The 60,085-nt window shown below is 50.9% G+C and overlaps 1 protein-coding gene across 2 annotated transcripts; it reads right to left on the bottom strand.

The window, feature by feature from the left end:
- Positions 1–16,998: 16,998 nt before the first annotated feature.
- LOC119975834 (zinc-binding protein A33-like) lies at positions 16,999–40,979 on the bottom strand. 2 transcript variants are annotated; one of them, XM_038815713.1, is made up of 6 exons: positions 40,479–40,979; positions 40,293–40,388; positions 39,966–40,199; positions 38,021–38,043; positions 37,808–37,923; positions 16,999–17,725 (listed from the first exon to the last, which is right to left on the bottom strand). In XM_038815713.1, the coding sequence occupies exons 1-6, from the start codon at positions 40,887–40,889 to the stop codon at positions 17,169–17,171; spliced, it is 1,437 nt and encodes a 478-aa protein (XP_038671641.1). In that variant the 5' UTR covers positions 40,890–40,979; the 3' UTR covers positions 16,999–17,168. The 2 variants fall into 2 exon arrangements, with proteins under 2 accessions (XP_038671641.1, XP_038671642.1); XM_038815714.1 differs by lacking the exons at positions 37,808–37,923; positions 38,021–38,043; positions 39,966–40,199; positions 40,293–40,388; positions 40,479–40,979 and adding exons at positions 24,242–24,357; positions 24,455–24,477; positions 26,210–26,443; positions 26,537–26,632; positions 26,721–27,568.
- Positions 40,980–60,085: the final 19,106 nt, after the last annotated feature.

The raw sequence follows: 60,085 nt of genomic DNA, 5'->3' as shown, positions 1-60,085 counted from the left end.
TTGCCTGAGGTGTAGACCAGATCAAAATCGTAGCAGCGGAGCTTGAGAAAGATTTGTTACAGCCGTGGCGTCATGTCATTGAGGTATTTTTGAATGATGTGGACCAATGGCCTGTGGTCTGTCTCAACCGTGAATTTAGGGAGGCCATATACATAGTGGTGGAACTTATCGATGCCCGTTAAGGGGCCCAGGCATTCCTTCTCAATCTGAGCGTACCGTTGCTCAGTTGGCGTCATGGCTCTGGAGGATTATGAACTGGGGCCCAGGAGGAGGAGTCATCCCGTTGGAGGAGCACTGCCCCAATGCCATCCTGGCTCGCGTCGGTGGACATTTTTGTCTCCTTGGTGGGGTTGAAAAATGCCAGCACCGGGGCTTTGGTGAGTTTCGCCCTCAGCTCACGCCATTCTTTCTCATGAGCAGGCGGCCACCGGAATTCAGTCAGTTTTCTGACGAGATGTCGGAGGGCTGTGGTGTGTGATGCCATGTTGGGGATGAACTTCACGAGGAAGTTGACCATCCCTAGAAAGCGGAGGACCACCTTCTTGTCCTCTGGGGTCTTCATGGCTTTGATCGCTGAAACCTTGTCAGCATCTGGCTGCACGCCTTGCTGCGACATGTGGTCGCCAAGGAATTTGATTTCTGATTGACCGAATGAGCATTTGGCCCTGTTGAGTCGGAGGCCATGCTCGTAAATCCTGTGGAATACCCGCTTGAGGCGATCAATGTGTTCTTGAGGAGTTGTGGACCAGATTATGACATCATCAACGTACACTCGCACCCCCTCGATGCCCTCCACCATCTGTTCCATTATGCGGTGAAATACCTCTGAGGCAGCCAGTTGTAGCAGTAGTGACCGAACGGAGTATTGAATTTGCACAGCTTGCGACTGGAAGTGTCCAGCTATATTTGCCAGAACCCCTTGGAAGTGTCTAGCTTCGTAAAGAATTTGGCATGCGCCATCTCGCTGGTCAACTCTTCTCGTTTTGTTATTGGGTAATGTTCTGCTGCTTGAGGTGGTCCTTGAGGGGTGCCGGCACCCGACGTGGTGCGTGAACCACAGGGGTGGCGTTTGGTTTGAGCAGGATTTTGTATCGGTATGGGACTGTGCCCATACCTTCGAACACGCTGAGGTACTGCGTGATGATGTCATCAATTTCAGCCTGGAAGTTTTCATCAGGTGAGGCCGTCGCCTGTGAGGATGACATGGTGTGGACTCGCTGAACCAGGTTCAGGGGTTTGCAGGCCCGAGCACCGAGCAGGGAAGTTCTGTCAGGCCCGAGCACCGAGCAGGGAAGCTCTGTCAGGCCCGAGCACCGAGCAGGGAAGCTCTGTCAGGCCCGAGCACCGAGCAGGGAAGCTCTGTCAGGCCCGAGCACCGAGCAGGGAAGCTCTGTCAGGCCCGAGCACCGAGCAGGGAAGCTCTGTCAGGCCCGAGCACCGAGCAGGGAAGCTCTGTCAGGCCCGAGCACCGAGCAGGGAAGCTCTGTCAGGCCCGAGCACCGAGCAGGGAAGCTCTGTCAGGCCCGAGCACCGAGCAGGGAAGCTCTGTCAGGCCCGAGCACCGAGCAGGGAAGCTCTGTCAGGCCCGAGCACCGAGCAGGGAAGCTCTGTCAGGTCCTACGATTTCAAATCTGCTTTAAATGACTTATTGGAAACTCCGAGTTGGCATGAGCCACTGGCAGCAATGGCATTGCTATTGTCGTCAAGGAGCTGGCAGGCCGGTGGAAGAATGCTTGGTCTGACGCGGATGGTGTCGAGATCGGATTTCGAAATGAGGTTCGCTGATGTGCTGGTGTCCAGCTTGAAACGGATGCGAGCCTTGTTAACTGTGAGGACAGCACGCCACTCATTGTCAGGATCCACGCTTAGGATTGGGAGTTGTTTCACCATCTTTGAGAAAGGCAGCTCATGCTTAATAATGATGCCCACCCGGAATGGGGATTTAAGGCACTCGGTGTCAGGATCTGTTGGGCTGTCGGGGTCGGAGTCTGGCATGGCCTTGCTGTATTGACCGGACGCTCCTGCGCTGTGGCTGGGATCGCTGGATGCTGGGCAGTGGAGCAGATCTGCAAAGGGCTGTGTAGTGGCCAAGCTTGCCACACTGTAGACACCGTTGTGATTTTCCCGGACATTGCCGCTTTAAATGGGCGGAGCCACAATTCGGACACGTCATGACGCCGACGTCAGGACGTTCCATGCGCCACTGCCTATGTGCAGTGCGGTCGAACGACGTGCGCACTTGCACGGGCTGGTCGTCGGTTTTGCCGTCCCCTCGGTCGTGGCGCACATGAGCTGGAGCCCGAGAAAAGCGCGCGAAATGGCCACTCTCATCCAGACTCAGGCCCTGGAGCTGTTTGATGGCCTGCACCCGTTCTGCCTCGTGGGGGTTTAGCTTTGCCATTTCTGCCACCCTGATGTGGGAGTACCGGTTGTTATGCTCGTGGAGAACGCACGTTTCGATGGCGATGTTGAGGGTGAGCTGCTTCACTTTCAGGAGCTGCTGGAGAAGGGAATCGGAGTGGACCCTGAAAACGATCTGATTCCGGATCATGGAATCAGTTGTGGAGTCATAGTTACATGACTGCGTGAGGATGCGGAGATGGGTCACAAATGATTGGAAAGGTTCATCCTTACCCTGAAGCCTCTGCTGGAAAACGTACCGTTCAAAGCTCTCATTGACCTCAATGTCGCAGTGGCTGTCGAACTTCAGCAGGACTGTTTTAAATTAGTGTCCAACGGTGTGTGGGTTTGGTGAGGTTACAGGGATAGCACAGTGGGCTAATTAGCTGGCTTGTAATGCAGAACAAGGCCAGCAGCGCAGGTTCAATTCCCATACCGGCCTCCCCGAACAGGCGCCAGAATGTGGCGACTAGGGGCTTTTTACAGTAACTTCATTGAAGCCGACTTGTGACAATAAGTGATTATTATTATTATGGCGTGGGCCAGTGCAGACTTGATGGGCCAAATGGCCTCCTTCTGCACTTTAGCAATGATTCCATGATTTCTTTGATAAAGTCTGTCTCCAGTCTGTCTGAGACCCACGTCCCAGACCCAGAGTCTAAGCCAAAGAACCCAATCTCAAAGAACAAAGAAAGGGACAGCACAAGAACAGGCCCTTCAGCCCTCCAAGCCTGCGCTGACCATGCTACCTGCCTAACTTAAAACATTTTACACTTCTGCTGACTGCTCACTGTGACTTGAAAATAACAGATATCTGATTTAGCAGCTCCAATTAACATAACTACTGTTGCATCCAACTTTTTTCTGAATTTACGCATATTTTACAGCCAGAATTCTCTGCTCTCTCCCCTCAGGGGGTCTGAGGCGGTGGCGGGAGTGAGGCGGGAATTTACTTGGATGGGATTCCCTGCAGATTCCCACCCATCCCGACCCTGCAGTGATTTTACACTGGGTTTGGCAGAACCTCAGACGGGAAACCTGCCCTTGCCCCAATTAATGGCCACTTAAGGGCAGTTTTACGGCCAACCTCAACTTTTAGACTGGCAGGCGGATGCCAGCCCAGGATGGGGGAAGTCCGGAAACAAGGAATTAAGGAATGTTAACACTCAGCAGGAAATACAGCGGAGAGGAGGCAATGGCTCCATCAGAACCCCAATTCTGGTCATGGTCACCTCCCCACCTTGAGGCCCGATGACCTCTGGACCTCTCTATCCTCTGGCCCATCCCCCAAGACCCCGATTTCCCCTTTCACGACCACCCAGGCCTCACCTACCCTCCCCTCCCCGCACTGGGACCCCCTTCACTGACCTGCATCTGCCAGAACATGGTGGCAGCTCAGAACAGGTGGGCGTCAATGGCAAAGCCAGCATTTGTTGTCCATCCCTAATATCTGCACAGACTAATGGAGCCATTCACTGACACAAACATTAATGCTCCCTTCTGTGATGATCGGAATACCTTGCCCCTTTAAGAGGCTTGGCATTGCCCCTTTAAGAGGCTTGGAACCCTGGGGGACTCCACCTCTGGCTACGCCCCCTGGGAAACAGTATTTAAGATGAGACCCCATTTTGCGAGCACACTTCTCTTGGATGCTGCCATTGTTCAATGCTTATTAAAGCCTTTGATTACTGACCTAACTTTCGCGTTGTAATTGAGAGTGCCTCAATTTAATAAGCATTTCACATCAAGATGGACAGCGGTCTGAAACCAGAGAAACACAACCTGGATGGCAGGACGCCTGAAGCCTCGGAAATTTTTAAACATTGGCTCTGGTGTTTTGAGGATTATCTGGACTCCTCACCGTCTGATATCGACAGCGCTCGCAAGCTGCGCTTCCTACATGGCCGGGTGAGCCACCGAATCTCCGCCATGATCGAAACCGCTACGACCTATGAGGCGGCAATCGAAATATTGAAGAGACGCTTCATAAAGACTACCAATGAGGTACATGCCAGGCATTTGCTCTCGACCTGCAGCCAGCGTTCCGGGGAAACGCTGGACGAGTTCGTGGAAAGACTCACCGCGCTCGCGAGGAACTGCGATCACAAAGCAGTGACGGCTGAAGAACACAGGGACTTACACATCCGCGATGCCCTTGTGTCTGGCATCAGGTCATCGTACATCCAGCAGCGGCTCCTAGAAGACGGGGCGAAGGATCTCCAAGGCACGGTAACGCTCGGCTTTTCTCTCGAAACGGCCCACCGTAACCTCCGTACGTACTCCGCGGACTTTACGAATCCCTCTCGATCCCCTCCAGACTCGGCCACGCTACAGGCCTGTGCCACGCGTCAATCCACTCACTCCGGGGGCTCCCCATGCTATTTCTGTGGGCAAGGCCAGCACCCACGCCAGCGTTGTCCGGCCCGATCCGCGATCTGCAACGACTGCGGGAAGAAAGGGCACTTCACGAAAGTCTGCCTGGCTGGGCCCAAAGGCCACAAACAAAAGTCTCACCGGGCCCAGAAATCAAGCTCCCGGCCTCACAGACCCCGCAACGCAGCTGAGCTGCGGCCAGACACGCCCACTTCTGACGCGTCATCGACCTCGTGCGAGATATGGGAGCGGCCATCTTGGTGGCGGCCATCTTAGAAACCCGACACGTCCGACCGCCAGCGACGGCCATCTTGTGACTCCGGGCGGCCATTTTGTGAGTCCGACTCTGACGGCCCACACCTAGGAGCGATCACGCTTGATCAATCACGGCCGAAACACCTGCGAAACTCGATGATGCGGGTGCGAATCAACGGCCAAGACACTCCCTGCCTGTTCGACTCCGGGAGCACGGAGAGCTTTATCCACCCAGACACGGTAAGGCGCTGCTCTCTGCGCACTCACCCCGCCTCCCAAACTATCGCCCTCGCCTCAGGGTCCCATTCGGTACAAATCACGGGGTATTGTGTCGCTGACCTCGCAATTCAAGGCGCTGAATACACCCGTTTTAAACTCTACATCCTCCCTCACCTCTGCGCCCCCCTGCTGCTCGGTCTGGACTTTCAGTGCAGCCACCGGAGCCTGACACTGAAGTTTGGCGGACTCCTGCCCCCACTCACAGTCTGCAGCCTGGCGACACTCAAAGTTGCGTCACCCCCCACTCTTCGCGAACCTCACTCCCGACTGTAAGCCCGTCCCCACCAGGAGTCGGCGGTACAGCGCCCAAGACATGACTTTTATCAAGTCAGAGGTTCAGCGGCTACTAAAAGAGGGGGTCATAGAGGCCAGCAACAGCCCTTGGAGGGCCCAAGTATTGGTAGTCCGCTCCGGGGAAAAGCAACGAATAGTAGTGGATTATAGCCAGACAATAAACCGCTTCACACAACTCGATGCGTACCCACTTCCCCGAATAGCTGAAATGGTGACCCAAATTGCCCAGTATCGGGTATTCTCCACGGTTGACCTCAAATCGGCCTACCACCAACTCCCTATTCGCTCAGAGGACCGCCCCTACACGGCTTTTGAAGCAGCCGGTCGGATGTTTCACTTCCTCAGGATACTCTTTGGTGTGACAAACAGAGTCTCCATTTTCCAGAGGGCGATGGATCAAATGGTGGACCAGTACGGCTTACGGGCGACCTTCCCGTACTTGGACAACGTCACCATCTGTGGCCATGACCAGCAGGACCACGATGAGTGCCTCACCTTCGCTAGTTATTGTCAGTAAACAGTCAACAGAATCGTCTCCCCAAAAAGAAACAGCTGTGTTCTAGCACCACCATGTGGCCAAAGCCAGTAATGCAGTGTTGCTCCATGCAAAATCGGATTTTTATGTTAAAAACATTTTTATTTATTTACTCGAACAAAGATCAAAACGCAGGAACCCTGGGGGAAATGTCATCAGATACTAGTGACTGATATCACATTTGGAGCTGGAAATGAGGTTGTGTGAACTAATTGAACTTGAAATAAATTTGAGGACCTGAATAACAAAGATTCTGAGAAATTACTGGGTTAAAAATAAATCCATAGACAGTTTGTGGTTTTAGGTTTACTGTTTGGCTGACAAGTAATGTTGTTGCATCAAGTAAACTATATTTATGCAATCTAACAATTTGATCTGTTGTAATAAAAACAAAATACTGCGAATACTGGAAATCATCTGAAAAAGATTCATATTCCACTCGATACGTCAACTCTGTTTTTCTCGGGACAGCACGGTGGCTCAGTGGGTTAGCTCTGCTGCCTCACGGCGCTGAGGTCCCAGGTTCGATCCCGGCTCTGGGTCACTGTCCGTGTGGAGTTTTCACATTCTCCCCGTGTTTGCGTGGGTTTCGCCCCCACAACCCAAAGATGTGCAAGGTAGGTGGATTGAACACGCTAAATTGCCCCTTAATTAGAAAAAATTAATTGGGTACTCTAAATTTTAAAAAAAACTCTGTTTTTCTCTCCGCAGACCGGACCTGCTGAACATTTTCCAGAACTTTCTGTTTTTATTATTAATTTGATCTGCTGGTTAATTGAACAGGGAAACATGTTGTTCCAGTCTCACCAGGAGCTGCTGCACTGGTTTAAAAAAATCTAATGTTATAGCTGCAATACCATTCTCAGCCAGGGGAAGGTGGTGTTGCTCTGGAATTGGGAAGTTCACGCTGATGTTTATTTCTCCTCCTTTGTTTCTGATCCAATTCTCTTTCAGTTGTGAAGAAAGGTCCTGTCTGAATTCTCTGATCAGCGAGTGTTTGAGTCTTTGGGGTTTTTGGTATTCCTGCCAGTACCAGGTTTCCAGCAGCAGGTGGCGATACTGCGCTGTAAAACTTTACTGATCTTTGTACAGCTCAACATCACCATCGTGTGGCTGATATTGGCACTACAATGAACTGCATGGGAAAGTTCAGGATATTTAATTTCCTTTTTATTTTAATCCTCTGACATTTCTATTTGTGTGGTTTTTAATTACAGTCTGATTGAGATTTTACAATTTGGAAATTAAATTACATATTCAGTGACAACCTGTTGTCAGTGGTGGTTTCTGACCCCGACCCTGACCTCTGCCCTGACCCGAATCACGGGGTCAAGTCATTGTGACGTCAGGGATGATGTCACCACTCCGAGGCTCCACCCCTTTCCGGATCCGAATCAGAACCGGAGCAGATTCTCAGAAAGTGCTTTAAATCCAAAGTCCAGAAGAAAGGATAAAGTTTCTCAGTGAATTTATTCCCAGTGAAGGTGTGGAGATTGGACTTGGTGTCCACGTTGTAAAATGAAACTGTCCCAGACTCATAACTGAGATAAACTCCCACCTTCCCGGGGATCTGACCGACACGGAGATGGGATCGAGGAGAGGAATTTATATAAGACTGATCATCAAACCGCCCAATGGTCCAGAATCCAGTCTCTGGGCTCAGACTGACCCAGTCCTTCCTCTCCACAGACTCTGCGGCTACTCCCAGACTCCAGCCCCGACTCCCCGTCACCTCCACCTCCCAGTAATGTCTCCCCGATGTGAATCCCTCTGATCCCAGCACACAGAGCCAGTGTGTAAACCTCTTCCTGGTGTCAGGGAGTCTCCTCTGGGTCCGGGTCCATCTCAAACTCTTCAGATCCTCAGACACCTCGAGCCAGGGATTCGCGGTTTCCACATCCAGGGTCACAGAGACTGGCAGAAGACTCACTGGGGATCCGGTGGAGGCGGGGGGTGACTCACTGGGGATCGGGGGAGAGACTCACTGGGGATCGGGGGGGGGAGACTCACTGGGGATCGAGGGAGACTCACTGGGGATCGGGGGGGAGACTCACTGGGGATCGGGGGAGACTCACTGGGGATCGGGGAGAGACTCACTGGGGATCGGGGAAAGACTCACTGGGGATCGGGGGAGAGACTCACTGGGGATTGGGGGGAGACTCACTGGGGATCGGGGAGAGGCTCACGGGATCGGGGGAGACTCAATGGGAATCGGGGGTAGAGACTCACTGGGGATCGGGGGAGACTCACTGGAGATCGGGGGGAGACACACTGGGGATAGGGGGAGACTCACTGGGGATCGGGGGAGACACACTGGGGATCGGGGAGAGACTCACTGGGGATGGGGAGGGACTTACTGGGGATCGGGGGGAAAGACTCATTGGGGATCGGGAGGAGAGACTCATTGGGGATCTGGGGAGACTCCATAAGACCATAAGACCATAAGACATAGGAGCGGAAGTAAGGCCATTCGGCCCATCGAGTCAACTCCACCATTCAATCATGGTTGAATTCAACTCCATTTACCCGCTCTCTCCCCATAGCCCTTAATTCCTCGAGAATTCAAGAATCAAGACTCACTGGGGATCGGGGAGAGACTCACTGGGGATCTGGGGGAGAGACTCACTGGGGATCGGGGGAGACTCACTGGGGATCGGGGAGTGACTCACTGGGGATCGGGGGGAGAGACTCACTGGGGATCGGGAGAGACTCACTGGGGTTTGTGAAGGTTCCCTCCTCGATTTCACCATATCTGATTTGATTTCCTGTTCCTCAACATCAAAAGGATCTGCCCTGAGGGGAGGAAACACACTCTGTTGGACTGTGTGAGTGACATCATCAAAATAAAGTCATCTCTTCTTCAATACCGACTGAGAAATTTAGATCCAGATCCCAACACCGAGATATTCCCAGCCATAATATTGAATATGAGGCCACATGTGGAGGTGGTTATTCAATGTGATTCTCCACAGACAAACCTCTACCTTAATCCTCTCCCTGGATGTATAAAAGATAGTCATCCAGAGTGAGTGCAATGTTTCCTCAAGACAATTGAGAAAATGGGCTTTGCTGACACTTTCAGGAAATGGATTGCAATCCAGGGCTTGTTCCCCAGGTCCACAGTAAGACCAGCTGACTCCATCCCCCTCACCACTCCTCTTCCCTCAACAGGCAGACAAAGCCTCATTCCCAGGCTTCCTGTCCCAACCTTTCTGTTGACACAATTTTCTTCCTTTAATGGAGCCGGTGAATGGACCCTGGAAACATTCAAGTGGTTTCATCCGGGGGGAAGGATCGGTAAAAAATGAAATGGAAATGAAGTGTAAGTATAAAGGAAGGTGAAGGAGGGCGGAGAAGCAACTAGACTAACCAGCAACTAAATATCCAGCCAATAAATAGAGTTATACAACAGGAGAGTAAAGTCAGAATGAAAACTGAAAGAGGACAAATGCAATTTGCTAATTGCCGCCCCATCAGTCTGCTGGAAATAATCAGCAAAGTGATGGGAGATGGATGTGATGGACAGAGATCTCAAATGACACTTTCTCAGCCACAACTTTTAATGGTCCATTAAATAGTCCGTCCCGCCCGCCCCGCTTCCCTCCCTCCCGCGGGGGATGTGAGCAGTTTGAATGGAAATGAATGTGGGAGTGATGGCAAAGGGCTGCCAGGGAGTTTTGTTTGTGGATGCAGACATTTCCCTGAAGGATGTGAGTGAAATATCAAAGAGTGAGGGGGGTAAAGCTGCAGCTGTCCCTGTGCAGCTCCCCCCCCCGGCGCTTCTCCATTTCCCTGCTGCCCCTTTTCTGATCAGGTGGCTCTGATTTTAAACGGTGTTTAACTGCCGAGCAGAGGAGCGCGCGCGCGGCCCCGCTGCAGACTGAGTGAAGGCGGCTGGAGAGCGGCCGTGAGCGAGCGCGCGTGCGCGAGCTGAGCGCTCAAAGCCCAACGGTCACAGCGCCAGCGAGCGGCTGGAGAGAGTGGGAGAGACAGAGGCTGTGATTGGAGAATCAGTCAGCGGCCTGGCGGGACTGAGGCTGTGATTGGAGGATCAGTCAGCGGCCCGGAGAGACAGAGGCTATGATTGGAAGATCAGTCAGCGGCCCGGAGAGACAGAGGCTGTGATTGGAGGATCAGTCAGCGGCAAGGAGAGACAGAGGCTGTGATTGGAGGATCGTAAGAAGTCTTACAACACCAGGTTAAAGTCCAACAGGTTTGTTTCAAACACGAGCTTTCGGAGCACGGCTCCTTCTTCAGGTGAAGGAGCCGTGCTCCGAAAGCTCGTGTTTGAAACAAACCTGTTGGACTTTAACCTGGTGTTGTAAGACTTCTTACTGTGCTCACCCCAGTCCAATGCCGGCATCTCCACATCATTGGAGGATCAGTTAGCTGCCCGGAGAGACAGAGGCTGTGATTGGAGGATCAGTCAGCGGCCCGGAGAGACAGAGGCTGAATTACGGGCGGATATGTTGAAGTTTAACTCAGACATGGGCAGGAAAAGGGTATCTGCAATGAAGGGATACTTTTAAAATTAATCTTATTTGGGCCAACTGAGGGGGCTGAATAAAGAAAGGGAGCCAGTTCCTTCTTCCTCACCCGGGGCACAACAACTTAGGGATATCCTGTCCGGAATCAGAATAAATTGAGGCTCGTGCCGAGATAGTTCCCACAGAAGGGGACGGAGGGGAAGGAATTTGGTGACCTCGCCCAGGGACTGGTCAGAATAATAAACTTCAAGAGAACATGGACTGGCTGCTGGAATGGGCAGACTTGGGGCAGTTGTAATTTCATGTAGGTGTTATGGGCCAGGGTTTGGAGAACCCCAAAGTGCATCATGGAGTTCACCTGACCCACAACTTTTAATAGATTGTGGTATGGGGAGCACACGGCCCACTCTACAGGGGTGGGTACAGCAGAAATGGAGAAGTATTTTTAAAGCAAAACAATGTTTATTCTATGAACTCAAGTTAACCTTTTTAAAACATACAGTGAACATCTTAGCAACCATTAATTCAAATATAACCCCAAAGAATACAACACTAAATAATCCTTAAGCTGTCCTGTTAACATCCATAAGACTTTTTAAAAAACCTTTAAACAGAAGCACATCAGGTTAAAGTCACTACTCAGAGCAGTTATTAGTTTTAAATCACAAAAGGATTGATTTACAGTCTTTAGATTACAGAGAGAGAGACTAATACCCCTTCTGGCCGTGACGGCAGCTATCCAGCTCTGAAAACAAAACTAAAACCCACCCTGCAGCAAACAGTCTAAAACGAAAGTAAAAAGCTGACAGACAGCCCAGCTCCACCCACTCTCTGACATCACTGCAGCAATAAACGCCTATTTCTTAAAGGTTCTCTCACTACAGATATTTATATACACACCCATTTCTTAAAGGTACTCTGTCATGACGTAGGGAAGTGTTCTACTTAATGGTGGGATGGCAGGATTGGGCTGGAGTCAGGGCCACGACCTCCTGAAGCAGGCCCAAGGGAGGAATGGAGGAAGCCGATGCTGAAGTGGACGGGATTGAAGACCCACTTCTATCTGCTGAGACATCAGCTCAGTTCCGAACATGAGGGTCAGGCAGCACTTACCACTCACATCGCTCCACCACTCCCCACCCCCCACCACTCCCCACCCCCACCCCCAAGACCTCTCCATTCCCTCATACCCACTCCATATCCCCATGACCACATGCACTGTCAGGGGGGCAGTGCACCGGGCATCACCCTCACCCTGAGTGATGCATTCACCTGAGCATCTCTGGGAGGTTTGCTCACCAGCAGCACGCTGTGGGAGAGCAGGCGTAACTCATACCGGTCTGCCCTCACGCTGATGTGAATGGACTTTCTTACTGGAAAAGTGGTTCCGTTGAGGGGCCGTATCAATGTACCTGAGCAGTTGAATGGACAGGCCACAGATTTGTCCCTGCACATTGTTAAAGGAAATTATCCTGCATTAATGTGGAGAACCTGGCTGGAAAAGATCAAACTAAACTGGGCCCAGGTGAATCTCATGTCAGATTCCGGAGCAGGTCACCGAAGATTTTAAAGAAACAAACCATTGTCTTGAATGGAGAGTATGAGGGAGATCTCAGTCAAGTTAAAGATTTAGTCAAGCAAGATGCTTAAAGGTGAGGTAAGTGCCTCTGCCTCTGATTGATGGTTTATTCATTGGGTTGGCTGGAGGCCAACACTTCAGGAAAATTGACCAGAGTCAAGCTTCACTCCAGATGAATGTGGATCCAGATTCACAATTATCTTTGACAATCGTGACACACAATGGGCTGTCCAGATATTAAAGTCTTCAATTTGGTGTCACGTCCACATCTGAGATGTTCCAACGTGTCATGGATCAAATTCTAAGTGGATCAGGAGGCCAGTTTTACTGAGATGATATCTTAGTTCTTGGAAAAAATTAGGAAGAATCTCCCAAACCGAGATGCTGCACTCCAGAGCCTAGAAGATTACGGATTAAGAGTGTGGAAAGATAAATGTGAATTTTGCCAATCTTCTATTGAATATCTGGGTCACGTCATGGACACAAAGTGACTGCACTAATCACCTTCAAAAGTCAAAACCATTGCTGAGGCATCTACGCCTCAAAATGTCAACATTTATTCTTTTTTGGGATTATTAAATGTTTTTGATCATGTTATGGTGATACTGCAGTGTAAAGCTGTAGCTCGGATTTCTTCTGTGTTTCCATTTCTCACTCAGCTCCTACACTTGACTCCAGCGCCTTTTGTGACCTGTGATCACAGTGAAAATTCAGCCCAGAGAGATTAACTTTCCCTTGCAGTTCATTGTAGTGCCAGTTTCAGCCACACGATGGTGATGTTGAGCTGTACGAAGATCAGTAAAGTTTTGCGGTGCAGTATCGCCACCTGCTGCTGGATACCTGGACTTCCCACTTCCATGTTCCTGTCACACACCGAATCCCTATCGGGAAATTCCACACAGCCGGACTGCACAATGTTCAAGAAAGCCCAGGTTGGGAAAGTGAAATTTCCCAGTTTGGGATCTTGCTGTGGGCCAGGAGCTGAATTCACAAATCTGGGCCTGTATTCCGAGTACAGAGAGGATAAGAATGTCCTCCTGGTTTAATAACTGTGACATTGGTGGATAGTTAGAATGCGAGCATGAAAGTGAAATTAGATAGAACAACACCACCTCCCCCTGGCTGAGAATGGTATTGCAGCAATAAAATTAGATTTTTAATAACCAGTGCAGCAGCTCCTGGTGAGACTGGAACAACATGTTTCCCTGTTCAATTAACCAGCAGATCAAATTAATAATAAAAACAGAAAGTTCTGGAAAATGTTCAGCAGGTCCGGTCTGCGGAGAGAGAAACAGAGTTGACGTATCGAGTGGAATATGAATCTTTTTCAGATGATTTCCAGCATTCGTAGTATTTTGTTTTTATTACAACAGATCAAATGTTATAGTGTATAAATATAGTTTCATTGATACAACAACATTACTTGTCAACAAAACAGTAAACCTAAAACCACAAACTATGGATTTATTTTTAACCCAGTAATTTCTCAGAATCCTTATGTTATTCAGGCCCTGAAATTTATTTCAATGTTCAATTAGTTCACAAAACTTAACTTCAGTCACTAATATCTGATGATATCTCGCCAGGGTTCCTCTGTTTTGTTCTTTATTCAGGTAAATGAATAAAAACATTTTAAGCATAAAAATCCTGTTTTGCATGGAGCAACACTGCCACCCGCTGGCTGAGATCGGGACTCCACAGATTTATTTTCCCTGCATTCGTGACTTTGGTCACCTGGTGGCGCTAGAACACAGCTGAATGCCAGAGGTGAGGTGAGAGTGACTGCCCCTGACATCAAGACAGGTGAATCATTCACCATATCGCTATCAACCTGCTGGAACTCTCTCACTCAATGCACTTGTTTCACAAACATTCACAGCAATGGGCATTCTAGCATCGCTGAACTGAAAAGTAAGATTGTTTTACATTGGCTAAAATAACACGGCAAATGGGAGTAGGGTTAAAGGGAGTTGGTTCAGCACAGTTGGCTGGATGGCTGGTTTGTAATGTAGAGCGATGCCAGCAGTGTGGGTTCAACTCCCATATCAGCTATGGTTATTCAGGAAGGTTCAACCTTGTTTCTCGCCTGAAATAGAACATAGAACAGTACAGCACAGAACAGGCCCTTCGGCCCTCGATGTTGTGCCGAACAATGATCACCCTACTTAAACCCACGTAACCCGTATACCCATAACCCAACAATCCCCCCATTAACCTTACACTACGGGCAATTTAGCATGGCCAATCCACCTAACCCGCACATCTTTGGACTGTGGGAGGAAACCGGACCCTCAGGTTAAACCCACCACCAGTCAGCTCTCTCTCAAAAAGGGGAAAGCAGCCTCTGGGACTGCAGCAACTTGTGTTTCTATTCAGTGTCTGAGAACCCTGAGGGGTGGGGAAGCTGACAACTAAACTTCAGTTTCAAATAAAAAAGTTAACCTTCTTCAAAGCTGCCTTTTACTCTGCTTAAAACAAAGATTTAGTGCCTTTTAACAGTGATATAAAATAAACTAAATTCACACCACGCACATCATTTAAAGGAAAATACTCTATTTGTTTCATGACTTCAAAGGTCAATCAGCATCTATAAAATTTCACAGCCACATTGATTTAGAGATAAATATTGACCAGGACACGGGGAGGAACTCCCCCCAACTCAAAATGATTCAGTGGGATCCTATATATCCACCTGAGTAAGCAGGCAGAGTCTTAATCGGCCAACATTCAACATCGTAGCTAATGGGGTGGTTTAGCTTAGTGGGCTAGACAGCTAGTTTGTTAATGCAGAACAAGGCCAGCAGCACGGGTTCAATTCCTGTACCAGCCTCCCCGAACAGGTGCCGGAATGAGGCGACTAGGGGCTTTTCACTGTAACTTCATACTTGTGACAATAAAAGATTATTATTCAGATATTGAAGCAGTTCATGTCCGAATGCAGCAATCTCCAGGCTTTGTAACATTTATATTCTTCCATTATGGGTTCTGGACATCGCTGGCTAGGTCAGTATTTATTGTCCATCCCTAGTTTCCCTTTGACAAGGTGGTGGCTGAGCTGCCGTCTTGAAGCCTCTGCAGTCCCTGGATGCAGGTACACCCACCGTGCTGTTAGGGAGGGAATTCCAGGATTTTGACCCACGTTAATGAAGGAAATTCCGATATGTTTCCACGTCAGGATGGTGAATGACTTGGAGGGGAACCTTGGGGTTGATCCCAGGTATCTGCTGCTCTTGTCCTTCTAGATGGTGGTGGCCGTGGGTTTGGAAGGTGCTGCCTGAGGAACCTCGGTGAGTTCCTGCAGTAAATCTTGTCGATGGTGCACACGGCTGACACTGTCCATCGGAGGTGGAGGGAGTTAATGTTTGTGTCCAAAAAGGTTACTGGGTTACGGGGATAAAGGGGATAGGGTGGTGGTGTGGGGCTCTTTCCCAGAGCCGGTGCAGACTCAATGGGCTGAATGGCCTCCTTCTGCACTGTAAATTCTATGATTCTATGGGTTTTGCTTGATTGGAGATAAAAAGATACCAGTTAGGAGTTAAAGTGTTTCACTTTCTTGTTAAGCATTGTAAGCTATTTTTATATGACGTTAAAGTTAGTTTAAGACTGTGTTAGTAATAAAGTTTGTTTCAATATAACATATCCTTAATTGTGTGGAGTCACACTTCGAGCAAAGTATCCTTTCCTCGCATCTTACAAATTAAATTAAACATTGGGGTTTCTGTCCGGATCCCAGCAACTATTGGGGTCTGGTCTGAGATTGTCATATCTGTATCGCAGTTCCAATTTCAAAACCCATTTCCTATTCTGACAAAACTTTTCTGAGGATTTGTTAAACATTTCTACAGGTCTCCCAGTTAATTTCCAACAATTAGCTTTAGTTTGTCCAGGTTTATTTCAATGTAAGTATATGACCATTTTCCCACATGTAACTAACTGTGTAAATATCAGCCAAAAGCGCTACTTCTTGGGTCTTCAATACTTAATGCTCATCGAAATTGATTATAATGGTTACTGGAATGTTGTTTCAGAATTCTTCTGTAATGTACGGAAATTAATGTTAAATGATTAGTTTAGTTAAGTTATAATCAAACAATTAATTGATTAAAATGTGAGTATCGTGTGACTTATCTTAAAAGCTGTCAGTGTTATTTGCAGGGTGCTGTTATATCAATGCAAGGTTTGCAATTGTTCAAGTTTGAACGAGCAATATCCTGTCACTTTGCTGATTATCGCTACTCATGACTATCGTCCATTTTACTGCAAAACTCCGCACAGGCAGTGATCCCAAACCCATGGCCACCACCATCTAGAAGGACAAGAGCAGCAGAAACATGGGATCACCCCCACCTGGAGGTTCCCCTCCAAGTCACTCCCCATCCTGACTGGGAAATATATCGGCCGTTCCTTCAGTGTCGCCGGGTCCAAATCCTGGAGCTCCCTCCCTAACAGCACGGTGGGTCTACCTACACCTCAGGGACTGCAGCGGCTTCAAGACGGGATTTTCACAGTAACTTCATTTAATTGTGACAATAAAGATTTTTTTTAAAACTCCAGGCTAATGTTTATTTTCCCTCCTTTGTTTCTAATCCAATTCTCTTTCAGTTGTGAAGAAAGGTCCGGCCTGAATTGTCAGATCAGCGAGTGTTTGAGCATTTTGTGTTTTTGGTATTCCTGCCAGTACCAGGTATCCAGCAGCAGGTGGCGATACTGCGCTGTAAAACTTTACTGATCTTTGTACAGCTCGACATCACCATCGTTTGGCTGCAATTTGCACTACAATGAACGGCAAGCAAAAGTTCAGGATATGAAATTTCGTTGAATTTTAATTCTCTGACATTTCTATTTGTGTTGTTCTTATTTACAGTCTGATTGAGATTTTACAATTTGGAAATTAAATGACTCATTTAGTACAATCTGTTGTCAAGAGTGATTTCTGACCCCCGACCTTGTGATGTCAGTGATGATGTCACCACCCTGAGGCCCCGCCCCTTTCCCGATCAGGATCAGAACCGGAGCAGATTCTCATAAACTGGTATACATCCAAAATCCAGAAGAAAGGATAAAGTTTCTCAGTGAATTTATTCCCAGTGAAGGTGTGGAGATGGGACTTGGTGTCCACGTTGTAAAATGACACTGTCCCAGACTCATAACTGAGATAAACTCCCACCTTCCCGGGGATCTGACTGACAGGGAGAGGGGATTCAGGAGAGGAGTTTATATAAAACCGATCATGAAACCGCTCAATGGTCCAGAATCCAGTCTCTGGGCTCCGACTGACCGAGTCCTTCCTTTCCACAGACTCTGCGGCTATTCCCAGACTCCAGCCCCGATTCCCCGTCACCTCCACCTCCCAGTAATGTCTCCCCGATGTGAATCCCTCTGATCCCAGCACACAGGGACAGTGTGTAAACCTCTTATTGGTGTCAGGGAGACTCCTCTGGGTCCAGGACCGTCTCAAACTCTTCAGATCCTCAGACACCTCGAGCCAGAAATTCGCTGTTTCCACATCCAGGGTCACAGAGACTGGGAGAAAAAACAGAAAATTAGAGACTAATTGGGGATCGGGGGAGTCTCACTGGGGATCGGGGGGAGACTCACTGGGGATCTGGGGGAGAGACTCACTGGGGATCGGGGGGGAGACTCATTGGGGATCGGGGGGGGAGACTCACTGGGGATCTGGGAGACTCGCTGGGGATCGGGGGAGAGACTCACTGGGGATCGGAGGGAGAGACTCACTGGGGATCGGGGGGAGAGACTCACTGGGGATCGGGGGGAGACTCACTGGGGATCCGGGGGGAGACTCACTGGGGACCGGGGGGAGAGACTCACTGGGAATAGGGGGAGACTCACTGGGGATCGGGCGGAGACTCACTGGGGATCGGGGGGAGACTCACTGGGGATCGGGGGAGAGACTCACTGGGGATCGCGGGGAGAGTCACTGGGGATCGGGGGGAGACTCACTGGGGATCGGGGGGTGAGACTCACTGGGGATCGGGGGAGAGACTCACAGGGGCTCGGGGGAGACTCACTGGGGATCAGGGGAAGATTTCACCATTTTTGATTTGATTTCCTGTTCCTCAACATCAAAATAAGCCGACCTGATGTGTGTGTGTGTGAGAGAGAGATCATCAAAATAAACTAATCTCTTCTCAAATTTAGAAGATCTCAACACCGAGACATTTGCGTTCTGCTCCGTGGAAACAAATATGGCGGATTCTCCGCTTCACGACACCGGAAGTGCGATCGGACAGAGAATCGGGCGTAATGCACAAATCGAGGTTTGTGCCCGGCACTGATTCCGACGCCAGGCTCCAGTCCCTCCCTGGCGGTGAAATCAAAGTTTGTGCCCTGTAGCGGGCCCATGTAAAACCCTCATTTACATAGATTTAAATCTAATCAGCGGATTGGACACAGCATGCTCCGCCCTTCCACGATGCTCCGCCCTCTCAGGCAGAAGTCACGCGGGTGTGAATTAGTGCAAATATTTCCAAACGGGGACTGGGCTCCATGGCTGCTGGGGGGCAGAGAGAGGGTAATAAACTCTCAAAAAGCCTCAATAATTGTGGGACTTGATGGGGGGTGGGGGGGGTGTCTGCCTGGGCCGGGGGGAGTAACGGGGAGCGACTTGGTGACACGTCTGTGCACTCGGGGTGTCCCCCTCGGGATCGGGGTGGCCTGGCTCAGACCCCCATTGCTGCAGTCTGGGTTTTAAACACACCCCTTTGCTGCTTCTCACAGGCCCCTGGCTGCTCACTCTGCTGACTGCTCACTGTGTCCTGGAAATGTTCACAGAGCCTCTGGTCATTTGGGAGCCCACCCAGGCCGCCCCTCTGCAAAGCCTCAGACCCCGGCTGAGCCATCACCGGGATGGGCGTGGCCAAGCTCAATCAGTCACACACCAGGTGCTGCCACTCCTCAGTTCCCTCATCAGAAGCTCAGCCCCACTGCAGGGGAAGCAGGGGAATAGCAGAGCTCACCCCAAACAAAGGACACATGCACCGTGGCCTTTGGCACCCTCCCTGGCACACTGCCCCTCTCAGGGCAGATGTCTCACCAGTCACACTATCAGCCAGCCCACCCCTCAGGACCACCAGCTGTCTCCAAGCCCTGCCTGCCCACCGCACCCCTGCTCCCATCCACCCTGCCCCCGGACAGGTTGTAACAACCTGTGTGCCACACCCAGGACCCACATCACACTGCAGCTAAGCTCCCAGCAGACACACACTTCCCTGCTTCACCCCCATCTGTAGGACCTGTCCACACACAAGCCTCTAAGCATGGAGGCGATTGGTGGCACACGGTGACCCTCTCCACCCCACAACCAGGTGCCACCCTGCTGGTGGGATAACACACGGCCCACCCAGTGAGGAGACCCACAGTAAACCCCACTGGAGGAAACAGGACACGGGCCAGAGAGCCTGTCGCTGACACGGGTTTCGTCACCCACCGGTCCCCCTGTCGACAGGGATGGTCGGTGAGGATAGAGCCTCCCCACATCACAGGCCCGGTCCCACTCACTGATGGGGACAGGGGTGCAGTGCGGACGGCAACATATCGGGGGGAGCGGCTGAGGGGTGGGGGTGGGGTTTGTGGGGACATGTGGAGGGTGGAGCTGAAGTACAACTCAGGGTCACCGTGTAGCCTGTTGGATCGGGATGGGTTCGGGAATACTCATCGTGCTAACATGTCTTCTCTATTCCCCCCTGCGGAGAATGAATTTTGGAGTCCAGCCAGGAATGCTCGCTATCTACCTGGCCACAGCTCCCGTTACGGACACACGGAGGCTGGAGGCACAGGGCCTGCTCAGGGAGGATCCTGCACAAGAGGAGCCTGCCCCAGAAGAGCAGGGCCCAGCCGGTGAGGCTCGAGTGCCGGCCGTCCAACATCTTGGCGCACTCATCGGTTCGCGGCACCTTCGAGGTGCTCCCTCAGGTGAGGGGTTGGCTCTTTGGCGACAAGGGTTAACCGCTGAGGTCATGGTTAATGACACCTGTCCAGAGGCCCCAGACCGACGCAGAGACCCGTTATAACGAGGCCCATGGAGAAACCTGGAGCGTCATTGAGCCCTGTCCCACCTCCCATACCCACCCCCCCACTTCCATGTGATGCCCCCTTCCCCACAGCTGCTGACACCTTTCGCGGCCATCCTCCCTTCACTCCACCTTCCCCGACCCTCCTCCCTTCACTCCACCTTCCCCGTCCCTCCTCCCTTCACTCCATCTTCCCCGTCCCTCCTCCGTTCATTCCACCTTCCCCGTCCCTCCTCCCTTCACTCCACATTCCCCGTCCCTCCTCCCTTCACTCCATCTTCCCCGTCCCTCCTCCCTTCACTCCACCTTCCCCGTCCCTCCTCCCTTCACTCCACCTTCCCCGTCCCTCCTCCCTTCACTCCACCTTCCCCGTCCCTCCTCCCTTCACTCCACCTTCCCCGTCCCTCCTCCCTTCACTCCACCTTCCCCGTCCCTCCTCCCTTCACTCTACCTTCCCCGTCCCTCCTCCCTTCACTCCACCTTCCCCGTCCCTCCTCCCTTCACTCCACCATCGCCGTCCCTCCTCCCTTCACTCCACCTTCCTGATCCCTCCTCCCTTCACTCCACCTTCCCTGTCCCTCCTCCCTTCACTCCACCTTCCCCGTCCCTCCTCCCTTCACTCCATCCCACTATCCCAGCTCCCCCTCCCTCCCTCCGAGGTCCCTACCAATATCCCCACAGGGTGTTGGCGCTGGGTTGGCAGTATCAGAGGGTCTTGTCCACGGGACGGAGGATGATGACGACTCGCTGGGAGATGAGCTCTGGATCTCCTCACCGTTTGACACAGTCTGACTCCTGCCTTTAGGATCACATTCCACTGTCCGCCCGGGTCATCCCCGCATGTGTGCCGGCCAATCCATCTCACAGGCCCATATAGCTTGTGGGAAGGGGGTTTCGGGAGATAGTGAGTGGTAACGGCTCACTCACTGGGTAAGCTGACATACACGGCGGCCTCACACTTCTGGCCCCGTTTCCTGCCACCTCTCACTGAGGGTGACCCCAGGGTCAAGTGTCCTGGGGCCCTGCCCCCGCCATACATCCCAGAAGCTCGATACCTGTCCGGGCTACAGCTGCTTCCTGGGATCGGGCAGCCCTCTGACCGCCCGCTCCTCGGGAGTCCCTGCCTCCACCTGATGTGCTGCAGCCTGTGTGAAGTGAGCACCAGAAGGTGACCCAGGAGCCTCTTCACTAAAATGCCCCCCGAGGTGATAGTCTCTGCGATGGTGGAGGGTGCAGGTGACAGCAGTGACGAGGAGTCGGTGTCTTCCCCGGACTGGTGCTCCGGGGTGTTCTGGGGATGTGGCTGGGGGTCAGCGATCCCGGACGGCCCGGCCTCGTCTGATGGTGATCCCGCAAGGCAAAAGACAAGAGACACGGTGAGATCTTGGGAAGGAGAGGTCTGTGGGAGAGGGGGTCACTCAGTTGCTGTTGGGACATCAGCTTTGCATTGGGCTCTCACTTGGTTACCACATGCCGACCTCTGTTTCTGAGACGGCCCTTTCCTCTGCCTCGCCCGCGAGCTCCATCGCCTTCTGTTCCCCGGGGGTTTGCACTCTCAGGTCTGGGATGCCCCCGCCGGTTTTCTGCCGCTCCCGGTGATTGTGGGTCACCTTGTCCTCGGGAACACATAAAGGACATGGTGAGACGCATGGAGGTGAGTTCTACGGGAGGTCTGTAGCTGGTGGCATGTGTGTGCCAGGCACCAGGCCAAAGAGGACAATACAGGTGTTGGGGTTTGGTGCAGGGTGGGGTGTGAGGGAGATGCAGGCAGGTGGGTTGTGAGGAGTGAGGGACAGGAGTGATGCCAGGGACACAGAGGTGGTGCCTCACCCGAGCTGCCCTCAAGAGATCGTTCATCGTTTTTCGGCCCTGGGCCCCAGTCCTCCTGGTGAGGTTGGCAGCACTGACCATCTCTGCCACCTCCTCCCAGGCCCTGTTGATGATGGTGGGCTTGGGTCTCCTGCCCACCCTGGGGAAGAGGGTGTCCTGCCTCTGCTCCACCACGTCCAGCATGCGATTGGCCACTGACTCAGAAAGTCTGGGGGCAGGTCTCCGTGGAGCCACCTTCTTGGCTGGAATGGGAGTGTTTGGGGAGCGGAGCGTTTATAAACAGCTCCAGCTTGTCAGGCTCTCCAGCGCTAATTCAGGCCCCAGCGAATCAGACACCAGCGGGAATGGGAATTGCTCTGATTCCCGTGGGAAGAGCACTGGCTCTTTTGCATGTCCTGACTCACTTTCCGAATAGCGCCCCCAAGGGAACGGGAAGAGCCGCAATTCAGTCCCCACGGCAACACTCAGGGCGCGATCCAATGGCCACGCTGCGCCCGAAAAGCAGCTCGCCGCGGCTCAGCGTGGACGATAAAAGCCAGGAGACCCCGTTCTCGGGATCTACCCGACTCACAACATCCCGTGACATCTAACGTGATCTTTCGAGACGTTGTGATGTGAATCCTGCCCATTGTGGGCGGGATCAGTTTTTAGCAAATCAGCATATTAAAGCGAGGCAGCTGGTCCCACTGTAAGGTGCAGATTCCTGAGGTTCCCGAGGTGTGGGATCAATCTCCCTTCCCCTCGGAGACCTCGGGCAGGCGCCGTTCAGTACTGGTCTCCACAAAGAGGGACCAGACGGACGGCACTTGTGCGGGTTTCCCAGGGAACCGGAGGCCCCCAGGGATATGCCCATTGGGGAGGGTGGTTCCCTGGCACTGCTGGTGTCACATGGCACCCTACCACTGCCACCCTGGCACTACCACCTAGGTGTCAGTCTGGTGTGCTAGGTGATTGGGCTGGGGTGCCCTGCGTAGGGGTTGTGAGGGGCCTGGGGACTCTCCCATAGTGCATTAGTGCTTGTCGGGGTGGGCGTCAGCGGCCTCGGAGATCGGGGTATAATTTTAAAATGGCGTCCCGATCTCTCGCTGCGCTGAGGAGTTCCGGCGAGCGCAGCTCCTCACTGCACAAAACGGGACGATGTGCGGCCTCGGCCCCGCGTTCCCCACTTAGGCACCTTACCCAACATGGGTGGCGTTTTATAGCCATGTGTTTCTCGGCACTGTGAACTCCGGGAAACACGCGGTTAAATACGCTCGCTCCGGGACTTTGTTCCCTTTTAGTTGAATCTCACCCCTTCTCTCCCAAATGGAGAATCCCGGCCATAATATTTGATATGAGGCCACATGTGGAGGTGGTTATTCAATGTGATTCTCCACAGACAAACCTCTACCTTAATTCTCTCCCTGGATGTATAAAAGATATTCATCCAGAGTGAGTGCAATGTTTCCTCAAGACAATTGAGAAAATGGGCTTTGCTGACACTTTCAGGAAATGGATTGCAATCCAGGGCTTGTTCCCCAGGTCCACAGTGAAGACCAGCTGACTCCATCCCCCTCACCACTCCTCCTCCCTCAACAGGCAGACAAAGCCTCATTCCCAGGCTTCCTGTCCTAACCTTGGCCATGGACATGAGTCTGGTCCACAAGGTGGAGATGTATCAGGAGGATGAGGATTGTAGAGGAGGAAAGGTTCAGCTGGGAATGGCGGAGTTTCCACTTGCTGAAGTTTGTAAAGTATCGATGGGTTCTGGAGGCAGAGCTCCATCTGAGAGTTCCTGTATTGGTGATGTTTAGGGAGCTGACAGTTTCAGCTGACCAAGCTGAGAATGATTTTTAGAAAGTGGATGAGGTGCATGAATCAGACTTTAATTCCAATCAGGACCATTTTTATCCTCATTTCTTTATAACAAAGCCCTTAAACATTCTCTCTGCTGACGGATTCTCCGTTGCGCCGGCAGCGCTCCCACGCCCGCGGGTTTCCCGGCGGTGTGGGGTGGTCACAATGGGCAATCCCATTGGCAGGTGGCAGAGACGGAGAATCCTGCTGCCGGTGAGGGCCGCTGCCCAGGAAAAGGGAGCTGGTGGGCCGGAGAATCCCGCCCGGTGTCTGTGATATTTATATGGATAATGATTCAAATATAAGATATAAATCAGGACAGAGGAACTTATCTGAGTTTTACCAGGGTTAATGACATCCAGCATTTCTCTCCAACCTGGGAACGGTAAAGGGCTGTTGAATTTTCCGACTGACAGGACACCATCTGCTAGTGACAGCTTTTTACCCTCATCGCCAATCCTGTAAATATTAAAGAGTTGATTATAAATTGACCATAAACACTTTGCTGAGTAATTTTACCAACTTGCCCTGAGTTTCAGTAAAGTTCATGTCCTACCTCCTCTTCCCAGATGCTTCCTCCTGAAATAAACAAAACACAAATCTGAGTTGACAGGGACGGACTGTCTATATCCAGAAAGCAGAAATGACCCTCACATTGTTACAAGCTGCTGAGAATTGTCAATTCCCATTGCTGCAGAAATGGAATAGAAAGAGGATGTTCCACAAAGGATATTGAAGCACAGGAGAAAGTATCAAAAAGATTGACAGCAACTGAGAGGCTTCAACTAACAGCAAAGATTGATCAACTTTACTGTAGAAAAGAGAAGACCTGATAGAGATCTTTCAAATGATGAAAGGGGTCGGATTTGATAGATTCAATGAAGATGTTTCCACTTGTAGAGAGTCCAGAAATTGGGATAGAAACATAATCTAGTTACAAATAAACCCAATGGGGAGTTCAGGAGAAACTTCTTTGCCGAGAGAGTGATGAGAATGTGGAACTCACTATCACACGGGGTGGAATTTACTCCAGTCTGTCACAGCAGTGAGCATGATGTCCGGACATAGGGAATCACACGAGAGGTCACGGCTCAATCTGTCGATGGCAGGAAAACCTCCCGGGATTAAGTCAGAGTCGGGAAGGGGCCAATGTACCGGACTAGGGGCAGGAAGTTAATTATTCTCAATAATGAGTCTGTGAAACCAGTTTAAACCTGATTTCTTTACCATCTTTCACCCTGTTTCACCCTCTTTTACCTTCTTTCACCCTCTTTCATCGTCATTAACCCTGTTTCACCCTCTTCACCCTCCTCACCCTCTTTCACCCGCTATCAACCTCTTTCACCCTCTTTCAAAGAACAAAGAAAATTACAGCACAGGAACAGGCCCTTCGGCCCTCCCAGCCTGTGCTTTCACCCTCTTTCACCCTTTTTCTGTCACCCTGTTTCAACTTTTTTCAAATGTGGGGTTTTGTCTGTGGATTTTCAGGAGAGGCTTTTTAATAAGTTGTGGTGATTTGTGTGTTTATGTGGAAGCCGAGGTTAAATTGAGGAGGGATTTAAATCAGAAAAAACAATTAAATGCTGTGTAATGTTATTTACAGTAGTTTAAAGCTCTTTGTATTCAGTGTTGGGAGTGTTTTTACTAAACAACAAGTTTGTGGCTGAGTCAATCCCCGTGTCTGTGTAATTTTGTTCGTTATAAAATCCTTGAGTCAAGAACCATCAGTCAGAGGAAACGGGAGCGAGAACCTCTTACAGTCCCTCAATCAGGGACACAGTGCAACTGAACAAGGGCATTCCCGCTACATCCTCAATCCCACCATCTCTCCCCCCACCCCCTCCCAGAATCCCACCAGTAATCCCAACAGGGTTTGATTTTCAGGCTTCCCGTATTGTGAGGCCTCTGCTCATTGCTGGGGTAATACCAGTGACAGCAGGATGAGAACATTAATTGCCCTGTTAAGGGGCTGAATTGGTTACAGGAAGGCTGTCCCACAAGACTTACCACCACGGACTTAATCTGTGTAGAGATAGAAAGACAACAGAAACTCCACACAGTGTCATTCCCCATGTCCCCTTCCACTCACCCCACACCCTGACTAAATGTACCCTGGGGGGGGACAGCATTAAATTCCACCCACCCAGGGAAAGCCAGGGATACATTTAAGGAGAAGCTGGATAAACACATGAGGGAGAAAGGAACAGAAGGATATATTGACAGGGAAATGAAGTAGGATGGGAGGAGGCTCGTGTGGATCATGTTGTGACTGTGAACTTTCACTGAACTAAACTGAAATATAATCCCTCACCTTCAGAAATCTCACTCCGTCTTTTTGTTCCAACTGGTTTTCCAACTTTGAGAGTTTCTCCTGAATGGAATTTAAATTCTCCTGAATTTCACAAAGATTTTCCTCCATTGGTTTTAGAATTTGTTCCTCTTCTTCCCTGAGATCTCGGATGAAACGCTGCTCTTTCTCAGTGAGAATCTGGTGCATTTTAGTGAACTCGGATGTGATGTGGCTCTGCAGACTGACTGACTGTTTCTATAAGAAGAAACATTAAAAATAATATATTTCTGTAATAAAAAGAACAAAATAATGAATTAAATTTGGAAGCTCAGCACAGGGAGACTTTACCCTAATTTGGGAAATCTTCTGTTTCTGCTGCTGCTCCATTTCTAGAACCGTCGATTTCTTCTGTGTGAGAGAATCGAAGGAAGATTTCACCTCATCCTGGGATTGGGAGAGAAAATCAGAAAATAAGTGTTAGACCCTGAAAATGTGATCAGATAATCAGTGGATCAAATCTGTTCCCTTTTACCTTGTAGATTTCAACAGCCTCTACAATCGGCAGGAAGTTGTGTGACTTGTGTATCCGTGAATCTCTACAGATCAGACAGATTAATTTCTTGTCAGTTTCACAAAACAGCTTCAGTTCTTCCTGATGTTCCTCACAGTAAAGTTTACTTTCCTTCTCTTTCTGATTCAGCTTTAATTTTCGAGCTTTCTCAGCCAGATTCACTAAGACCCGACTGGCTCTGAGGTTTCTTTCTGGAAACTCCTGTCGACATTCCGGGCAGGAGTTTCTCTCCTTCTTTTCCCAACACTGGGTGATACAGGAGCGGCAGAAGTTGTGTCCACACTCCAGTGAAACCGGATCAGTGAAGAAATCAAGACAAATGGGACAAATTGCCTCCTCGGACAAACTTTCCTCCTGTTGTCTGGAAGCCATGTTCACACTCAGCACTTCCTGATTCAAACCACTTTCAGTTCCAAAGTTCCTGCCCTGCTGCTGAACACATTCAGTTCAGTAACTCCCTCATGACGTTCACTGCAATCCTCAAGGAATTATTGTTATTTGCTGCTCTCGGTCCCATTGCTTTGGGTGTTGGAGATACAACCTGGAGCAGAATTCAGAATAAACCGGGTTAGAGGGAGTGACAGGGAATAATTGAACCCAGGCGATGAGAGTGAAGGTCTGTTGGTGGTGGGGGTGGGTGGAGAGAGGATGGGAGGAGGTGGGGATTTTGCCCTGTGAGTGAATGGCAGCCTGCTGCTCTCCTTCATTAACTTCTGTCTCAAAGCAGCCCCAGGCATGGATGGTCAAACTGTGTTTTACTTTGTGGGAAACACAAACTGAAACATATTGTCCAGCTCCTCCTGACCTGTCCCTTTACGTAAAGCCAGCCTGACTCCAACTCAAGTTAGATGTTTGGTATTTATTCATTAGGAATTATTTTGACTGAAATTTATATTATGTCACTGTGAAAACGAAGAGCTTTTGAAAAAAATCAGCTTTTGAGGATGACAAGATTGTCTGAATGTATTCCAAGATAATTTTTTTTATTGATTTAGAAGCGAGTCTGAAATGTCTCTGGTGCTGGCTGACTCCTCCCCCAGCCCTAAGGGCTTTTCATACTGATGATGGGGGTGTTGGTTGAGTTGATTTGTTGATTCGGAGGGACTATGAGACACTCACCATTTGGGACTTTTTGTGAATGAAGAGAATCTCAACTCACTTCACCATCCTGGTCATTCTTTACCCTTTGACCCTTTTCACAATCTATAATTAACTCCTTACTGCTCTTTGACACATTCCCAATGTAAAGAGCGGCTGGATTTGTTTATTCTCAGTTTCAGCTCAAGGTGATACCAGCACATTCACTATTGTGAACGATCTTGTGGAACAAGTTCTGTGAGTTGGGGAATTTCAGATGATTAATAAAGATAATGGAGCATAATTTCCACATTGGCCATGAAACAAATCTGTGTTTGTGACGGAGCAGAAAGCTCACATTTCAAATCCATCTACATTTTTCAGACTGGTGTAAAGGACAACAGTTAAAACCGTGTTGGAGAAAGTCGTCAATGAGACTGGGATTTGTAAAGTGCCCCTGATTTTAATGGAATTTGAGGAACTATATTCAAAACCTTCTGACTTTTGAAATCGCATTGATTATGAAAGAATGTCTCCTGAAATCCCTCTATTCAGTCCCAGTGACTGAGATATTAAATCAAACCACTCGTATTGAACCCTTTCAGGGTCACTAACTGTTGGGAAAGTCCTCCCCTTTTCACTTTCTCAATATAGTTCATTACTGACTAAATTCTAATCCAAATGGATAATACAAGGTGTTCAGAAAAGATAGGAAAGGAAGGAAAGGAGGAGGGACGGTGGTATTGGTTAGGGAGAACATTGCAGTTCTGGAGAAAGAGGATGTCTCGGGTGATCCGTGGGTGGCACGGTAACACAGTGGTTAGCACTGTTACTTCACAGCGCCAGGGTCCCAGGTTTGATTCCCGGCTTGGGTTACTGTCTGGGTGGAGTCTGCATGTCCTCCCCGTCTCTGCTTGGGTTTCCTCCGGTGATGTGTTAGGCAGGTTGGTTTGATGTGGTCTGCACTCGACGCAGTGATGCTACAAACAGACCTCTAACACTGGAGAAGATCCAACACGGTTTTATTGAACGATAGAACTATTATACATACTCAACTGTGGGTCAACACTATACTGAACTGACTGGAGACCTTGTTCTAGCCTGACCAGACTTACGAGCTACCGCATGGTGTTTGCACTGGCTAGCTCGTGGACTCTGACTGTCTCAGTGGGTGGGTCCAGAGAGAGCGGGAAACCTAGTGCCCTCTGGCTTTACAGTGGTACTGTCCTGTCTGGTGATTGGCTGCACTGTGCTGTGTGCTTACTGGTCATCCTGTGTGTCAATCACTGCCTGCCTGCACCTCATTATATACGTGAGTATTCCACGAACCGCACGGGGAGATCGATCGGGTTGTCCCCATGGGTCTCGTGGGGGTTACAACAGAGCCTTTTTCAATCGTTGGTAAATATAGTTCGTACATATAGAGCTCCATCTATAAACATACATAATACACAGAATGTAAACTGCCTGTTAAAACATGCTTTCCTCATGCTTTTAGAAAAACAAGCCCATATCAGAGAGGTCAGATCGCTGTGCCTGCCTCTTTCTGCAGGTTATGGGGATCATTGGCAAGAACATGGAGTGATCACAGAAAGCACAGGTACATGGAGCGAGGAAAAAGAGGACAAGGTGAAGATTGGGCCTCCAGCCAACGCTCTTTCATTTCCTCTTGATCATGGTGCCCTGGCCCTTGCCTGTCTTGTCTACCCTGTGAACCCCACCTCCTGGAAAATCCCTCTGGACATCCAGGGCTCCACAGTAACCTGTTTGAGAATATTGCTTCATTGCTGGTCTCATTACCAGCCCTTTTGTCTTGCACCATCATTTAAAATAAACATTTGTGTGTCTTCAGTATCTATCACAGATTTCCTTTGTAGTTCTTCCACCTCCCTCCTCCCACGGCCTTCCCCACCTCTGAACCTGTGGTATGTCTAACCGTTTGCAGTTTGATAAAAGGTCATCAATCTGAAAAGCAAATTCTACCTCACTCCACAGATGCTGCCAGACCTGCTGAGTTTTTGTGTCATTCCCTCTTGTTACTTGAATGATTGTGTGTGATTACCTGGGGCTGCTGAAAGTGTGATTGTTCTTGATAAGAACATGTTCATTTTAGTTTAAGTTTGTGCCCTGAGAATGTCAGAGATTCAAATGAAACTTTCGTAATTTCTGAAAGTTTGGCTTCTTATGTTTCAAGTTAGATATTTGGCCTGGATTTATTCCGGCTGAGGCTTGTATGAATGATAAAATGCAGAATCCTTTTAGAAAAGGGATAAAAAGCAGCTTTGGAGAATTGCGAAGTTAGTTTGAAAATGTTCCTCGTACTTTTTGTTTCTGTTGATTGAAGAGCAAGTCTGAAACAGCTGTCGTACTGATTGACTCCTCCGTCACCACAATGGCTTTTCACAGCACAGAACTAATTAACTCTTTATTTGCCATATTGCACTCCTCAGTTTACAGACATGGGAGTGAATTCTCCGGTCCCCCAGCCGTGTTTCTCGGTAGCGTGCCGATCGCGGAGGGCGCGATTCTCTCTTCCTGCCGCTTGTCCATAGGATTTCCCATTAAAGCCATCCCGCACAGCTGGGAAACCCACAGATGAGGGTGCACTTCCAGCAGGAAAACAGAATCTCAACAGCCGGAGGGTTTTAGCTCAGGTTATATGTTTTTTTTTAAGAATCAACTTCAACAATGCCAGCACACTTATTACATTCCTGTGGGAGAAGTGTTGTGCCAGAGAGTTTGAGCTGTTTGATCAAGATAATTGAGCATGAATTGCAGGCCCTGTCATGAAATAAATACTTTGGGCAGGATTTAACCACCGTGTTGTGACCGACGCGGATCTGGGTGCGCCTGGTAAATAGCAGGAAAGTCCAAAATCATGATTCACACCAGGCATGAACCAGTCTGTAATTCACCTGACCCGTACCCGATGGCGAATTTCAGATCTCGCCCAGGAATGGCGAGCATATCATCAACCCTCATCTGCATTCATTTCCCCCAATCCCTCCTTCATCCTCCCATCTCCCATTTTACTCCTTCCCCCAACCCCTCCCTCCTTCTCCCCCCCACCTCCATTCCCCACACCTCAATCACACAGTCTCCTCCCTGACCACTCTCTTCCACCCTCCAAGGGTCTGTGTAACCTCACCCCAGGGTTTGCACTGTTGCCTCGCAGCGCCAGGGTCTCAGGTTCGATTCCCGGCTTGGGTTGGGTTGCTGTCTGTGTGGCGACTGCACGTCCTCCCCGTGTCTGCGTGAGTTTCCTCCGGGTGCTCCGGTTTCCTCCCACAAGTCTTAAAGGCGTGCTTGTTATGTGAATTGGACATTCTGAATTCTCCCTCTGTGTACCCGAAAAGGCGCTGGAATGTGGCGACTAGGGGATTTTCACAGTAACTTCATTGCACTGTTCATGTCAGCCTCCTTGTGATGATAATAATAATTAATGTTCAGACCCCCAGCTGTGGTTAACACAGACTGAGCGATCCCTGGGCACCACCATTCAAGACGCGGCTTTCCACTGCGGTTACCACTATAGCAGCGTTGGCTTCTTTCCAAGCATTGTTGGCACCATCTCCTGCATCCTCCAGTGAATGTCATTGCTCTGGCCTATCATCGGCATCAGCTCTGGGACAATCTTGTCCAGTAGCTTGGTATCTGACTGGGACCCAGCAGACCTCCGACTGCTGGCCCCCTTGGTTCCTACCTCCACCTGATGTACATCAGCAACTGTGTGGTGCTCACTGGATTGTACCCCAGAAGCCTGTCCACTAATATCGCCCACCAAGGAGTATGTCTGTGTGCTGGTGGAAGGTGGGGTGATAGCTGTGACCCCTCACCTGGTGTCCCCTCAGAGCTCTCCTCCGAGGTTGTCCCTTGGGTGGTGGAGGGCAGGGAGCGACTCCGGATAGCCCATCAGATGGTGATCACGCCTAACAATGGACATGTGGTCGGTGAGAGGGAAGGATCATTTAGTCTGACCTGAACAATTCATTTGAGACGGATCATCTGGGTGAAGGGGCCATGGATCCTCACCCCGTTGCACAGGCCAACCTCACTGTCGGTTACTGCTCACTCCTCGGACAGCCCCGTGATTTCCAGGGCCCGTTTCTCATCGGGGGTGAGGACACAGATCCCTGGCTATCCTCTCCTCCGGGGACAAAGAGAGGGCATTGTGAGCCGCATGTTCTTTTTAATATAAATTTAGTGAACCCAATTCATTGTTTCCAATTAAGGGGCAATTTAGCTTGGCCAATCCACCTAGCCTGCCCATCTTTGGGTTGTGGGGGCGAAACCCACGCAAACACGGGGAGAATGTGCAAACTCCACACGGACAATGACCCAGAGCCGGGATCGAACCTGGGATCTCGGCGCCGTGAGGCTGCAGGGTTAACCCACTGCGCCACTGTGCTGCCCGTGAGCCGCATGTTTGATGGGTCAGGGGGGTCTATAGCAGGTGACATGTGTGGGCACTGCACCTGGACATGAAAGGATTGTGCTGGTGGGTGCCAGGGGTTCTGAGGAACAAGCACGAAGATCGGATGTGAGAGGGTGCAAAGTGTCAGCCAGTGATTTGTGGAGAGGGGCGAGGGATTGGGGTTGGAATTTGAGGGGTGGCAGGTGGAACTGATGTCAGGAGAGGGGTAACTTCCCCCTGCAACTCGGTGGAGGTCGTTGGCCTCCCGGCATTGGATGGTGGTCCTCCTCCTGGTCATGCTGCCCGAACTGACAGCCGCTGCCACTGCCTCCCCAGCAGTATTGGTGGTCCTGCTGCTTGCCCTCCGACCCCCCCTCAGGGGAACAGGGTGCCCTGACTCACATCCAAAGCATCTGGCCAGGTCGGCATCCCCATAGTGAGCAGCAGGTCTGTGCACTGCCATGCTTGTGTGTTGACTGGGAGTGAATGGTGAGGAACATTTAAAAGCTGCCCACCCTCGTTAGCGGTGAGAAGCTGAGGCGCAGGTTCGGTAAATCAGACGGCGAGACAACCAGTAATGGCGAAAATCTTGTGGGGGCTCATCTTCGGCACTCAGTGCTGTTGAATACAGGCTGTGATCTCGCCAATAGTAACACCATCGAGTAACACCCTGCCAAACGTGTCCAAAATGACACTTCAAAATGTTTCCGTTCAATCACGCTCTATATTTAACACAGAATGAGAGAGGTCTTGTGTGACAACGAGTAGCTTTCCAACCTTTGGACCATTAGTTCCAGGGCAAACTCTGAGACTTTATGGCCATGGAAGGTTTGTTCATAACATGGTCAAACAAGTTGATTATTAACTTGTAGATACTTATAGTATGCCTAATAGCAGGTGGTAAGAATGGGAGAGATGGCCATAATACAGAAGGCAATGAGAAACTACTGCAGCACTCTGCCAGGAATGATATTGTCCAATCCAATAGAAGTCTACGGTTGCTAATGCATTGTGGGAGGAGGAGAATTGGTATCGAGCAGCTTGAAGGAAAAAACAAATAGAACAATTAAAACCAATTTGGTGAATATAGTGAGATTGGGATTTTAAATTTGATTTTGACAACAATTGCAGGAACTGTGTTTATAAGTTCACAAGTAACAACTGTGGACTTTTGAAGTCACAACAGATCCTTAAATTGTCTCCTGAAGCACGTCTATGCTGTTTGACCGACAAAGGAAAACCATTGCCATTGATCTGTCACAGACACTGAATGTTGCAAAAGGTCCCCTTTATAGTTCATGACTGTGGTTAAATACTGACTAAATTCACCTGGATGGGGAGTTATTTTCTATTTAGATATCTTTTGCTGTTGGATCTTCTTGTGACCAAACAGGGAGGAGGTACCTGAATACCTTTCTAACCTGTGTTATGACCACAGCAGATGTTAGTTGCTGAGCAAGTCACATCCCTGAGGGGAATTTGATATATGAATGAAGCCTCGTTTTCATCATATTCTGAAAGGGAGAAGAAATTTCCTGATCTCAGCAGCATCGAATTCCAGTTCCATTTCTTGAGTTTTAAAAATGGTCGGCACGGTAGCACAGTGGTTAGCACTTTTGCTTCACAGCTCCAGGGTCCCACCTCCAGGTGTTCCGGTTTCCTCCCACAGACCAAAGATGTGCACGTTAGGGGATTGACCATTTTAAATTGTCCAAACAAAGGTTCGGTGGGGTTACAGGGGTACAGGGATGTGGTAGAGATGTCGGCTTAGGTAGGGTGCTCTTTCCAAGGGCCGGTGCAGGGTCGAATGGCCTCCTTTTGCGCTGTAAATTCTACAATTCTATGATTCGATGAAAGGTTTATTAAAAAGAAGTTAAGAAGGCTTGAACACACAGGATTACACAGTCAAAATAGTCTGACAAAATATTCCCCTCCAAAAACCTACTCGATCAGATCCACAGGTAAACACCTTCCAGGCAATACTCCGTGATAGATGTTTAACTGCAAAACTCCAGGAATGTTGCCTGAAGCAAAACTCCTGTCGCTGCAGTCAAGGTGTACCACACAACTTCTCAAACTCGCTTCTGCTGTGCTGTAGAAATCCAGGAATCTTCAGAAACAAAACTGCTTTCTCAAACCCAAGAGTTTTCTGGCTTGACTGGGTGGTTGATTCAAACTGTGCACCTTACACAGAAACATACATAAAAAATAGAAGCAGGATGGGGCAATTTGGCCCTTCCAGCCTGCTCCACCATTCATCATGATCATGGCTGATCATCAAGTTCAATACCCTGATCCCGCCTTCCCCCCATATACCTTGATCCCTTTAACCACAAGAGCTATATCGAATTCCTTCTTGAAATTACACAACGTCTTGGCCTCAACTACTTTCTGTGGTAGCGAATTCCACAGATTCCACTCCCTTGATGGAGAGATTTCTACACACGTCAGTCCTAAAAGGCCCTTATCCTCAAACAATGGAATCTAGTTCAGGACTCCCCCACCATCAGGAACATTCTTTCTGAATCTACCCTCTCTAATCCTGTTAGAATTTTGTACGTTTCTATGAGATCCCCTCTCACTCTTCTAAACTCCAATGAATATAATCCTAACCGACTTAGTCTCTCCTCATCTGACAGTCCCGCCATCCCAGTAATCAGTCTGGTAAACCTTTGCTGCACTCCCTCCATAGCAAGAACATCCTTCCTCAGATAAGGACACCAAAACTGCACACAATACTCCAGGTGTGGCCTCACTAATCCCTATATAGTTGTATTAAAATGTTGTACAATTTATACCAGTTGCAGTAAAACATCCCTATTCCTATACTCAAATCCTCTCTCTCTGAAGGCCAACATACTATTTGCCTTCCTTGTTGCCTGCTGTACCTGTACGCTTACTTTCAGTGACTGATGCACGAGGATACCAAGATCTGTGTATCAACCTCTCTCAATTTACACCCATTCAAATAATAATCTGCCTTCCTATTTTTTCTACTGAAGCAGATAACCTCAAATGTATCCACATTCTACTGCATCAGCCATACATGTGCCCACTGACTCAACCTGTCCAAATCCCACTGAAGCATCTCTGCATCCTCCTCACAGCTCACCCTCCCACCCAACTTCGCATCATCTGCAAATGTGGAGATACTACATTTAGTTCCTTCGTCCAAATCATTAATATATAATGTGAACAGTTGGGGGTCCTCGCACAGATCTCTGCGGTACCCCACTAGCACTGCCTGCCAATCAGAAGTTATTCCAACTTTTTGCTTCCTGTCTGCTAACTAGCTTTCTGTCCATCTCAAGACACGGCTCGCAATCCCGTGTACTTTAACTGTACACAGTAATCTGCTGTGTGAGATTTTGTCGAAAGCCTCTACTAATTACATCTTCAAAGAATTATGGTAGATTTGTCAAGCGTGATTTCCCTTTTGTAAATGCATGCTGACTTTGTCTGATTATACCACTCATTTTAAACCTTCTTCCAGCCCACAGCTGTTCCCTGGAGGTCTTACCCCACACACAGAGCCAACACAAGTCAACGTATTTCCTCAAGTATTCTTTCTTCCTTTCATTTTCAATTTAATTCCCTTTTCTTCCATGTACTGAATGATCTGTTGAGCTGCTTGCAGAAAAATACTTTTCACTGTACCTCGGTACACGTGACAATAAACAAATCCAATCCAATCCAATTCCATTATCCTCATAACCTTCCACGTTACAAGTTGTAAAAGCCTCACTCCTCTTTGAAATTTAACAGCTGAAAAAAAAATCCCTCTCTATCTCCGAATGCAAATTTCGAAAGGCTGCATATTTACTTATAAACCTGCTTGACCCACGCCTCATTTCAAATGCATGCACTTAGTAACCATGCTCCTTTTTGATTCTCAACTCTCCAGAAAAGCTGTCTCCATTAACCTTTCCACAGCTCAATTAAATCATTTGACACGCACACTGCCTTCTTTACAGAATATCAGAATATTCCCCAGAAATTCTAAAAATAAACTTTCTCACACCGGTGATATGAATGGTTTAAGACAAGCTGATATTTATCTGGAAAAATAATGCACCAAAACAATTTGTTTTATATTTATTGGTAATGGCATGATATGAAGACTATCGACAACAACTGGTATTTATCGAGTGTGTTAAAATGTCCCAAGGCATCCTACAGGAGTGTCATTAAGAAAATTGGACACCGACATTCTTAAGGAAAATACAGAAGATGATCAAATGCTTGGTCAAAGTGGTAAATTTTCATGAGAGTGTTAAGAAATAAAATTGAGAAAGAAAGGTGAAAAGGTCACTGGACTAGTAATCCAGAGACCCAGGCAAGATCTGGGGAGTCCGCTCCAGTTCTCACCATGGCAGATGGTGAAATGTGAGTGTCATAACATTCTGGAATTAAAAGTCTAATGGTGACAATGAGAGATCGGAGATCGGGTTGTCATTTTAAAATGGCGTCCCGATCTCTCGCTGCGCTGAGTTCCGGCGAGCGCAGCTCCTCACTGCACAAAACGGGACGATGTGCGGCCTCGGCCCCGCGTTCCCCACTTAGGCACCTTACCCAACGTGGGGGGTGTTTCTCGGCACTGTGAGCTCCGGGAAACACACGGTTAAATACGCTCGCACCGGGATTTTGTTCCCTTTTAGTTGAATCACACCCTTACTCTCCCAAATGGAGAATCCCGGCCATAATATTTGATATAAGGCCACATGTGGAGGTGGTTATTCAATGTGATTCTCCACAGACAAACCTCTATCTTAATCCTCTCCCTGGATGTATAAAAGATATTCATCTGGAGTGTCTGCAATGTTTCCTCAAAACAATGGATAAAATGGGCTTTGCTGACACTTTCAGGAAATGGATTGCAATCCAGGGCTTGTTCCCCAGGTCCACAGTGAAGACCAGCTGACTCCATCCCCCTCACCACTCCTCCTCCCTCAACAGGCAGACAAAGCCTCATTCCCAGGCTTCCTGTCCTAACCTTGGCCATGGACATGAGTCTGGTCCACAAGGTGGAGATGTATCAGGAGGATGAGGATTGTGGAGGAGGAAAGGTTCAGCTGGGAATGGCGGAGTTTCCACTTGCTGAAGTTTGTAAAGTATCGATGGGTTCTGGAGACAGAGCTCCATCTGAGAGTTCCTGTATTGGTGATGTTTAGGGAGCTGACAGTTTCAGCTGACCAAGCTGAGAATGATTTTTAGAAAGTGGATTAGGTGCATGAATCAGACTTTAATTCCAATCAGGACCATTTTTATCTTCATTTCTTTATAACAAAGCCCTTAAACATTCTCTCTGCCGATGGATTCTCCGTTGCGCTGGCAGCGCTCCCATGCCCGCGGGTTTCCCGGCGATGTGGGGTGGCCACAATGGGCAATCCCATTGGCAGGTGGCAGAGACGGAGAATCCCGCTGCCGGTGAGGGCCGCCGCCCAGGAAAAGGGAGCTGGCGGGCCGGAGAATCCCGCCCAGTGTCTGTGATATTTATATGGATAATGATTCAAATATAAGATATAAATCAGGACAGAGGGACTTATCTGAGTTTTACCAGGGTTAATGACATCCAGCATTTCTCTCCACATGAGGAACGGGAAAGGGCTGTTGAATTTTCCGATGGACAGGACACCATCTGCTAGTGACAGCTTTTTACCCTCATCACTAATCCTGTAAATATTAAAGAGTTGATTATAAATTGACCATAAACACTTTGCTGAGTAATTTTACCAACTTGCCCTGAGTTTCAGTAAAGTTCATGTCCTACCTCCTCTTCCCAGATGCTTCCTCCTGAAATAAACAAAACACAAATCTGAGTTGACAGAGACGGACTGTCTATATCCAGAAAGCAGAAATGACCCTCACATTGTTACAAGCTGCTGAGAATTGTCAATTCCCATTGCTGCAGACATGGAATAGAAAGAGGATGTTCCACAAAGGATATTGAAGCACAGGAGAAAGTATCAAAAAGATTGACAGCAACTGAGAGGCTTCAACTAACAGCAAAGATTGATCAACTTTACTGTAGAAAAGAGAAGAGCTGATAGAGATCTTTCAAATGATGAAAGGGGTCGGATTTGATAGATTCAGTGAAGATGTTTCCACTTCTGGAGAATCCAGAAATCGGGATAGAAACATAATATAGTTCCAAATAAATCCAATTGGGAGTTCAGGAGAAACTTCTTTCCCGAGAGAGTGATGGGAATGTGGAACTGACTATCACACGGGGTGGAATTTACTCCAGTCTGTCACAGCAGTGAGCATGGTCTCCGGACATAGGGAATCACACGAGAGGACACGGCTCAGTCTGTCGATGGCAGGAAAACCTCCCGGGATTAAGTCAGAGTCGGGAAGGGGCCAATGTACCGGACTAGGGGCAGGAAGTTAATTAGTCTCATTAATGAGTCTGTGAAACCAGTTTAAACTTGATTTCAGCATCCTTAACTGCTGCTTTTTCAATTCAGTTTAAACCCCATGGGTTGGATTTTATGAGGGTCCCACTTCCCGTGATCGGGAACGCCGTGACCCTGGGATTGAAAATGACTGTGTAAAGAAATTGAAAGGTGCTGAGCACTGACCCTCCAGCAGGATGGCTTCAGGAAATGTGTTTGTGATATTCCGATAAGAATCATCATTAAAAGGACAAGATCCAAGGGTCTGGCCCTGCAGTCAAGAAGGAGGGTCAAGAACGGTCAACCTGGCTCCCGGGCCTACAATTCACACCAGAAGGAGCAGCCGGGTGGGGAATTGTAATTTATCAGCCAAATCCCAGGGGGATTGGGGCTGAGGTTTTTAAAATAACTTCAGGGGAACAACCAAATCCTGGGGGGATTTGGGTTTGAAAAAAGGAAGGTTTGGGCTGAAATGTGGGGTTTTGTCTGTGGATTTTCAGGAGAGGCTTTTTAATAAGTTGTGGTGATTTGTGTGTTTATGTGGAAGCCGAGGTTAAACTGTGGAGGGATTTAAATCAGAAAAACCAATTGAATGCTGTGTAATGTTATTTACACGAGTTTAGAGCTCTTTGTATTCGGTGTTGGGAGTGTTTTTACTAAACAACAAGTTTGTGGCTGAGCCAATCCCCGTGTCTGTGTAATTTTGTTCTTTATAAAATCCTTGAGTCAAGAACCATCAGTCAGAGGAAACGGGAGTGTGAACCTCTTACAGTCCCTCAATCAGGGACACAGTGCAACTGAACAAGGACATTCCCGCTACATCCTCAATCCCACCATCTCTCCCCCCACCCCCTCCCAGAACCCTACCAGTAATCCCAACAGGGTTTGATTTTCAGGGAAACATTGTGAGATCCCTGCTCATTGCTGAGGGAATACCAGTGACTGCAGGATGAGAACATTAATTGCCCTGTTAAGGGGCTGAATTGGTTACAGGAAGGCTGTCCCACAAGACTTACCACCACGGACTTCATCTGTGTAGAGATGGAAAGACAACAGAAACTCCACACAGTGTCATTCCCCATGTACCCTTCCACTCACCCCACACCCTGACTAAATGTACCCTGGGGGGGGATAGCATTTAATTCCACCCACCCAGGGAAAGCCAGGGATACATTTAAGGAGAAGTTGGATAAACACATGAGGGAGAAAGAAACAGAAGGATATATTGACAGGGAAATGAAGTAGGATGGGAGGAGGCTCGTGTGGATCATGTTGTGACTGTGAACTTTCACTGAACTAAACTGAAATATAATCCCTCACCTTCAGAAATCTCACTCCGTCTTTTTGTTCCAACTGGTTTTTCAACTTTGAGAGTTTCTCCTGAATAGAATTTAAATTCTCCTGAATTTCACAAAGATTTTCCTCCATTGGTTTCAGAATTTGTTCCTCTTCTTCCCTGAGATCTCGGATGAAACGCTGCTCTTTCTCAGTGAGAATCTGGTGCATTTTAGTGAACTCGGATGTGATGTGGCTCTGCAGACTGACCAACTGTTTCTATCAGAAGAAACATTAAAAATAATATGTTTCTGTCATAAAAACAACAAAATAATGAATTAAATTTGGAAGCTCAGCACAGGGAGACTTTACCCTAATTTGGGAAATCTTCTGTTTCTGCTGCTGCTCCATTTCTAGAACCGTCGATTTCTTCTCTGTGAGAGAATCTAAGGAAGATTTCACCCCATCCTGGGATTGGGAGAGAAAATCAGAAAATAAAAGTGTTGGACCCTGAAAATGTGATCAAATAATCAGTGGATCAAATCTGTTCCCTTTTACCTTGTAGATTTCAACAGCTTCTTTAATCGGGATGAAGCGGTGTTCTCTGTGTTCCTGCGAATCTACACAATTCACACAGATCAATTTCTTGTCAGTTTCACAAAACAGCTTCAGTTCTTCCTGATGTTCCTCACAGTGAAGTTTACTTTCCTTCTCTTCCCGATTCAGCTTTAATTTTCGAGCTTTCTCAGCCAGATTCACTAAGACCCGATTGGCTCTGAGGATTCTTTCTAGAAACTCCTGTCGACATTCCGGGCAGGAGTTTCTCTCCTTCTTTTCCCAACACTGGGTGATACAGGAGCGGCAGAAGTTGTGTCCACACTCCAGTGAAACCGGATCAGTGAAGAAATCAAGACAAACGGGACAAATTGCGTCCTCGGACAAACTTTCCTCCTGTTGTCTGGAAGCCATGTTCACACTCAGCACTTCCTGATTCAAACCACTTTCAGTTTCAATGTTCCTGCCCTGCTGCTGAACACATTCAGTTCAGTAATTCCCTCATGACGTTCACTGCGATCCTCAAGGAATTAATGTTATTTACTGCTCTAGCTACCACCCACTTTGAGACCTGGAGACAAAGCCAAAGCAGAATTAAGAATAAACATGGTGAGAGGGACCAACAGGGAATAATTGAAGGAAAATAATGCAGGCACTGGAAATCCGAAATAGAAACAGAAAATGCTGGGAAAACGAATCCGATCTGGCAGCATCTGTGGGGAGAGAAAGAGAGTTAATGTTACAATTCTATATGACTCTTTTTCAGAGCTGATTATTCTCTGGGAATAATTGAACCCAGGCGATGAGAGTGAAGGTCTGTTAGTGGTGGGGGTGGGTGGAGAGAGGATGGGAGGAGGTGGGGATTTTGCCCTGTGAGTGAATGGCAGCCTGCTGCTCTCCTTCATTAACTTCTGTCCCAAAGCAGCCCCAGGCATGGATGGTCAAGTTGTGTTTAGGTTTTGATGTTCCACCAATTGAACGCGAGACGAGTTGCTGGACAAGTATGGCTTTAATCAGCTAGATGTTCGCCCTTCGGTCGATTACAGTATAAGGACGACCGCCGGGAGTACTGGGTATTTATACCCCGCCCTGGAGGCGGGGTTAACTCAGCCTCTCGGCCAATCGGGGAGCCGTCACATGACTGGTCTCAACCAACCGGTCAAGAGGCACATGACTGACCAGGGCCAATTGTAAGCCGGTGTTCTGCACCAATGGCAGGCAGCTATGCTAATCATACCACCACATTCACCCCTTGCGGCGACAAAAGCCGGGGGAGGGGAGTGTCAATGAGAGCTGGGGGGGGGGGGGGAGAACTGGTGGTATGAGTACAGTAGTAAGGAGAGAAGGAAAAAAAAATGTATCCTTGGCTTCCCACTTGCCCAGACATTTAGCAACAGTACATAGGCTGCCTAAACGTGGGCAGCACGGTAGCATGGTGGTTAGCATAAATGCTTCACAGCTCCAGGGTCCCAGGTTCGATTCCCGGCTGGGTCACTGTCTGTGTGGAGTCTGCACGTTCTCCCCGTGTGTGCGTGGGTTTCCTCCGGGTGCTCCGGTTTCCTCCCACAGTCCAAAAATGTGCGGGTTAGGTGGATTGGCCATGATAAATTGCCCATAGTGTCCTAAAAAGTAAGGTTAAGGGGGGGGGGTTGTTGGGTTACGGGTATAGGGTGGATACGTGGGTTTGAGTAGGGTGATCATTGCTCGGCACAACATTGAGGGCCGAAGGGCCTGTTCTGTGCTGTACTGTTCTATGTTCTATGGTGTCCATACAAGGTCCATGGTGGTGTTGAAAGTTAAATGGACTCGATCAGCCTTTTCGTTGCCCGTGACGTCCTGGCAGACCGCCACAGGGGAGTTGGTGACGTTGGTTCAGCTGATGGTGGTGGTTCAGCTGATGTCCTGGACTCCGGGACCGATGGTCCTTGAACTGTCTCCGTAACCCGGGCTGGTGGGGGAGACGCCATGGATGGGGGAGGGGTGGCCTGGGTGGGGCGCTGGGGGAAAAGGGATGGGGGGGGTTTGTGGTGAAGGGGGGAGGGCCGCACGCCGGCGGGTGCCAGGTCCCGGAGGGAGACCGTGTCCTGCCGACCGTCGGGGTACTCCACGTACGCATACTGCGGGTTAGCGTGGAGTAACTGGACTTGTTCCACCAATGGGTCGGACTTGTGCACCCGCACATGCTTCCAGAGCAAGATGGGTCCGGGGGCGGCCAGCCATGTCAGGAGAGGGGATCCGGAGGATGACTTCCTGGGGAAAACAAGAAGACGTTCAAGAGGTGTCTGATTAGTTGTGGTACAGAGGAGTGAGCAGATAGAATGTAGGGCATCGGGGATAACCTCTTGCCATCGGGAAATGGGGAGATCTCTGGACCGGAGGGCCAGTAGTATGGTCTTCCAGATGGTACCATTCTCCCGCTCGACCTGTCCATTACCCCGGGGGTTATAGCTGGTCGTCCTGCTACTGGCAATGCCCCTGCTGAGCAGGAATTGACGCAGCTCGTCGCTCATAAAGGAGGACCCCCGATCGCTGTATATGTACGCTGGTAGCCGAACAGGGAGAAGATGGAGAGGAGGGCCTTAATGACGGTCGATGTGGTCATGTCGGGACAGGGAATGGCTAAGGGGAAGCGGGAGTATTCATCGATCACCGTCAGGAAGTAAATGTTGCGGTTGCTAGAGGGAAGGGGCCCCTTGAAGTCTATGTTGAGACGTTCGAAGGGGCTGGATGCTTTGATCAGATGCGCGCGCTCGGGGCGGTAGAAGTGCGGTTTGCACTCTGCGCAGATGTGGCAGTCACGGGTTACTGTCCTGACTTCCTCGATGGAGTAGGGCAGGTTGCGGGTCTTTATGAAATGATAGAAACGGGTCACCCCTGGATGGCAGAGGTCCGCGTGGAGGGAGTGGAGGCGGTCTATCTGCGCGCTGGCGCAGGTACCGCGGGACAGGGCATCAGGAGGCTCATTGAGCTTCCCAGGACGATACAAGATATCGTAGTTGTACGTGGACAACTCGATCCGCCACCGCAAGATCTTGTCGTTCTTAATCTTGCCCCTCTGTGCATTATCGAACATGAAGGCTACTGACCGTTGGTCTGTGAGGAGGGTAAACCTCCTGCCGGCCAAATAGTGCCTCCAATGTCGCACAGCTTCGACTATGGCCTGGGCTTCCTTTTCCACTGAGGCATGGCGGAGTAGGGAAGCCTGGAGGGTTCTGGAGAAGAAGGCCACGGGCCTGCCCGCTTGGTTCAGGGTGGCCGCCAGAGCTACTTCTGATGCGTCGCTCTCGACCTGGAAGGGGAGGGACTCGTCGATGGCGCGCATCGTGGCCTTTGCGATGTCCGCTTTGATGCGGCTAAAGGCCTGGCAGGTCTTTGACGACGGCGGGAAGGTCGTGGACTGAATGAGGGGACGGGCCTTGTCGGCTTAATTGGGAACCCATTGGGCGTAGTAAGAGAAGAAACCCAGGCAGCGTTTAAGGGATTTGAGGGTATTGGGGAGAGGGAGTTCCATCAGGTGGTGCATGCGTTCGGGATCGGGGCCTATCACTCCTTTACGCACTACGTAGCCGAGGATGGCTAGACGGTCGGTGCTAAACACGCACGTATCCTTATTGTAAGTGAGGTTAAGGAGTTTTGCGGTTTGAAGGAATTTTCGGAGGTTGGTGTCGTGGTCCTGCTGGTCGTGGCCGCAAATGGTGACATTATCGAGGTACGGGAAGGTAGCCCGTAATCCATACTTGTCGACCATTTGGTCCATCTGCCGTTGGAAGACCGAGAACCCATTTGTGACACCGAATGGAACCCTTAGGAAGTGGTAGAGGCGCCCATCTGCCTCGAACGCGGTGTACTTGCGGTCACTCGTGCGGATGGGGAGCTGGTGATAAGCGGACTTGAGGTCCACTGTGGAGAAGACTTTGTATTTCGCAATCTCGTTTACCATGGCGGAAATACAGGGGAGAGGATACGCGTCCAGTTGCGTAAACCGGTTGATGGCCTGGCTGTAGTCGATGACCATCCGGTTTTTCTTCCCAGTCTGGACCACCAGCACTTGGGCTCGTCAGGGACTGTTGCTGGCCTCGATGACCCCTTCCTTCAGCAAACTCTGGACCTCGGACCTGATGAAGGACCGGTCCTGGGCGCTGTACCGTCTGCTCCGGGTCGCGACGGGTTTGCAATCGGGGGTGAGATTAGCAAACAAGGAGGGGAGGGTCCACTTTGAGGGACGCGAGGCTGCAGACAGTGAGGGGGGTATAGGGCCGCCGAATTGGAAGGTCAAGCTCTGCAGGTTGCACTGAAAGTCCATTCCTAGGAGTGCCGGTGCGCAAAGTTCGGGGAGGATAAGGAGTTTATAATTTTTAAAAACCTTCCCCTGGACCGTGAGGTCCGCGATGCAGCACCCGGTGATGCAGATGGAGTGCGAACCGGAGGCTTACCCGATTTTGTGTTTTACAGGGTGGACAGGGAGCGCGCAGCGTCTTACCGTGTCAGTGTGTACGAAGCTTTCCGTGCTCCCGGAGTCCAGCAGGCAGCCCATCTCGTGCCCGTTGAGGTGGATTTGCGTCGTCGTCTTGGCGAGCGTACGTGGACGTGACTGGTCGAGCTGAATGGCCGCGAGCCGTGGAGAAGATCCATCGTCGTCGCCGGCCGAGTGGGTGCTGGCAGGACCTTGTGTGCCAGTCCAGGATGGCGGCGCCCAGGATCCGCACGTGGAGTCGGGGCCCCAAGATGGCGGCGCCCAGGACCCGCACGTGGGGTCGGGGCCCCAAGATGGCGGCGCCCAGGACACGCACGTGGTGTCCGAGGCCCAAGATGGCGGCGCCCGCAGGACAATCGTGGTTGCTGGGGGCGGGGTTAGCAGCGCCGGCGGGCCGATTGGAGCGGCTGAGAGCGGGGGCAGAGAGGCGCGCAGGCCGGGTGCAGGGGCCTGGGGGCGGGGGCGGGGGAGATTGGTGCGGTGTGCTGGAAGGGCCCAGAAGGGCCTGGAGGAGGAGATCCCCGCTCGCTGCGCGGCACAGCAGCGACCGATTTGGCCTGGCAGACCGACGAAAAATGGCCCTTCTTCCCGCAGCTCTTACAAAGGGCGGAGGGGGCCGGGCAGCGCGGGCGAGGGTGTTTGGCGAACCCACAGAAGTAGCAGCAGGGCCCCGCGGAGTTGTCGGGGCGACCCGCGGCGCAGGCCTGAGGGGGGGTCGGGAGCGGCGGATGGCGGTGGGGAAGTGTTCCAGGAGGCCCAGGGCGCTGCAGCGCGGCTGGGGACATAGGCGCGGGCGTTTAAGTCGGCGATCTCCAGGGAGGTGGAGAGAGTTCGTGCCTCAGTCAGGCTGAGGTCGTCTTTTTCCAGCATCCGCTGGCGGATAGCAGCAGACTGCATCCCAGCCACGTACGCATCTCTGATCAAAAGTTCCATGTGCCCAGTGGCTGAAACTTCGAGGCAGGTGCAATTCCTCCCCAGGACAGCGAGGGCCCGGTAAAAATCGTCTAAGGACTCACCAGGGAACTGTTGTCTGGTAGCCAGCATGGTAGCATGGCAGCATGGTAGCATGGTGGTTAGCATAAATGCTTCACAGCTCCCGGGTCCCAGGTTCAGTTCCCGGCTGGGTCACTGTCTGTGTGGAGTCTGCACGTCCTCCCCGTGTGTGCGTGGGTTTCCTCCGGGTGCTCCGGTTTCCTCCCACAGTCCAAAGATGTGCGGGTTAGGTGGATTGGCCATGCTAAATTGCCCGTAGGGTCCTAAAAGTAAGGTTAAGGGGGGGTTGTTGGGTTACGGGTATAGGGTGGATATGTGGGTTTGAGTAGGGTGATCATTGCTCGGCACAACATTGAGGGCCGAAGGGCCTGTTCTGTGCTGTACTGTTCTATCTATGTAAGCAGATGTCGGGCAAACACTCGGTTTACCGGCTTAAGAAACTGTCCTTTTAGCTTATCCACGGTCGCGTCGTATTCCTTTTCTTCCCCTATCATCGCATAGGCCGCCATGCCCACGCTGGAATGGAGAATATGAAGCTTCTGTGCCATGGTGGGGGGCTGCTTGCGGTCCCCAGATAGCTATCGAAACACGCCAGCCAATGCTTGAAGATTTCCGATGCGTTCGGAGTTTGCGGGCTGATGCGGAGGCATTCGGGCTTGATCCGGAGCGCCATCTTCAAATTTCTAGCTGATTAAATTAATGTACCATCAATTGAATGCGAGACGAGTTGCTGGACAAAAGTATGGCTTTAATCAGCTAGATGTTAGCGCTGCGGTCCATTACAGTATAAGGACGACCGCCGGGAGTACTGGGTATTTATACCCCACCCTGGAGGTGGGGTTAACTCAGCCTCTCGACCAATCGGGAGCCGTTCATGACTCGTCTCAACCAACCGGTCGAGAGGCACATGACCGACCAGGGCCAATTGTAAGCCGGTGTTCTGCCCCAATGGCAGGCAGCTATGCTAATCATACCACCACAACTTTGTGGGAAACACAAACTGAAATATATTGTCCAGCTCCTCCTGACCTGTCCCTTTGCGTAAACCCAGCCTGACTCCAACTCAACTTAGATGTTTGGTATTTAGGGTGGTGTTTATTTATTATAAATATGTTTGACTGAAATTTATATTATATCACTGTGAAAATTAAGATTTATCTGATAAAAATCAGCTTTGCAGAATTACTAGGTTGTTTGAATTTTTTCCATGAATAATATTTTAATTGATTCACTTTCTTTTGGTGGAGTTTGTGGCTGCTGAGTACTGGGTGAGGGTGATTGTTGGGTTTTTATTCATTCATTGGATTTGGGTGATTCTCACATCACATTTATTGATGTTTAATTGCCCTTCTCGATGCAGTCAGTGAGTATCCAGAATTACCAAGCGGCCGTGCAGGGCGTTGGGGTAGCCGGAGTGGCCGTGCAGGGTGCTGGGGTGGCCGGAGTGGCCGTGCAGGGTGTTGGGGTGGCCGGAGCGGCCGTGCAGGGTGTTGGGGTGGCCGGAGCGGCCGTGCAGGGTGTTGGGGTGGCCGGAGCTGCCGTGCAGGGTGTTGGGGTGGCCGGAGCTGCCGTGCAGGGTGTTGGGGTGGCCGGAGCTGCCGTGCAGGGTGTTGGGGTGGCCGGAGCGGCCGTGCAGGGCGTTGGGGTGGCCGGAGCTGCCGTGCAGGGTGCTGGGGTGGCCGGAGCGGCCGTGCAGGGTGCTGGGGTGGCCGGAGCTGCCGTGCAGGGTGTTGGGGTGGCCGGAGCGGACGTTGGGGTGGCCGGAGCGGCCGTGCAGGGTGTTGGGGTGGCCGGAGCGGATGTTGGGGTGGCCGGAGCTGCCGTGCAGGGTGTTGGGGTGGCCGGAGCGGATGTTGGGGTGGCCGGAGCTGCCGTGCAGGGTGTTGGGGTGGCCGTGCAGGGCGTTGGGGTGGCCGGAGCTGCCGTGCAGGGTGTTGGGGTGGCCGTGCAGGGCGTTGGGGTGGCCGGAGCGGCCGTGCAGGGCGTTGGGGTGGCCGGAGCTGCCGTGCAGGGTGTTGGGGTGGCCGTGCAGGGCGTTGGGGTGGCCGGAGCTGCCGTGCAGGGTGTTGGGGTGGCCGTGCAGGGCGTTGGGGTGGCCGGAGCTGCCGTGCAGGGTGTTGGGGTGGCCGGAGCTGCCGTGCAGGGTGTTGGGGTGGCCGGAGCGGATGTTGGGGTGGCCGGAGCTGCCGTGCAGGGTGTTGGGGTGGCCGGAGCGGATGTTGGGGTGGCCGGAGCTGCCGTGCAGGGTGTTGGGGTGGCCGTGCAGGGCGTTGGGGTGGCCGGAGCTGCCGTGCAGGGTGTTGGGGTGGCCGTGCAGGGCGTTGGGGTGGCCGGAGCGGCCGTGCAGGGCGTTGGGGTGGCCGGAGCTGCCGTGCAGGGTGCTGGGGTGGCCGGAGCGGCCGTGCAGGGTGCTGGGGTGGCCGGAGCTGCCGTGCAGGGTGTTGGGGTGGCCGGAGCGGACGTTGGGGTGGCCGGAGCGGCCGTGCAGGGTGTTGGGGTGGCCGGAGCGGATGTTGGGGTGGCCGGAGCTGCCGTGCAGGGTGTTGGGGTGGCCGGAGCGGCCGTGCAGGGTGTTGGGGTGGCCGGAGCTGCCGTGCAGGGTGTTGGGGTGGCCGTGCAGGGCGTTGGGGTGGCCGGAGCTGCCGTGCAGGGTGTTGGGGTGGCCGTGCAGGGCGTTGGGGTGGCCGGAGCTGCCGTGCAGGGTGTTGGGGTGGCCGGAGCGGCCGTGCAGGGTGTTGGGGTGGCCGGAGCTGCCGTGCAGGGCGTTGGGGTGGCCGGAGCTGCCGTGCAGGGTGTTGGGGTGGCCGGAGCTGCCGTGCAGGGCGTTGGGGTGGCCGGAGCTGCCGTGCAGGGTGTTGGGGTGGCCGGAGCGGACGTTGGGGTGGCCGGAGCTGCCGTGCAGGGTGTTGGGGTGGCCGGAGCGGACGTTGGGGTGGCCGGAGCTGCCGTGCAGGGTGTTGGGGTGGCCGTGCAGGGCGTTGGGGTGGCCGGAGCTGCCGGGCAGGGTGTTGGGGTGGCCGGAGCGGCCGTGCAGGGCGTTGGGGTGGCCGGAGCTGCCGGGCAGGGTGTTGGGGTGGCCGGAGCGGCCGTGCAGGGCGTTGGGGTGGCCGGAGCTGCCGGGCAGGGCGTTGGGGTGGCCGGAGCGGCCGTGCAGGGTGTTGGGGTGGCCGGAGCTGCCGGGCAGGGTGTTGGAAGGAATGGGGGGGGGGGGGGGGGGGGGGGGGGGCTACGTGTGTGGAGCGGGTGGTGCTGATTATTTGTTCATTTGTGTCAGAGTTTGCCGATGTTCAGTTTCTCAGAGGTTCGCTAGTTTAAACAATAAACATTCGTTCTGTTCTGGCTGTGCTGTGTTGGTAGATTGGCAGAGGTCAGGCAGGGGTCAGAGAGATCACCTGCTGCCCCTTTGCCTGAACAAGCTGATTCTGGAAAGGCAATGTCTGCCACAATGCCACATGGGAAGTTGCTCCTTGCTGATGATGTGGGATGATATTTGGTGATGGCCTGTTTGGAGGACTGGTGCCTGTTTTAGAGCTTCCGAAACCACATGTTGTTCTGCTGGTGAATTCCTGCCCGCAGCTGGTGTTTTGCATTGACTATCAGCTGGAGTTTCCCACTTCGTCACGGTTGATGTTGAGGGTTTTCATGCCTTTACTGACAGCATTTTAAAATCTGAGCTTTGGATGCGTTGCTGGTCTCTGAGAGGGGGCTGCCTCCCTGTATCCATATTGATGTGGCTGCCGCTGGCTGTCATCACATGCACATGTCTAAGCCAGTGACGGCTATTTTGCCTGATTAGTGCTGACATTCTTGCTGTGTTTGCCCTGGAATGGAGACCTTTATTGCTGACTTTGTATTCCCATGTGATGCCAAAGATGCATCATAGACACTGAAGTACCTTTGCAACCTCGATTTAAAGCTGGAACTAATGAATTACACAAACGTTTAGTCAGTCGGGAAGCAAAATGTGGAGCCAAGGTGATTCTTTGAGTTTTACTTCTGAACAAATAGTACACAATTGTAAATCAGGCATCCTGTAACTCTGTCTTTGCTACAATGTCAGAATGGCTGACAGCAGCCCTCCTGCCTCTGAGTCAGAAAATTGAGATTTAAACCCGACACAAGGGCTCAATTTTTGCCGGGATTTTCCCAATCCCTTAATTTAGGTGAAAATTCAATTTGACAATCTCGGCATAATAGTCAGTGAGTGTTCCACTGTCATTTGGGTCTGCTTTTAACCTCTGTTCAGGCAATATTTGAAGAAAACTTCGCAAACACTAAATCCTGGTTATTCATCTCATTGCTGTTTGAAGAATCTGTCTGTGTGCAAGTTAATTGCCATATTTTCTGGCTTAATAGTGAATGACCTTCAGAGGTAATCCACTTTACAGATATCCTGAGGCTGCAAAGGTCATTATACAAACGTGTGGATGCTTTACCTTAACATTAGCGTTAGCTTGAAGTTCTGGTTCTGTTCACGGTGGTTGGTCCTGTGCCCAGAGTAAGTCCGGGCACAGACACAATGGGTTCCAGAGGCCGTGGGCTGGATATGTGTGACGGACAGAGAGTGAGATTCCAGAGATCATGTTTGCGCAGCCTGCTTGGTCTTGTGTGGACTGGCGGGTTTAACCCTGAGGGATCGATAGCTTGTACTTTGATGTGACTTGAAGAGTGTTTAGAGGTGCCTGGTATTTTAATGTCTCTTACGATCTGTTGATGTTTCCCTGTTGTTCCTATCCAAACTAAATCAAACTACAAAGTCATTTGAGTTGTAAGTTTGAATTAACAGGAATAGGCTGAATCTTTATCCTACATGTGTCAAATTTAGGATTTTTCTAACTGCTATGTCCAGTTTAACAGCTGTATTGTTTGACTTCCGCTCTTTCATATCCAGGGTGATTTACTTGGTAGCTGCTGGGCCAGTTTCCACATCTGATTAATGGCCAGTGGATTCTGCCACATTTTGCATGTGAGTGTGGTAGTATGACTAGGGACATTATGTTACCCTAGAACCGAGCTGCCATTGGTGCAGAAGACTCGCTGCCCATTGGCCCAGGCAAGTCATGTGCCTCTCTTCCAATTGGCTGAGAGGTAGGTAGCTCCGCATACGAGGCGGAGTATAAGAACCCGTACCGGCTGGCAGTCGGCCTTTCTCTCTGTACGTCTACTGCCGGGCACATATCTTGTGCATTAAAGCCTGTCGTTTGGAACTACTTCTCATCTCGTGTCCGATTGATGGTGCATCAATTTAATGCACAGGATTTTTTGAAATGGAGCTTCGAATCAAGCCAGACTGCCTCCGAATCAGCCCGCACACCACAAATGCGTCAGCAACGTTTAAACACTGGCTGGCGTGTTTTAACAGCTACCTCAACACAGCAGAAAACCGCCCGATGAGGGAACAGAAACTCCACATCTTCCATTTGTGCGTGGGCACCGCTGTCTACACTCTCATTGAGGATGAGCCCGACTATGAGGCAGCTATGGACCTGCTGAAGGGACATTTCATCCGGCCCGTGAACCAGGTCTACGCACGGCACCTCCTGGAGACAGCAATTCCCCGGTGAGTCCCTCGACGAATCCTACCGGGCCCTCGTTGTCCTGGGGAGAAATTGCGCCTGCCCGCAAGTCTCTGCGGCCGAGCATACCGAACGTTTGATCAGAGACGCTTTCGTTGCGGGTATGCAATCGTCCCAAATAGGCCCGAGACTCCTGGAAAAAGACACTTTAAGCCTCGCTGAGGCAAGGACACTCGCATCCTCCTCAGATCTCGCTGACCGCAACGCCCGCGCGTATTCTCCCGACCGCGCGGCGGCCCCCTGGGCAGCGTGGAACACGACCCCCCTCACCTCTGCAGACTCGGACCCCCCCCAGGCCTGCGCTGCGGGATGCCCCGATAAACCCACGGGGCCCCGCTGCTACTTTTGCGGCTAGGCCAAGCACCCCCAGCCCACGCTGCCCGGCCCGAACCGCAACCTGCAAAAGCTGCGGCAAGAAGGGCCACTTTGTGGCCGTCTGTCAATCAAAGTCGGTCGCTGCCGTCCTGAGCAGCGACCGCGGGTCCCCCCCCCCCGCGCTCCTCTAGGGCTCCGTGCGGCCCGCTGACCTCGCTGCCCCCACCCCCCACCGCCACGAATGATCCCCGCACGCCGCCATTTTAGGGCCCCTGACGCCACGTGCGCACCGTCAGGCAGTTGTACACGAACTCGATCAGTCGGGACCAGGTCGGGAAGATCTGTGGCATGAGCATCGTACGCTGACTTCTGTTGGGCCCGAGACTGCTGCATCCTCTGTATGACCAGGAAGTGGTCAAGGTCGGGAATGTGGAGGGCTGGAACCGTTGTTCGCAGAGAGCGGTTCATTAGCATCTGTGCTGGGGACAACCCAGTGGACAGTGGGGTAGCTCTGTATGCCAACAGCGCCAGGTTGGAGTCGGAGCCCGGGCCTGCAGCCTTACACAGTAATCGTTTGACAATGTGAACCCCTTTTTCGGCCTTCCCGTTTGACTGCGGGTACAGGGGGCTGGATGTGACGTGGTGAAAATTGTACAGCCGGGCAAAGTCAGACCACTCCTGGCTGTAAAAACAGGGGCCGTTGTCACTCATCACCGTGAGTGGATCCCATGTCTGGCAAATGTTTCTTTGCACGCCCTAATCACCGCCGCCGACGTGAGGTCAGATAGTCTCACCACCTCGGGGTAATTGGAAAAGTAGTCGACCAGGAGGACAGAGTCACGCCCCTTGGCATGGAACAGGTCGACACTGACTTTGGGCCACGGGGAGGTTACCATCTCAGGTTGCTGCAGAGTTTCTTTAGGCTGAGCTGGCTGAAATCTTTGACATGTAGGGCAGTTGAGGACCGTGTTGGCAACGTCCTGGCTGATGCCCGGCCAGTAGACTGCCTCCCGAGCTCTGCGTCGACATTTCTCGACCCCCAGATGGCCCTCGTGGAGTTGGCCGAGCACCATAGCTGGCATGCTCTGCGGAATCACAATTCTATCCAGCTCCATGAGGATGCCGTCCACCACCGTCAGATCGTCCTTGAGATTGTAAAACTGGGGACACTGTCCCTTCTGCCAGCCATTCGTGAGGTGCTGCATCACCCGCTGGAGCAGTGGATCCCTGGCCGTTTCCTCACGAATATGAATGACCCTTTCATCAGAGGCTGGAAAGTTGGAGGCACAGCATTGAACCTGAGCGTCGATTTGACAGACGATGTCAGTTTGCTCACACGGTTTGGTGATAGACCTGGAATGGGCATCACAACAATGAGGTCCTTGCCTGAGGTGTAGACCAGATCAAAATCGTAGCAGCGGAGCTTGAGAAGGATTTGTTACAGCCGTGGCGTCATGTCGTTGAGGTAGTTTTGGAATGATGTGGACCAATGGCCTGTGGTTCATCTCAACCGTGAATTTAGGGAGGCCATATACATAGTGGTGGAACTTATCGATGCCCGTTAGGAAGCCCAGGCATTCCTTCTCAATCTGAGCGTACCGTTGCTCAGTGGGCGTCATGGCTCTGGAGGATTATGCAACTGGGGCCCAGGAGGAGGAGTCATCCCGTTGGAGGAGCACTGCCCCAATGCCATCCTGGCTCGCGTCGGTGGATATTTTTGTCTCCTTGGTGGGGTCGAAAAATGCCATCACCGGGGCTTTGGTGAGTTTCGCCCTCAGCTCACGCCATTCTTTCTCATGAGCAGGCGGCCACCGGAATTCAGTCGGTTTTCTGACGAGATGGCGGAGGGCTGTGGTGTGTGACGCCATGTTGGGGATGAACTTCCCAAGGAAGTTGACCATCCCTAGAAAGCGGAGGACCGCCTTCTTGTCCTCTGGGGTCTTCATGGCTTTGATCTCTGAAACCTAGTCAGCATCTGGCTGCACGCCTTGCTGCGAGATGTGGTCGCCAAGGAATTTGATTTCTGATTGACCGAATGAGCATTTGGCCCTGTTGAGTCGGAGGCCATGGTCATAGATCCTGTGGAATACCCGCTTGAGGCGATCAATGTGTTCTTGAGGAGTTGTGGACCAGATTATGACATCATCAACGTACACTCGCACCCCCTCGATGCCCTCCACCATCTGTTCCATTATGCGGTGAAATACCTCTGAGGCATCCAGTTGTAGCAGTAGTGACCGAACGGGGTATTGAATTTGCACAGCTTGCGACTGGAAGTGTCCAGCTGTATTTGTCAGAACCCCTTGGAGGCGTCTAGCTTCGTAAAGAATTTGGCATGTGCCATCTCGCTGGTCAACTCTTCTCGTTTTGTTATTGGGTAATGTTCTGCTGCTTGAGGTGGTCCTTGAGGGGTGCCGGCACCCGACGTGGTGCGTGAACCACAGGGGTGGCGTTTGGTTTGAGCAGGATTTTGTATCAGTATGGGACTGTGCCCATACCTTCGAACACGCTGAGGTACTGCGTGATGATGTCATCAATTTCAGCCTGGAAGTTTTCATCAGGTGAGGCGGTCGCCTGTGAGGATGACATGGTGCGGACTCGCTGAACCAGGTTCAGGGGTTTGCAGGCCCGAGCACCGAGCAGGGAAGCTCTGTCAGGCCCGAGCACCGAGCAGGGAAGCTCTGTCAGGCCCGAGCACCGAGCAGGGAAGCTCTGTCAGGCCCGAGCACCGAGCAGGGAAGCTCTGTCAGGCCCGAGCACCGAGCAGGGAAGCTCTGTCAGGCCCGAGCACCGAGCAGGGAAGCTCTGTCAGGCCCGAGCACCGAGCAGGGAAGCTCTGTCAGGCCCGAGCACCGAGCAGGGAAGCTCTGTCAGGCCCGAGCACCGAGCAGGGAAGCTCTGTCAGGCCCGAGCACCGAGCAGGGAAGCTCTGTCAGGCCCGAGCACCGAGCAGGGAAGCTGTCAGGCCCGAGCACCGAGCAGGGAAGCTCTGTCAGGCCCGAGCACCGAGCAGGGAAGCTCTGTCAGGCCCGAGCACCGAGCAGGGAAGCTCTGTCAGGCCCGAGCACCGAGCAGGGAAGCTCTGTCAGGCCCGAGCACCGAGCAGGGAAGCTCTGTCAGGCCCGAGCACCGAGCAGGGTAGCTCTGTCAGGCCCGAGCACCGAGCAGGGAAGCTCTGTCAGGCCCGAGCACCGAGCAGGGTAGCTCTGTCAGGCCCGAGCACCGAGCAGGGAAGCCCTGTCAGGCCCGAGCACCGAGTAGGGAAGCTCTGTCAGGCCCGAGCACCGAGCAGGGAAGCTCTGTCAGGCCCGAGCACCGAGCAGGGAAGCTCTGTCAGGCCCGAGCACCGAGCAGGGAAGCTCTGTCAGGCCCGAGCACCGAGCAGGGAAGCTCTGTCAGGCCCGAGCACCGAGCAGGGAAGCTCTGTCAGGCCCGAGCACCGAGCAGGGAAGCTCTGTCAGGCCCGAGCACTGAGCAGGGAAGCTCTGTCAGGCCCGAGCACCGAGGAGGGAAGCTCTGTCAGGCCCGAGCACCGAGCAGGGAAGCTCTGTCAGGTCCTACGATTTCAAATCCGCTTTAAATGACTTACTGGAAACTCCGAGTTGGCATGAGCCACTGGTAGCAATGGCATTGCCATTGTCGTCAAGGAGCTGGCAGGCCGGTGGAAGAATGCTTGGTCTGACGCGGATGGTGTCGAGATCGGATTTCGAAATGAGGTTCGCTGATGTGCTGGTGTCCAGCTTGAAACGGATTGTTAACTGTGAGGACAGCACACCACTCATCTTCAGGATCCACGCTTAGAATTGGGAGTTGTTTCACCGTCTTTGAGAAAGGCAGCTCATGCTTAATAATGATGCCCACCCGGAATGGGGATTTAAGGCACTCGGCGTCAGGATCTGTTGGGCTGTCGGGGTAGGAGTCTGGCACGGCTTCTGTATTGACCGGATGCTCCTGCGCCGTGGCTGGGATCGCTGGATGCTGGGCAGTGGAGCAGATCTGCAAAGGGCTGCGTAGTGGCCAAGCTTGCCACACTGTAGACACAGTCGTGATTTTGCCGGACATTGCCGCTTTAAATGGGCGGAGCCACAATTCGGACACGTCATGACGCCGACGTCAGGACGTTCCATGCGCCACTGCCTATGTGCAGTGCGGTCGAACGACGTGCGCACTTGCACGGGCTGATCGTCGGTTTTGTCGTCCACTCGGTCGTGGCGCACATGCGCTGGACCCCGGGAAAAGCGCGCAAAATGGCCACTCTCATCCAGACTAAGGCCCTGGAGCTGTTTGATGGCCTGCACCCGTTCTGCCTCGTGGGGGTTTAGCTTTGCCATTTCTGCCACCCTGATGTGGGAGTACCGGTTGTTATGCTCGTGGAGAACGCACGTTTCGATGGTGATGGTGAGGGTGAGCTGCTTAACTTTCAGGAGCTGCTGGAGAAGAGAATCGGAGAGGACCCCGAAAACGATCTGATCCCGGATCATGGAATCAGTTGTAGAGTCATAGTTACATGACTGCGTGAGGATGCGGAGATGGGCCTCTGCTGGAAAACGTACCGTTCAAAGCTCTCATTTGTGGTGATCACAAGTTAACCAGATGCAACACAACTGAGCGACCACTAGAGGGAGCACGGGAGAGCCATATAAATAGATCAGGACAGGAAGTGAGGACACACTCTACACAGCAGGCAAAGGCTGGGAGCTGTGGACACAGCAGCAGATATAGCACTGAAGGTAGCCGTACGTAGAGCTCTGAAGAATGAACGAACTCACAATAAAGCATCTTCTCCACATTTGAGACTGCGAGCTTTATTAAGACACGAGGAACAACACATGGTACCAGCAGTGATTTCAGACGCTTACTACAGGACAACTCAGCTGCAGATACAGAAAGCACAAAATGGCATGGAAATCTCCTACTGGACATTTGACTGGGGAAGACATCGCTAATTCGAGGATGTGGCATGGATACCCACCTCAGCTGGACACGACTGGTAATGTAAGAAATGTCTGGAAAAGGTTTAAACAAATGTTCGATTTTTATCTCATAGCTAATGATGTAGCAGAAGCCTCAGACAAAATTAAAATAGCAATTCTCATCGAAGGGCCTGTCAATAGGAAAGTGTATAATGGATTTAAATACTCAAAAGGTGAAGACAGGAACAGCTTACAAACGTTACTAAACAAATTTGAAGAGTACTGTGAGAAATTTGAACAGCAAGGCATGCTCACAGTCCAACCTGCACAGAGACTGAGTGATGCAAGACTTAAAAAATCACAAAAAGATCAGGAAATCGCGAATGCACAGTACAGATCAAAAAGAAGAAATAACATGAATTTTTCACAAAGCCAAAACGCTGAAATCCAGTCCAGATCGGAAAGAAAAGGTAACTTACAACTTTTAGAAAGAAAAAACGCTGAAATCCGCGATAAAATGGCGTCGGAGCAGATTTTGCAGTCTATGGTAAGCAAAGAACTACAAATCGCGTCTGCGCATGCGCCGGAACCGGAAGTCGCGCATGCGCAGTTTACAAAAGATCGCGGCGCCGATCGTTATGCGCATGCGCAAGCCGCGCATGCGCAGTCAAAAAAGTCTTCGTCGCGGACCGTCATGCGCATGCGCAAGCCGCGCATGCGCAATGGACACCGAACCGCACAAGGAAAGAAAGCCGATTTGCGCACGTGCAAGTCGTTCCTACGCGTGACGTCATGACGTCTGAGAATCCTGACCACGCCCACTTAAAAGGGAAATGCCCGAAAATTGAAAACAAGACACTTAAAGTGGTAAAACCAAATTTTCTTGCCTCAGAACACAGAAAAACGCCTGAACTTAAACCAACAGTGAAAAACAACTTGCACAAAACCTTGGAAAAAGCTGCCTTCACCACACACAGTGAAGCGAACAAAAAGAATTCCGAAACAACAAAAGATGATTTGTTTTTCGACGATTACCTCTCAGACCTGACTGGGTCAGTCGGATATGCTTATCACAGCATCAGCGACACGGTCGCAAAGTACAACACGAACCAACTCGTGGTAGATGAATCCAACCAAAATGCTTTGGTTTTCGAAGAATACTACTCAGACATAGCTGAGTCAGTCGGATATGCTTATCACAGCATCAGCGACACGGTCGCAAAGTTCAACACGAATCAACTCGTGGTAGAAGAAGCCAACCAAGATGAAATGGGTATCAAAGAATACTACTCAGACATGGAGGAGTTATTTGGACATGCTGATCACAGCATCAGCGACACCGTTGCAAAGCTCAACACGAATCTACTCATGGTGGATGAATCCAACACCATGATGCCATGGCAGCTCGTCGATACATTGGATGACAGCAATACCCAAGACGAAGACGACGCCACACAGAGAGCACAGGAAGACTCCACGGAGCGAGCGATGACAGGCTCCACAGTGCGAGTGATGAAAGACGCCAACAGGGATGCAAGTAAACACTCCCGGGCGGACACCAAGCATGAACAAGACCATGAAGGTAAACCCGCTGTACCTGAGCAACCGCAAGCAGACTATGAAAGTCTACCAAGCTCACAGGAACAAGAAGAAAGAGCGGACTATGAAAGTCCAACACGCTCACAGGAACAAGAAGAAAAAGCAGACTATGAAAGTCCAACACGCTCACAGGAACAAGAAGAAAGAGCAGACTATGAAAGTCCAACACGCTCACAGGAACAAGAAGAAAGAGCGGACTATGAAAGTCCAACACGCTCACAGGAACAAGAAGAAGACAATGCACCTCTGCCCACTGCATGCGAAGACAGTGACAAGGTGATCACACTCAACGTACAGGATCACAGTGAGACTGACAGTTCTCAGCTTGTCTGTACCGAAGCACAGAGCGAAAACAGTGACAAGGTGCTCGCACTCGACGTACAGGATCACAGTGAGACTGACAGTTCTCAGCTTGTCTGTACCGAAGCACAGAGCGAAAACAGTGACAAGGTGCTCGCACTCGACGTACAGGATCACAGTGAGACTGACAGTTCACAGCTTGTCTGTACAGAAGCACAGAGTCGGGCCACCCAACAGTCCAGAGAGACAATGCCGAAAGAAACCATGCAGATTCTGACTCCAGAAGAGGACCACCTGGAGTCCAGAGACATCAAACAAAAAGAAACCATGCAAATTTTGACTCCAGAAGAGGAGCACCTGGAGTCCAGTGAGATAACATCAACAGAAATCATGAAGATTTTAACTCCAGAAGCGGAGCACCAAGAGTCTAGAGAAACCACGTCAACTGAAATCATGCAGATTTGGACTCCAGAAGAGGAGCGCCGAGAGTCCACAGACACCGCGTCAAATGTAATCGAGAAGACTTTGACTCCGGAAGACGAGCACCAAGAAAGCAAAGATGCGGAATCCAATTCTCCACAACTGATTGATGTCACCTGCACCGATGCAACATCAGATCATTCGCACCACTCGCGAGACGGAATACTCAATGACTCAAATTATCCACTCGGGACACTCATAGAGTATAACAAGAAAAACAAAAGTCAAAAGAAACACAGCAAGAACAAAAACAACATGAAGCGCGACAAGACCAACAACAATAGCAAGAAGCACAGCAGAAACGAGAACGACAACAGCAAGAAGAAAAGCAACATGAAGCGCGACAAGACAAACAACAATAGCAAGAAGCACAGCAGAAACGAGAACGACAACAGCAAGAATAAAAGCAACATGAAGCGCAACAAGACAAACAACAACGTCAGGCACAAAGATAGCGACAACGACAGAGGCAGAAACAACAAGAATGGCAACAAACACAACAAAGTCAGGAACAAAGATAGCGACAACAACAAAGACGGAAACGACAAAAACAGCGACAAGTACGGCAACGGAAACAACAAAAACAGGAACGACAGAAACAACAGCAATGAAACAACGACTTGTACACAATGGCACTACTTGGCACATGATGGACGATGCCACAGCACACTGCAAAACGATAACAAGACTACAAACATGTCATGGGATGACAACGAATCGCACAAACTCACGTCTGCTCCAGAACAAGCAAGCACACCAGCGTCCAAGGCGGATGAGACAATAAATCAACACCACAAGCACAGAAAAAAGTCCATGCCAGTCAACATCAGTGATGTGACCATGCAAACACCTCGGGATGACGCATTGGGTACTTAAGATAACAAGGAACACCAACAACATTCACAGCGGACTTGCAATATCAATATCACCACGTCATCAACAACAAAAAGAAAAGAAAAA

Source organism: Scyliorhinus canicula, chromosome 13 (assembly GCF_902713615.1).
Source record: "Scyliorhinus canicula chromosome 13, sScyCan1.1, whole genome shotgun sequence".
Lineage (NCBI taxonomy): Eukaryota > Metazoa > Chordata > Chondrichthyes > Carcharhiniformes > Scyliorhinidae > Scyliorhinus > Scyliorhinus canicula.
Note: the sequence above shows the minus strand (reverse complement) of the source record. Positions and strands in the feature narration are given on the sequence as shown.

What these genes read in the sequence shown, in the direction of transcription:
- LOC119975834 (XM_038815713.1), bottom strand. Translation starts at nt 40,889, where the DNA reads ATGGCTTCCAGACAACAGGAGGAAAGTTTGTCCGAGGACGCAATTTGT. An exon ending in AGAAGATTTCCCAAATTAGG is followed by an intron (nt 40,200 to 40,292) that starts GTAAAGTCTCCC and finishes TTCTTCTGATAG; the next exon opens with AAACAGTTGGTCAGTCTGCA. An exon ending in GCTGGATGTCATTAACCCTG is followed by an intron (nt 17,726 to 37,807) that starts GTAAAACTCAGA and finishes TTTTTCTCCCAG; the next exon opens with TCTCTGTGACCCTGGATGTG.